Below are 70,053 nucleotides of genomic sequence, written 5' to 3'. Positions count from 1 at the left end.
TTAAGAGGTTGAGAAAATGAGACAACAAATATATGTTAAATATGTTTTAGACCATGTGTAGAGAACCAAGTCTGCATTTGGTATGATTTATTGGAATGGATTATCAGCCTATAATATATTCTAAGAATGCATAACAAATGAGCCTATATGAAAGAGTTTGTCATTACCGTGGGGTACGGCCATCTGTAGTGATTGTTCCACCAGTCCAACAATGCCATCCTTGCTTCTTTAGATAGCTTCACTTTCTTTCGCTTCTTTAGGAATTCTTTCCTCAGACTGCTAAGATAGCCACTATACTTTCGCAAAAGCATTTCTTTCAACTCCTTGTCATCAGTGTGAGGAACAGAAGATTCTATGCCATCAAATGCCTCCGTCTCCCAACAGCTTAACTCTTCTTCTGAGGTCCTAGACGCTTCATCTGGAAAAAATAATAGCAAATGCTATTGATTTTAGCAAATTGAGTTTGAGCCCAAGGACAGAAACTTTTTTTTTGGATGGACGCTGGTGTTTGGGAGGGGGTTGGAATTACTGACTCTATGGTGGCCCAATATCCCGTAAAGGGTAAAGGCCATTAGCCAGTGATGGTCCCGCGGGGTCCTAGGAGGGATGAGTTTGAAATCGGTCTAATCTTAGGCATTTTTTTAGCAAAGTGGCCACCCTCAAAACTCGAACCCAGTCAGCCAGAACATTATACCAGCCAAAACATGTAAATCCCAATGTTATTTTCACATTTATTTTCTACCATCTATTGATTCCAGAGTAATGTTTCCATACAACTAACTGGTTTAATGAGCTTCTAATCAATGACACTGAAATATCAACTTCAATAAAGTCTATTATGGTAAATTTAGCTGAATATCGATTCAAAGTCTAATGTAGAGCATGCCAAGAATCTATTCCAGAATAGATATGTAAAATATTCTAAAATCATATCGGGGTCTATAGTGGGAATTCTTCCAGTATATGTTAAGGTCATACATATTGCATTTTCACCCCCCCCCCTCCCAAAACCAAATAAAAAAGAAAAAGAAAATATGGGGAATAATTTTGCCCTCAATAAGTCAACCAACATTTATAAATTCTTGATTTAAACAGAGTTTCTTTCCTAACCTAGCCCATTATCCTCCAAATCTATAACAGGAGCAGAAAAGTACAGGTGCTATCTAGGAAAGGTTGTCAGGTTGTGGCCACCCTATTATAGGGAACAGACCCCTAAACCCTAACTCATTGCAATCCCACCCCTGGGTCAAATTATCATGTTTAACTTAGCATAGACAGAGCCTTGTATACAAAAACATATATTTTATACTAGTTAAGGCAGCCAAAATTCGACATGGGGCTATAGTGTTCAATAATCATTGTGTCAAAAAGGGCTTAAAGGTGTTCAAATTTCATGAAGTTTCAAACTTGGGATGGTGGCTCCCCACACAAAATGCAAACCTGTAGTAAAAGGAAACCACATCATCCTGAAATTTTCATCCCTACTACTTTTATGAGTTTTCACATTGCGATGGATGGATATTAAACAAGCATCCTCGGATGTTGACAAACTGGAACATTGACTATGATGCCACCCAACATTAAGAAAGTACAAGGAAGTTTGATTCCTGCAATGGTATATGATAGAAGATTATAAATCTCGGTGTGATTTTCATTATAGAGAATAATATATTTATACATGAAACTATACATGAAAGACACAGTTAGAACAATACATGAAAGTCATTGGTACAGTTGGAGCTATCCTGTGCTAACATTTATTATCATGTACATAAGTCAATATTGACAACTAATATTAATAGTATATATCAAAAATTATATCTTGGGATTTGGAATCTAATTTCAATGTGAATCCTTCTTTAAAAGTGATAAATCCTACCCTCTACACATGATTTTCTCAGAATATTCCCTTTTTTTAAATTCTATTACAACTCATATTCCATCTCTGACTAGAGCTTCCCACATTAGTTTTGAGAAACCTTAAAACTACTTAACAGAGGTTGAATCAATGCCCAAAACCTTGAGGAAGAACCAGTTTATGATTTTTCAACAGTGCTTGCCATTAACCCCAACCCACAAATTCAATATGCCCCAAACTTTGAGATGACACATTAAGAAGAGATTTTAAGCACTTAAAACAAGAGATCTCTGAAAAAGACTAGGTCTATCGAAAATTTTCACAATATGAGGAAACTGACCACCAGCCCAAATTGTGAAGTATTCATTTTATATGCATTTCTTATGCAGCCTGGTTTAACTCCTCTAATCTTGAGATGCTAGATACTGTTCACAATACTTCACAGTAGTCTAGAAATCTTTTATGTATCATTAGCGGGCATTTTCCATCTGACTCATACCAGGTCCAGTAAAGAGGAAACACATTTGTACTCTATAACTAAATATTGTATGGAGTAAAGGAGTGGTATGGAGTTATTAAGAAGTCAATGCTGACACAGTAAATGTCCTCGACGGGATTACACTGTAGCTGTAAGCATCAAATATGCACACTGTACATTATATAGCACGTATTACATATAAATCTCATATAACAATATACGAGGCTGAGCTCTAGTTGGCTAGAACTTGAGGCCCCAGTAGTAGCACAAACCTTGGCATGCCCTTTAACACTTTCTGACACACTTTCTCCTCCCTGACCATGTGAGCCAATCCTATACATGAATTGTGATGCAATCCCTCCCATGCACCCATAGGCTTGGCATGCAAGATGCCAATATATATCTGCAGCATGTCTATCCCTCCCCCTAAATTATAATTTCATTATCGCACACATAATAAATCCAAAAAATATTTTTTAGTTGTTTTGCGTAAGTACACCTAAACCATACCCATCAACAAGGATACCTAGGTAGCAAGAATCCATCCTATAAAACCATATCCAAAATAAAACGTATAGAATTCAGTTTAGTCTTTGAAATGCTTTGAAGGGAACCAGTCATTCAGAATATGCCCCATTTGTTTAGAAGGTAAAAAGGGTGGGAAACTTGCGAGTGCTAGCCCCACATGTTGTGGGTTGGGTTGGCAAGGAAAGAAGGGAAGGAAATGATGGAAATAAGTGATATTTGGTGGGGCAGGATTTTGTGGGAGAAAGAGGAAATGGAGGTGGGGTGAGATTCAATGGGAGAGAGGAAATGAGAAGTGAAAAGAAATAAACAAAATGAGCTTTTCCATGTATAATGAGTGGGGTGGGAAAAATTGGTGTGCCACCTCACCAGACAAGAATAAAGGCATTTAATGAGATTGTTTGATAAGTTTCTCACCCCACATAACCAAACACTCATTTGTGGTAGTTTGTGGGAAACAAGTTTCCACCCCTTTTTACCATTTCCATTTCTCTCCATCAAACAAATAGAGCCTTTTAGTAGGTACCATCTCACGTTAATACAATGCCAAATATGTTTAGTGGGTACAATCACATCTATATGAGGGAGCCAGAGAAGTAGTATTTTCACCATAAAAAACCATGCTAAAAAGCCACATAAATATGAGTACCACAAGCCTAGGACTCCTGAAAATAGCTCAAGGCACAAGAGGACTGAAAACTTTAGGGTTTAGTGGTGCAAAAGGCTGACCACGAGATTGATGGCTGCACACACAATGAACAACAACGCAACAAAGAATAGGCACATAAACACATATCTTAATTTCATTTCTAGTTCTACCTAAACACATTGGCAAAGACAATCGAGAAAAGATTCCACCAATCACGGAAGTTACAACAGAACTTCACAGCCCAACAAGATCACATTCAATATGAGTGCTCAATGAGGCAAAGAACACACACTTCACACAAACTTCAGATGCAATGTCACAAATAACTCTAAAGCCAACAACTTCATCAAATAAAGAAACCAATAAATGTTTATTTTTTAAATTATTTTAGAGCTCTATATTTTTAATGAACTATTGCCGACAAATAATGGCTGTTTTTAAATTGAAAACATCCTGCAATAAAATAGCAGTTGCCTAATAATATAACCCCCAAATCCAAAACAGGAACTCAAGACCCTGACTAATAAAAAATAAAAAATAAATAAATAACCAAAACCACCACTACACGAAACCTGATCCTAATCCTACTAGGGTCACACTATAACATACTCAATAGGGGCAAGGAAGGTGGAACACAGTCTCACCTGCCCATTCCATTTCTAGATCTAAGGTAGATCTGCTGTGTTTGGTTAACCAACTCTGTTGATGACACAATTAGTTTCTGTAATTCTATTGTCCAAAAATAATGATCAATTCAGCAACTCGAGAGAAAGCCAAAGAGTGCGTGCACAACACTGCTACGATATGTTATAGGCTGGTTAGGTTGGAAGGGATATATAACGAAGCAGCCAACCTACTTTGTGTGACTGATGGTTGAAAAACTAGTTTTTTCTACTTGACATGCCTTTTTCGAAGCCCGGTGAGCCTGGTGAGTCAAACCTGGTTAGGGAGTCCTTTTTTTTTTTCTATTTCTTCTCCTTCTCCAAGTTAAATAAGGACTGCGGCTATGGTTGTTTCAAAGGGGAGAAGTAAAAAAGTGGCTAATATTGAAACCAAGAATAAAAAATTCTAAGATTTTATTTAGTTTGAGACCAAACTTATAGCCTATGAATAATTAATTGGCCAATGAAAACCAAACTCGATGAGTTTCACATGACTTTGACATAAAACATCGAGTCAATAAAAATTTGGACTGATTCAGAGCTGGTCTGGTCGTTCCTTAAACTTGGTGAGTCTTCATGATTCCTGAGACCAGGTTTCATTTTTTTTTTTTTGGTTAACTCAACTTGGTTGACTAAACCTGGTTTTCCAAGTATGTGTTGTGACCCTAATTCACCCAAGTTCCAACAAAAATTGACTTCCAATAACTCTCCATCCAAAATCATTTATGTCCACACGAATGATCTCAAGACAAAGGATTAATGTCAATACAACAACAGTTTGAAATATAAAAGACAACCAACCCTTGTTAGCCCACCTTAACTTTTTTTGATGTACTAAGACCTGAAGAATCCTCTAGCCAGCAGTAAAATGGTCAAAAAAATTAGCTCAACTAAATGTCAACCTCCAAGTCTATTGGATGGTTATATTTGTAATTTTCAATAAATAAAATCAATTTCAATGAAAAGGAAGGGAGAAAAATGTGATACCTCATAGCAAACTAATTACCAACAGTATTAATCAATTGGATGATTCTCAACAACCGTTTCACTTCTGGAGGTTCCATCTCTTCCCTGGTTTTTTGGTTGTGATCAAGATGTTAATCTTTGTTTAAAAATTTCTATAAGCATAATGAAGGCTGTAGGAATGTTCTTAACGACATCCAACCCAAAAGCTCGAGCTTCAGAGTATGGAGAGGTCATTCCCATGTCATAAGTTCAATTGTTATATACTACCCGACTGATGTGTGACTAAAACCCCTTCCCATTCATGACCGTGGAGCTCACTAGCTGCATCAGTTCTGAGCTCTAGAAATTTCCCTTGAGACCATCAAAGCAACGGCAAACATTGAAACACTTAATGAATCCCTCTATCCCAGTTCATAGTATTATCATATTTTGAAGAACAAAAATATTACAAGACCATCTCTACAGGAAGTTTGAGATACTTTTTTTTTTTTTGGGTGCGGTAATGGAGGATTGGAGCAAGGATGAGAACCATTAATGTCCAATGTTTGCAATGGCAGCAGAAGAACTAGACCACCATGAAGCATCCTTGACCTCTCCAACTTTATTCATGAAGATCAGTGATGGAACAAGCGTTTTACACATTTGGGCATGCTTGCCCACAAGATTCCCAACATTCCACGTTGGGTGCTTTGTGGAACTGAGCCACCTTCCAAATGACAGAAGTTATTCGATTCAATAAAATAATAGAGACGAATCTAGAGAGAGAGAGAGAGAGAGAGAGACTGATTGGGATTAGTTTGGTTCCAGAGGCCCTAAACCTAGAGTGAGAGAGTGAGACTGTGAGACACGAACAATTTTTCTGTGGTTAAAACGGGAAAACCCAGTAACCCTAGTGTCTTCAGAAACTAAGGAAGCTAAAATGAGTTTTGATTTAATGCACGTATTTGCATGCGAAACAGTCTGAGATGGCGACAGCTGTGCCTGCGTAGCCAAGAGAGAGAGAGACAGAGAGAGAGAGGCGGGGATGTGTAGAGAACCCATACCTGAGTGGTAATTCCCAGAGGACGTGGTGGTGGTGGTGGTCGTCGTCGTCGTCGTCGCTGTGGTCGAGGACGAAGCTACTATGCAGAGATCGCTGAGCTGAGTTTCTATATCGCTCAAGAAAGTTTTTGCTTCATCGAACGGCTTAGATAGCTCTTCCTTGTATCTATAAAGGACTTCACAATAAGATTCCTGCAAGTAACAGACAAATCTTTTTTTAAGTAAAGAATATTACGATCAATAACGGTCCGTTGCAAGTCGGTGAGATTATTGCTATCACGAAACCCTAAACAGTCCGGATTCGAGATTAATTAATTTAACCGGGAAAAAAAGGAAAGATTGAAGAAGATTCCCACCCCCCCCCCCCCCCCGGCCATTACCATGAACTCGTCGAGTTCTGGATCCGCTCCGAATTCACTAGAACCACCTGTCAGATTGTTTTCTCGGGCGATTTCCTCAAGAAGCGACGCCAGCTTCGGTGGTGCTCCGACCTGGGAAGGAACACAGAGGTGTTTAGTAAGATTTTGTAATAAAGAGTTGTGAATCAACCACGTCAAGAAGTGAAGCGAAGCCTTTAATTACCTTCCGACATTCTATATAAGCAGTGAGTAGTGTAGGATAGAGAGGATGAATAGCGATTTGAGCTTTGATCAGACTAGACATCTCCGATCCACAGATCTCCGCCGGCTCGTTCGCTTCGAATTGAAAGAGGCTATCGACTTGATGGTCAAATCCCGTCGCTGCAGGAACTGGAGCAACACTTCCAACTCCTGCGATTTCATGTTCGATTTCATCTGAACAAGAAATCGCAGGATCAAGCAGGTAAAAATCTTCCATACGATAGTGAACCAAAAGAAAAAAAAAATCCTTATTTACGAGCAAAGGATTGGATTCGTATTAAAATCAATCCGCCATTTCTGCTAGCTCCGAATGATACAAGTGTCAACACGGACTCCAAAGACAACTTCCACTTCCAACTGATATGGGATTTGGCTTCTTCTTCTCCAGAAGATTCAAAGCAAAACCTTAAGTCTACTCACATCACCTGATAAATCATCCGCTTCTCGTGAAAGAAAAAAGATGAAACGTCTCCACGAAATTCAGATTCAGTTTCAGATCTGAGGCAGGCAGTGTCTATACTCTATAAGAATCAAACACAATAATCCTGGTAGCCTAGACTCTAACGCGTACTAGGTTGGTTACCTGAACCCTGTTAGTACGTTTCTGATATAATCCAGGATTGGAACCGACTTTGTTTTGAGTTGGGCTAAGCTAAGGCCTAGGCGCCTAGCTAGGGCATAGCTAAGTGCTTAGAAGATAAAGCTGAGTTCCACACCCTCTGCGTTTAAGCTGAAACCTGCAAAAGACGAGACCTGAAGCTGTGATTGCAGTCCCACGCTTTCCCTTCGGCATTCAAAGGAGAGAGAGAGAGAGAGAGAGAGAGAGAGAGAGAGAGAGAGACCTGAAGCTGTGATTGCAGTCCCACGCTTTCCCTTCGGCACTCAAGGAGAGAGAGATGGTGTTTTGGTTTCAGGAAGGGATGGGACAGCGCCGCACGTTCTCGCACGCACCTGAAACAGTATTAAGTGTCCAAACTAGGAGTTGTGAGTGAGAAGGGGCGAATGCGATGGACGACAACACCACCCATTATTTATAGCTCTCTCTCTCTCTCCTTCTCTCTTTCTCTCATTCTCTCTGAGAGATAATCACCGCCACTTCCCACTAACCTCTCGGTGCCAGAGTACCAGTCCTCTCTCTATTTTGATGGATTTGTAAGAATTATTGATGTGACTTCTGCCACGTTGCTTCGAATCATTGGATAAGATTCTGTTCAAAGTGCTGGGTCCCGATAAAAATTATAACCTGGAACCGTTGGGCGATGCGCCGAGAGAGAGATGCTACTACAGTCCAAGTCCCATCAAGTCCACCAGCAAAGTTCCAACTATTCACTGCACTGTACGGTCCACACGAAACGTGGAGAACTCACTCCCTCGGAATCGGACGGATTTTTTTTTTTTATCTAAAAAAATTAATTTTTAGACTATTTTACCCTTATACCTTGTGAATCCAATATCAGATCAGTTAAGATCGGGAATTGATTTCGGCCGATACTAATCTTATCTGAGCAATCTGATCAATCCGATTTTTAAAACAATGCATGGACTTGAAATGTTCAGCGTCTGAACTCCAAGGTTTAAACCTATAGAGAGATTCAATTGACTTAAAGCCTATTGAGAATTGCGTGAATAGACATACAGTCTCAGATTCAATTTTTGATCTATGCATTTATGATTTAAAATGAAGATTGTGATAATGGATTCCTGCACTAATATCCTCGTGAATTAATCATGGTGCATCAATAGATTATTATTGCTATGTGACTTTCAAACAAATAAGGGTCAAAGAAAATACAAGAGAGTATTTAATATGGGTGAAAATTTTCATTTCATGATAATAAGATTATCATTTGTTTGAGGGTGGCTGGTGAGCATGGGTTTTGATTGCATCACAGTATACCAACACCAACTGAGAGAGGACAGTTTAGCTTTAGATGGTATTAAAAACCATCATGCCTTATGTAATAACATGTTCTTTATACTTTTGTATAACTTTAATAATTAAATAATTTGGTTGTATTATTCCTTATTTACCATTTTCTATATACTTGTATTTGATTAGAACTTTTGATAAATACAAATATGTTAGTTCGATATAAGCTAAAAAGGTTCTGGTGGTAGAGCACATGATCTGGCATGAGAAGCTCTCCCAAATAAGCCCCAAGTTGAACACAAATCCTAACCCTAGGACAAGTTGGGTTCTATTTTTGCTTGTGCTTATGCAAAAAGTTCTAATAATGAATATGCATGATTGCATGCCATAGCTATTTCTTAGGTTTTGCCTAAATGTTTACATAGTAAATAGAATAATTTATTGGAATTATGAAGCATTTTTTATTTATTTTTAATGACTTAAACATGTGATATTTGAATATGATTGTGCAAATGGTTATCCATTATTTATCCATATTTTATTTACCTAAAAAAAAAAATTATCCATATCCTATGGTTTTAGAGTTTATGAGCTTCGAAGCTGGGTTCCAATAAATGATCCTAAAATGTGTTTCATGAACAAGTTAAGACTTAATTTTTTGTGTTATAAGCATAAATAATTTGTAAAAATACTTTCTGAATGATACCTTTATATCTACCCCTAAAAAAAAAAAAAAATAGATACATATATATAGAACTTGTAACATTCTTTTCATGCCCATTATCTTATTTGTAAAAGTTTTTTTAAATAGACTTAAAAAAGGTTTATAAAGCAACTTGTAGGCGACTTACCATTATGTCATTATCTTACATACTTTTTGAGTACGCCTATAAAATGGCAAGAGTTTATCCCTCATTGAAATAAAAGATTTGATAAGTGGGAAAAAAATATGTGGGTACAAATTATTAGACATCTTAACGGATGTCAATAAGAATCTCATTTGTGAAATATACAGAGTTGCAGCTAATGATATTCTTTATATTTTTTCAAAAAAACATGTTCACTCTCCGATTGTAGCTCCGTTGGTTTAAAGGCTTTGTGTTTACAGACATCTCCAGCTCGACTCTCTCCGCGATTGATCTGTTATACGAGTTAGGTGTGACTGTATGTAACTGGGGTTTACCCTTGAGCTTGAAGCATAAAACTAGGCGAGTTCAAGGGGTTTCCCGTTAGTATACTATTTTGTCCAAAGGCACATCCTCATTACTACAATCTCATCTTGTTTAAAATAATGTACTTAGAAGATGGAAGTGTGAGGGTATATAGTAATGAAGATGAGGTTCCTTTGATTGATCGCCATGTTACTAAGGTAAAACCAATCGATCCTCCATGTCTTCTCTCGAATAAAGACTTCATGCCAAAATGAAGTTACTAGAAAACGCTATCTACTATAGGATAGAATCTCGAAAGCATAATAAAAATATTTAAAAATAGTTACTCAATTCAAATTGTGGTCGTTATTTGTGATCCCATATCAATTGCATGAAGGAACGATCCTCCATCAATTTCGTAAAGAGTTGAATAGTAATATGGTATTGGATTCTCTCACCTTCTAAGTCAACTTTGAAAGATAGTTCTCCTGATGTTCAATTCACTTTCTCTCTCAACCATATTAGATGTAGGCATGGGTTGAACCTCTTACTTTTAGTATATTCTTTCCTTCTTATAGCCACAATATCTAACAAAGCTTGAATTAATAAATTATAATTAGTGGCATGTCACATGCATAGAAGGAGAATTAATCTTATCAAAGCAAATCTTTGACCTGAAAATTATTAGTTGATCTTCCTTATCAGAACCATTCATTGTTTATCATATACAGTCAAAGGTTTCATGAGAAAAAGCACATTGTGATTACCAAATATTTTAGTGGAGTAAGGATCTCTCCCTCACCCCTAATTTAAGGATCCACTGCCCCTTACTTAAAAAGGGCCTGAATGAAGGGGTGGCTGCGATATGAGTCCCTCTCTTTCATTCCATGAATACTTAGAAAGTAGTGTTCTTTTACCCAATACTATATTATAAGATTATATTTATAGCATTAATTTCATTAGCTTAACCACACGTGCCTTCTAAAACTAGATTAAAATAAATAATATAATGTTGTATATTGCTCAATCATTCTTGTTTATGGGAATTCTAAAACCCCTTGCAAAAAAATAAAAAATAAAAAATCTTATCTCTACCCATGACACCATACAATCAACAATAGTTATTAGTATACCAAGATGTCATGGGATCGGCTCTCCTACTTCAACGTGGAGATGTCAAGGATTAAATATAGGTAAAAATAAAGCTATCCGCTTAAATGTATCTACACATAAATGCAAGCGAGAGCAAAAATAATGTATTGACCCCACCTCATGCATTGAAGATGCCTCCGTGTGACCTTTCATTAGTCTATGCGTTGGTGTAGTGGTTGTGCAAACGAGTAGTGCTCTCTTACCCATAACTCATCAAAGAAACCCATCAAATCTGATATCTTTCAACCTTTTCTACATAACTCAACAAAGAAACCCATAATAAATCATTTCATACAACTCAACCATGGTTTTAAGTATCTCCGATACCGATACGATACCCTCCAATACGTATCTTAAATTTAGTCGGCCGATACGATACACACCGATACGATACATTGAATTTTTTAAATCATTTCGTATCGATATATATCCTACAATACATACCGATATGCATCAATACACCACTAAATCACTAATACACATCGATACGATACGACATGCCTCGATACGACTCTATGAAAAATATAAAATTGAGGTAAAATGTACGTTTCGGTATGTATTGGTACGTATCGGTGAGTATCGGTATGTATCGATCGGTACGTATCGGTATATATCAGCACGTATCGGTGAGTATCGATATATATCGGTACGTATCGGTGAGTATCGATACGTATCGGCGCTACGGTCATATAATGGCCAATATGGGTAATTTTTCAGAAAAAAAAAAGATTTTTTGAAGGGTTTTTGTTCCAAAGTTGCTGTCAGCCATATTTCTCTCTAACTAAAGTGGAAATCAAAGTTGGGAACAAGGATTTTACATTTATGGGACAACTACAGACCTTGAATTCTTAGTACGATACCCTCAATTTAGTGTTTATGCATAATACATGTTATCAATAGCTTTTTTTAACAAATTCTTTATGCAAAAATGTTTAAAAAAATGTTTTCTATCCATTTATGTGTGTATCTTTAGCGTATCTTAGTGTATCTCCGATACGATACGATACCCTCTGATACGTATCTTAATTTTGACCGACCGATACGATGACCGATACCGATACTTTAATCCTTGAACTCAACAAAGATACATAATTGTAGGATTTCTTATGATTTAAGTTCGATTCAATTCCGTTTACAAGATTAAACTTTATTTGATTCATTCAAATAAATGGTTTTCATTGTAAGCCAAAATCTAATGGAATAAAATAAAATTTTACTTTTTAAAATGAATAAAAAAAAATCTGGGTTAAGATTCAATAAATTTTAAACTATTAGTTTTGATTTTGATTCTAAATTGACACCTTAGATGGATGAAAGAAAACATGTTTTTAAATAATTTATTAAAAAAAAAAATTCAAAGCTAGTGGGTCTCATTCTAATGAGAGCCCACCATATACTTGTGCGTTCTTTATCTAGACAACCCACGAACTCACCATTAATGTCTCTAAAGGACAAATCACATGCCTTTGACTCTTTGTCTCTCCTCTCTCTTGCTTTGTGTTGTGATGGAAATCCAAGTGAGTTTTGCATCAACGTCGATATTGATGCTCAAATTAGTGTTTTAACTCCACAAATAGGCAGATGCAAAGCTTTTGGAGATTGAATCGATCTTAAGTAGATAAAATAATAAAGACTAAAATCCACATTCCATGGATGGAAAGATATTGCTTTCCCTTTCTCCAATAATGTTCTTGTTTAAAAGCAGAAACGGAAAAAGGTCGTAAAGTGGTCAATGCTTTAACTATGGATATGACTAATGGTGCTTAGCCCCATATGGGACTTAAATGTAAATTTGAATCTTATTTTTTTTTCAAATTTGTTAAACTACCTCACAAGTAATCAATGGATGAATTCGAAACCAAACTGACAAGGGGAAATTCAGTTTCAATTGATTTTAATTTGGAAGAAAATTTTTGGTTTGTAATCGGGTTTGATTCGAAAGAAAATTACCGATTTGTTGCCGAGTTTAGTTTGACTTGCCAAAAAAAAAAAAACCATAGAGTTAGCAAGGCATTCAATTATGCCACATTAAACCTCTTGTTTCTCCCTAATTCTTTTTTTCTTTTTTTTTTGAATTGTTTGTCTTAGAATTCGTGTATAAGTGCGAGTTGCTCATGAGTGTCTTCATGATGTAACCTAAGGCACCATTTGACAACGTTCTGTTTCTGCGTTGTCTTGTTCCCAAAAACAGAGAAACAATTCAAAAATTGTTTGATAAAGTTGTTTTGTTTCACCCGTTTTTAGAAACATAAATCAAAATTTATGCCTATTTTTAGTTTTAGAAACGACTTTGATGAAACAAGTCCGACTTATTTTGTCATTTCTATAAACGAATTTGAGAGGAAAAAAAAAAATTTTGTTGTGCCCAATAAATCTCTCAACTATTTAAACCTAAAAAGAGGCAACATAACCCTCTTTCTTTTTTGGGCATCCGATGATACTATTGCGTTTTTTAGTGACATTATGTCTGCAAAAAATGTTTCGAGCAACAAGTTTATCAAACACCCAAAAATTTGTTTTTGTTTCCGAAAAAGTGAAAAGACATATCTATTGTTTCCAGACACAGAAATAGGAGAAACGTTATCAAACAGTGCCTAAGTGTATCATAAATACTAAGAGGGTCGAGCTCCCCTCCCCCTCCCCCTCCCTCTCCCTTCTAAAATTTTAGTGGTAGTATAATAGTGTAACAATAAAAGTATAATGCATGGAGACTATTTTTATTTCCTCCTTATTGTATGGAAACAAACAAAATCCTTGTCCTTAACCCAAAACAAGGGATATTATAATTTTTCTTTTCCTCTTTATCTAAATTTAACTAAAAAAAAGATTACTAATTTCCCTTTGTTGGATTTATTTATATTTAATTTCAAAGTTTCTAAATATTTCTCGTGCCAAGGATGGTTGTAGATGTGGTCCACATTTATATACGGGTTTACAGACACTCTTATATGTGTACGGGGACGCTTGTATACATATAGGCACGTGTACAAAGACGTTTTATACATGTACAAACACATTTGTATATGATCAAATATACCCATATGTGAAAATTAATGTACTTTGTCTATATATTCTATGGATGGTTTGAAAATTATATAGGGGATTTTAAAATAAGTGTTGTTGTTCTTCCCACTTTGTGTTCTATTCTTTCAAGTATTTTTGTGTCTGATAATGAGTATAGCTTTCGGACTACCTGTGTAATCACATATTGGAGTACACCTTATGTGATTAGAAGTTATTTTATCTTGGAAGTATAAATACAATGGTCAACTCGGTTGCACAATTAGGGGCATTTAAAAATCTTAAGGATAGTACCATTCTGATACGACTCAACTCAAATTCTGTTTGTTTCTAACTCAAAAAGAAGGATTACTACGCGTTGTGAATTCATACTTCATCCGATACAAATACAACAAATTCAGATAAGTCTTTTACTCTGCCCTTATACTCATAAAACAACACCTTTTACTAAAAAATTACAATTACAATTATTGTTGGTAATGATAAGAAAATTTTCCATTTTTTTTTATTTTCATTTTCCCTCCCATTAATCCAACGAGACAAAGCCTCGGCGCCTCATGGGTCCTTACTCCTAATTACCATTTAAATAACAATAATGTGATCAAAAGAAGGGGGCTCCACACTTGGTTTCCCATTACCACCCCCACCCCCACCCCCACCCCCACCCCCACACCCACACCCTTCTTAATCAAGGGGAAAAGAAAACCAAAAAAAAATTAAATTTTTTTTTTTAAAATTTAAAATAAAAAATTCCTTAAATTATAGCATTGGAAAGCAATTGCATCCCGTGACTAGGCTAACATCACCCAACTTTTTTTTTTTTCTCTTATAAATAACACCACCCAACTTTATAAGCCTCTCTCTTCCTTCCCTCATATCTCTCAGCTTCCTATAGTATTGTAACTTGATTTGGGAGGGTCCTGACATGCACCTTAGTCGTTGAATCCTCAATGTCATTCACTGACTCTACAAAGGATTTTTGTATATTATAATCTCTTATGTAGTTTGATGGTATTGTATCACTTGTGTAATATGTACCTCAACATTAACAACTGACACAAAACAATATAATAACTATCATAAATGTCTCTAATGCCTTTGATCCTATATGTTCTGGTGACCAAGTCAGATACCCCCTAGGTGACCCAACCACTCCCTTGTCTACCCATATATTCATTTGTGGATGAATAATCACCCATTGAATTAAACCGTAGAAAAGCATTGAATACAAAGGGTGACCAAATTTATTAGATATGGGAAAAATATATTGAATCAGGTTCATTACGAGAACAATCTTATACGTTTCTGGTTCATGAATTTGAAATCTATTTTCTCTCTCTTCATTTAATGGATTTCAAGTCTACGAACTAAAAATGTATGAGATTGTTTTTATATGTGAGCCTGATCTGAATTCTAGAAAAAAGGTCTTTGAATCACTTTATCCTCTTTCCTGCTTAGGATTTGAAACTTGCAATCAAGATTCAAAATCTACCTAGAAAACCCTAGAATCGGCTTGTAGATGTTAGGGACTACCGGATTCAATTAGGATCAGTCCTTCGGCGCCCCTGATTGATGCGCTCCCCCTACCCCACCAACCTAGAGAACATGAGCCATTTAGATACCTTTCGAAGGGATGAAATGATTGGTTATACATATTGAGTGGCGTATTCTCAGGAGCCCTAGGCCCATGCAAAGTTATTTACGGCCCATCAATTATAGAAACAAATATTTGTTTGGTTTAATGGCCCATGCCGAAGGAAGGAAGTGCGGCTTGGGGATTTGGGCTCCTAGTGGGCCCCTTGCACCCACAGGAAAAAAAAAAAAACTCGGAACCTCATGGCAGAGGATGGATAGTTTTGGGTAGAGGCAAACTTGTAATTTTTGTTATTAAGTAGGGTATTCTTGACTTTTTATCAAGTGCAACTAGTGTCTCATAGACCAATCCAAATATCCAATGGCCATGCATGAGCAAATGGGAAGTTTGGATTTTTTTTTTTTTTTTTGGGTGGGTGGGGGGAAGGGTGGGTAAAGGTGGGGCACAGTGCCAGGTTGTCCAAACTGTGTCTACCTCTCTCTCCCCCTCCTAGTGAAAAACCTCTTGCCCTCTTTTGTCCTTTCATTTGATGTTTCTACTCATTCGGTAGTTTTCTTGAAGCAGACGGCATGAACTATCCCTTTTTTTTTTTTTTTCCATAAATGTGTTTATCACTTTATTCATGAGTATGTATTGATCACTTGTCATTTAGCATGTGCATCCGTACATGGTATTTTAAGTTTTGGGTTAAAAAATGCTACCTCCGAGTGTTCATACATTACGCCCACACATATGGAAAGTGGAGACAAGGCATGAGTGTCTTTTCACAACGAGATTTCACTTCCCCATATTTGTGGGCATAAGATACATGAGGAGGTAGCGTTCTTTTTGTTTTTCCGCAAGTTTTTATGGGATATCGCATATTACAAAAGGGCAAAAGGTTTTAGGCATGATTGTATAACAACTGTTGAATGAGAGATGAAGATCTATGGTGCATTTTCCTTACTTTTATCTAACCGCTATGTGCATGATCATGCACCATTTTACTGTAAACCTCACATAGTATTGATTGCTCAGTACACTTGAGAGAGAGAGAGAGAGCGATAGGGGGTCACATCCTGCTCGTGTGTTTTTGCTGGATAAGGAAAAACTTTGTTTATGCTTTGTACACTAAACAAATAAAAACAATAAAAAAAATGAATAAAAAAGTACCATAAAAAATAAGAAAACCCAAGCGTCAGACTCAAAAGCTCCTTGTGGCCAAGGAATTGCCTTGATAATTATGAATAAAGTTGTAAAAAGAAGTTATGGTTTCATAAAAATAGATAGGAAAGAAATGAAATAATTTTAGAAAAAAAGGCTTGGTGTGCCAATCAGGATATCCAGACTTGTGTCATCTCATCCTAACTCTCTCATTGATTAAATTGTTAGTTTTAAGAAAACCGATAGCATACTTAACCTCATTCCATAATTTTAAAAGCAAAATAGAAATTTTTATGAATAATTGTATAAGTACATCAAACTTTTACTAAATATGATCAACTAACTTTTAATATTTCTTTTTAAATCCAATAAATTTGATTGAAAAAAAACTAAAATTTAGTATCCAATTTTTAAAAAATTTTTATAGTGAAATAATTTCAGTTCATTTTTCCTTAATTTCCTTTCAATAAAATACACAATCATATTAAATATTTCCTTAATTCCCCTTAATTTTCCTTTATCTTCAGTCCTCCCAATTTTAATTAGATTCCAATATCTATGACCCCATTTGATGTGTTCAAACCTAAAAACTAGATGGACTTCGGATGGAGCTGATGTTCCCTTTCTGAATCCTGAATTTGAAGCATTTTTGCACTCTGTCCTCTCAATGGGTGCAGCAATCAGATTTGGGTTTTGAGTTTTAGCCTCCATCAGTTAATAGGGTAAAATTTTCAAATCCAAAGCTTTTTTTTTTTTGGTAAAGATCATCCGAGGTTCGACGTTCGAAGAAAAGGCGAGTAGATTCACAAAATTAATGTGTGGAACGCCATAGGATTCCAGCGGAGAGTTTCGATTTTTCTGATGATTGACAGCCCTCGCCGCTTCATAAATTTAATTCTTCTCTGGAATCCAACCACTTTTTCTCACCCATCCCTTTCGAACTTTCCCAAATTCTTCTCCTCAACCCCTTTCCAACCACTTTCAACCAGAAACTCCTCGTACATCATAAGTAGATCTGAGGTAACCATCACAAAAACCCTTCTCTCTCTCTCTCTCTCTCTCTCTCTCTCTCTCTCTCTCTCTCTCTCTCTCTATTCATCTATTCAGTTCATCACATTGATCGAATCGATCGATTGATTGATTCAATGGCCGCACCATCATCTTTCTTCTGCTCTTTGAAGTTTCTGGTAGTGATTTGCCTTATAACGGCGGTTCCTCTGGCCTTCGTGATATCGTTGGAGAGGAGGATCAGATCGGAGGGTTTCTGCTACGAGTACCACAGCCTTGGATGGTTGAGGGAAAGCAGCAAATGGGACGATCTCAACCGTCGCTTCCTCGTCTCCAGCTTCAACGGCGGTCTCGCCCAGATCCCCATTCCTCAAGACCACACCTCCGGCACCGTCTTGCTGGAGGAAGCCGTCGTCCGTGACGATGAAGTTTCAGGGAACGCTACGTTGGGCATCGTGATCGACCGTCCCAGGAACCGTATCCTGGTCGCCATTGCCGATGTTGTCGGCAATCGATATGGTGCCGTCGCTGCTTACGATCTCAACACCTGGAAGCGCCTCTTCCTCACTCAGCTCAACGGCCGCCCAGGTGAGTCACGACTCATAACTCATCTGTGACATTTCTCAGATTTAATTTAGCGTGAATCGTTCCGACGGAGTTGGTCCCAAAACCCCAAGAATCCGTCCCACGGGTCTGAAAACTTAGGCAGAGTTTGGTAACGTTTCTGGAAACGTTTTGTGTTAAGAATGAAAATTTCAGTTTCTGTATCAAATATCGTTTTTAAACAAAAAAATAATGTTTGGTAAATATGTTTCAGGAACAGTTTCAGGAAAAAAAAAAAAAAAATGATTGGTAATCACAAAAAAACAACCAAAAAAATTTTAAATTCTTCTTCAATTCACTCCCTGAAGCTCCCTAAACAAAATTCAAAAAACAGAACAATCTAATGGTAAAGACAACATTTTGATTATATAAACCCCAAGCACAACCCCAGTTGACCACAAGTCAAAACCCTAGAACTACTCTCGTCATACCACCCAAAAAAAAAAGTTTGAGATAGAAGAGACAACGAGGAAGAGAACCAGATTAGCACACAAGGGAGAAACTTGGCAATGGAGGAGAACCTAACTTCACTGAACTTGTAATCAGAGAAGCGATTACTGTTCCTCTGCTGCGATCAACAAGCTTGCGAACAATAGACGATGCGATCAGAGTTGTTGCAGCGCCGACACCATTTCTCAATATCGATGACGCTCCAGCAATAGAGTCCAATAATGGCGTCACTCCATGACTTGCAGACGCCTGAGCTGGAGATAGAACCGGCAGAGAGAGAGAGATTGTAAGGAAGAGGGCTTTGCAGTGAGCTTGTGGAGAGTTGCAGGCCCTAACGACGGCGGAGAGAGAGAGAGAGCTTGTAAGCAACGGTGTGAGAGAGAGAGAGAGAGCTTGCAGCGATGATGGTGGAAGATGAGGTTGAGGAGAGCTTGCAGGCATTCACCAGCAGGTTGCGAGGGCCGATCGGCAACCAGCAGCGATGACGGTGGAAGACGGGTTTGTGGTAAATTTTCAGGAACGATTTTATTAAAATGCCCCATATTGTTCCTTTGGGCCCGTTTGGTATCGTTTCTGTTCCAGAAACGCCGTTTCTTGTTAAAAACGAAAATTTTAGTTTCTGTGTCGAAACGTAGTTTTTAAACGAAAAAATGGTGTTTCAAAATTTTAGATTTTTATCGGGAAATTTTTTTTTTTTTGTAAAATGGAACAAAACTGTGAGATTGGAGTTCTGTCCAATCTCGTTTTTTCAGTTTTTTTTTTTCACTTTTTGTTCCAAAAAAACAGGAACGGATCATAAGTGCACCAAACAGAAGATTCCATTTTTTCGTTCTAATAGAACGAAAAAATTCCAGAAACGTTTTTTTAGAACGATACCAAACGGAGCCTTTCTTCTTCTTTTTTTTTTTTTTATCTGAAACGAAACTGGAATAACGGAACGAGTTTTTGTTGTTATGCCATTTCCCGTTTCTACAGTTTTTTTTCCCTTTTTGTTCCAAAAAAAACCGTTTTTCACCACAAACACAACAAACACTAGATTCTACTTTTACGTTCCATTAGAACAAAAAAAACTCCAGAAATGTTCCAAAAGAAAGATACCAAACGCAGCCTTAGCTATTTGGTCCCAAAAAACACTAGAGCTATGGTTCGGGTCATTCAGAAAAATGTAAAAAAATGTTTTTATCATTTTTCATTCTAGGAAAAAAAAACACTGAATAAAGTGTTTGGTGTTGTTAACTTGGTGTTTTTCGATTTTTTTTTTAACGCAAAAGGAGAAAAAAATCGCTAGAAACACAAAATGATGGAATGACAAAACAAGTTTTTGTCATTTCGGTTTCGTTCTAAATATAAAAAAAGTGAACAACTAAGGTAATCGTTCCTGGAATAGATTCACCAAACACTAATTTTTTTGGTTTTAAAATAGCATTTTGACACAGAAACTAAAAATTCTGTTTTTGATATGAAACGTCGTTTTTGAAACTAAATGACTAGCAAATGCAGCCCAGATTGGTTGTTCTGGAACGTCCAGAATCAGAGTCTGCTGATAGTGCCATGGTTCAAAGAATTAATCGATCGAATCAATACAATCAGCTGATTCAGCCGGATAGTTGGTATTCGACTTGGCCCATCCCGATCCCTATTTCAATCAATCCGAATCAGAATTGTCAGATCCAAGAAGCGTTTCCAGTGTTATTATTCACATAAAAATCTTTCAGAAGCGTTTCCAGTATTTACAGGGTAGATAAGGGTGGTTTTATGTCCAATTCCGGGTTTTTAAACCTTATCGGATTTTGCTACATTTTCATAACTACCACATTTTTTGTTCAAGGATGTCAATGGGTTGGTTCTTACCAAAAAAAAAAAAAAAAAAAATCGTTTGGTTAAATCTGGTTGAATCAATTTATTCTGTTACTGGGTGAACCTAAAACCAAATCATTAAGGAAGTTTTTGGTTTTGATCTGGTTTCAAGTTTCATGCATGTATAAGGGAAAAAAATGGCAAAATTATGGGGGTTTTTTTTCTCAATTTCTTAGTGGTCCGGGTTCAGTTTTTTATCGGGTTTGGTCTGATTTTGGTTACTACCGGTTTCATAAAACAGTAGCCTGAAGCTAAACCAATAAGGTTCGATTTGGTTCCATCCAGGCTAAATCAATTGATTTTGATCGGTCCAACCGATTCAGGACTTTTGTCATTGTTTAATTTCCAAATTGAACCCTGTCATTTATTCTAACTCAACATTAATCTCAAATTTTCTCTCTACATGAATCATGAACTCATTTTAATCGGTTGAAAATCAATGGTTAGGCGATGATAAGGCATTCGCAGATGATGTAGCAGTAGATCAAGATGGCAATGCTTACATTACAGATGCCAAGGGCAACAAGATATGGAAGGTAGGAGTGGAGGGAGACCTGATATCTGTGATCAGAAGCCCACTCTTCCACCCCAAAGACTGGTACAAGAACATTGTAGGACTCAATGGGATAGTTTACCATCCAAAGGGTTTCTTGCTGGTCATCCACACCTTCACTGGCAATCTCTTTAAGATAGATCATTTGGGGGATAAAGAAGAAGTGGAGGTTAAGTTAGTTAAGTTAGTTGGAGGAGGTTCTCTGGTCCTTGGTGATGGCATAGAGCTGTTGTCTCCTACAAAGCTTGTGGTTGCAGGGTCGACACCTTCTGGGAGATTGGTTGAGAGCTTGGATGGATGGGAGACGGCTAAGGTGGTCGCCAAATACTCCGGGCCTTTGCATCGGGTGGCCACCGCCGTGACTGTCAAGGATGGAAAGCCGTATCTGAGCCACTTGCTTGGCTTGGGACTGCCTAGGAGAAAGCATGTCATCGTCGAGGCCGCCTTCTCCCCGGTTTAAGAATGCCGGCGTATGCATCAGTAATGTAGTTTCTAGTTACAATTCTTAAGATCGTAGCCTTGGATAGATAATTAAGGATCTTAATTTTCAAAGAAGGGGAGTCATCCATGCATTTTGTTGAATACATCATCTGCCATTATCTGGTTTGTCAAGTTAGTGTATGTTTTGAAGTGTCAATCGACTTCTACTCTATATGTCTGTATTTTAAAGGAAAGAAGTTTTCGGAGCAGCCAATGTACACATGGGATTTTTCAATTATTTTCTATATGTGGTCATTGGTGGGATGTGGGAGATCCACACCAGTGGTGTGGAGCATGGTTAGCAAAAAAACAGTAACGAAAAAAAATTGAAAACAGACGGTTCGGGTTTTAAACAACAATTTTTTTCGAATGATACGGTCAAATAAACAGTCAAAAAAATAGAAAACAATAAAAATCGAAAAAAAAACGGTATGGGTTTTAAACGTGTAGATTTCAAACAAACAGGACTAAATAAACGGCACTATACTCATATAAATTAAGGAATTATTATATGGATATCTACATATAGTGTTCAAAATAACTACAATATCTAACATTAATGTCTATACATCCTATGTCTCATTATAAGTTTTAAGACATCATTAAATATCATCCAACACCAATTTTAAATTCACACACCGCACATACCCAAAGTCTTATTGAGCAATGTGATTAGGTTATGGTGTTGTTCATTGTTGTCAACGTAGTCAACTATGTTCAGTTAGAGTTAGGAGTTATCACTTTAGAAATATTTTTCAGCAAATATGTCAGTATAAAGCTTAATTTTGGGCTTTGTAAATTGAATTTGAGTTGAAGGTAATATTATGAGAAATATAGTCCATTGCGTTAGCTTTAAATTGGTGAAAGAATCAGGTTTATCAGATTTCGGGAGAAAGATATGTGGTCAATTAAGTAGACATTATGTTCAAAAATCAAGTCTTAAAAAACGCCATAAAAACATAAATGTGTTTTAAAGGTATTTAGAACGAAAATATTTGAAGTTTACTGTTTTTTTAAGTATCTTTGGGAAACATACAGTAAAATGTGTTTTAAACGTTAAAAAACAAAAAATTAAACTAAATATTAAAAATAAAAGCTATAGCAGTGAGTACAAGACTGGTGATGGGAGGTATTTCTTTTTCTAATAGACATCAAGGATTATGTTTTAAGGGGAAAGTTCTTCAAAATGGTAAAAAAGGATTGGTGTTTTGTTTCTTTACTCACCATCTAGCTAGAAAGACTAGAAAGATTAATATTTGAAGTCTATATATGATACTACTCCGTTTAATCTCGTTTCTTTTTTCTTTCTTTCATTTTTTGATTGTGGGGGGGGAGGGGGTTTCTCCTTGAATGAAGCTTCACTCTTCTTATCAATACATATTAAAGATGAAAAAAATTCTTTGAGCCGACTATGTAGGGGAACTTAGCACCCTTCTCTTTATCTCTCTCCTTACATGAAATTACATCTCTATGCTCCTTTTGGATGAAACCATTCTATCATTTTGTCCCTCATCATTAGTGCACTCCCTATATTGCTTGCTCAAAAAATGCTCTCCCACTTACTATTAAGCTCCACAATATCTGCTTCCTGTTATAATCCAAACCCTTATTATTTTTTATTTTTTTTGGCTCGCATAAAAATTTAAAACATTGCCTCTATTGGATTCCATTCGCGGGGGAGGGGGGTTGGTTCTACAAGGACACTTAGGGCAGTGTAAAAAGGAGCTTGCATGCTACATCAATGAGGGGCTAAAAAATGGTATCATCCATAGGGGATCTACACGAAGCTCACATGATCAAAATAGAAGAGAGAGTGTCAATGTGAAACCTCATTGTTTATTATGTGAGAAGAATATAAAAGAATCTATATAAGGGCAGTGCGTGCTTTCCTTTCCCTTTCCTTATTATGAGTATATCATACATGATTATATTCGTTAGGCAACATATTGGCTTCTTTCCTTGAATTTATCAACAATTTTTTTAGTTCCTTCAAAATGGAAGAAAATAAAATTAGATTACGAAAATAAAACGGTTATCTATATCCACATGATTGTTCTAGAGCATCATAGGGGTGTTTAACTTCTTTTAACTCAGCCCAACCCCACCCTAGATCGGGTTAGGATATCTCAGCCCAAGTCCATCTCTATCTGCCTCAGCCAAACCGAACACTGGCCTGATTAATCCTGATTGTGCTATGCTGGGTGGGTTGACCCTGGTTGATTCTATCCGCCCTTAGTTTTTGCCATTACTAGGCCGAACTGGTCCTGTTTGACCTTGGTTACCGCTACACAACAACACCTCCAACTGAACCTTCATACCTCTACCAAAGAAACAACAAGAGCAACTCCTCCCGGGCTCGGATTGACCAGGCCAAATTGAGGACCAGGCCCACCCTAGAAGCTGAAAAGCTCAGCTTAGGTACTGTTCGGGCTCGCATTGACCAGGCCAAATTGACACCCCTAAGAGCAACCCTAATCTCTAGCTTTTGTAGCTAGCCTAGTTATTACCATCTACCGATTACCGAAATACAACATTGATCTTGCTTAGTAAAATCAACATTGTTTAAATGGTCTCAAAATAACAGAAAAATATCTTGAAGAGTTTGGACAATATCCCACAATAAAACCAAGTCCAGCCCAAAGAATAGTTTGGGCTTCAAAACATGGGACATGAGAGGTCTGGGCCGTTGGTTGAAGCAAAACTTTGGCTGTCTGACTAGCTCTGAACAATTCCGATAGTGATAAATAACCCGATCATTTCCTTTATCGCGTGACAGAGCATGTAGCGCAGATCTAAGGGCTGTTGGGAGCACCTTGGACTGCGAATCCAGCAGCCCTTGGATCTGCACTACACGTGCAACAGAGGATCCCGTGGGAATATCGTCAAAGTGTCGGTAGAACCCACTAATGATGACTGATCTCATCCGCGTACCTTCATCTTTTATTCTTCCCCCTCTCCCCCCACCAAAAAAAAAAAAACCCATAAAAAAATTTAACTGATTGGTTAACCAAAATCAATTAAAGACCGATAACCAACCAATTATATGTTAACCGGTCTTGGTTCTAGCTTTGTTAACTAATTACACAAATTATTTCATTTTGAACATGTGCCTCTTATGTGCAGACCAATTATGAGGTGCCACCACTACCAAGTGGGTTGAAATCATCTGTAATTCTGATTTCATATAATTCCGTGTAATACCACCTTCAGGTGGTGACACGTGTATTGATACCAATACAATGGTCCAGATCTGATTTAAGTGTTATTTCACTGATTTAATGTTTTATTAGTTGTACCAGATCGGGGCCATTGTATTGGTATCAATATACATGTCACCGCCTAAAGGTGGTATTGCACGGAATTGTACGAGATCGGAATTGCAGACGATTTTTATCCCTACCAAGTACCAACCAGAACAAATCCGTCGACACCCCTTTCGTGACAAATATATAAAAAGACTATATTTCTATTTTTTGAAAAAATGTTTGTTGTGAAAAAATGCGACTCTTGAACATGAGTACAATGAAATGAAACATCAACAAAGATGTCATTTTTAAATTTAACGTGGAGTTTTGTTTCCAGATGTTATACTTCCCCGAAGCTTTCCCTTACCTCCCAACCCGTGAAAGGTGGGATTTATTTATTCATGAGCCCCCAGCCCACCCCCCACCCCCGCCGGCTGGTACAGGGGCCTTGCGGCCTTTAGGGAGATTTTTTTTTTTTTTTCATAGTAAATAATTGAGTGTCATTCCATTATTGGGATGACACGTGGCAATAAGTCAAGATCTACGTCAACCGTTATAGATATTTTATTCGCTTTCGTTTTCACGATTCTCGACGCTGGAGTGACTCGACTCGGCATAAAAGCAAGGATCCGGTGATTTGCAGAAAGCTTTCGTCTCTTCTTGGGAAATTCCCATGTCCGTCTTCCTAGATTTCAAAATCTCTATACTCATCGTTGTTTAGTTCCGGCTTTGTACGTGTTTCTTGTCCTAGCTTCTGCATCTACTTCATTACCATGGCGGAGGAGAGGTACAACCTGAAGAATCCAGCGGTAAAGAGGATTCTTCAAGAGGTGAAGGAGATGCAAGCAAACCCTTCCGATGATTTCATGAGCCTTCCACTCGAGGTAAATCTTAACGTCCTTAGTTTTAATATTGTCTGTATCGACTATCTACATTTTCTGTTCCAGATTCTAGGGTTTCTTTGTAAGATCTGTCATTTTTTACTCAGTTTCATTCGGTAATTGATGGTTTATATTGGGAAATTTGTGAGTGATGGGATTAAGAATTTCTTCTGGTACAATATTAGCGTCATTCGTTTAATAAGGACGTGTATGTTTAAAAAAATTTCAATGCTTTCGATAAATTGTGCCTTGTAGCAACCGATCCGCATCGCAGGGGGAAGAAAATTATGATTTTCGACATTTATGTGAAATCTAGTAGACTTTATATGTTTTTAGTGAATTTTGCTTTCCTAATACTAGTTTGGGATCTATGTTGCAATTAGGAATGTCATATGATATAATTTGTACTGTTTTACTTATTCCCTACAATTTGCTATTGCATGCATCGGATTACAAGAGATCCCTACGATTCTAAAGTCTGATATTTTCTTAGAGACAGTGTATATATTGAAGCATTAAATTCTCATTTGGTATGTGTGTTTGTGTGTGTGTTAGCCAAAAATTGATTGGTAAGGGTTCTTTTAGTTGAATACCACCTGTTCGTTGTGCACCTAGTGTTTATATGCAGTACCTGCATTTGGGCGCTCGTACAGTAGTAGTACATCTTTTATATATAATTTTTTTAGGTATTTTTTGTTGGGGGTGGGGGGGCGCTTAATTTTTCTTAACATGCATCCTCTATTAGTAGGAAAGCTCTCCATATTGCCAATGCCCTTATTGGATGAATCTGTTTGTGGACTCAGATCATTGTGCTCTTTCTATTCAAGGAGCATGTATGCTAGTTGTGTTGAAAGGTGCATTATATGATAGTTGTGTGTGCTGGCATTAATAGACGTGATGATGCATCCAATCAAACCCTAGATCTCCATTTAGAATGTAGGGCTATGAGTGCACAATACAGGCCCTGGTTTAGGGGTTTATCAGATGATCTAGGTTATGAATTTCCAGCAGCCTGAGATGGAGAGAAATAGGGAAAAGGGAAATAAAGTAGAAAAGAAGAGTTAGACAAAAAGATAGGTAAGCGAGATTAATGTGTGATGGAAAGGAAGAGGAGAGAGAAACTAGGCTGTACAAAAGAGAGAAAACAGCCACAGGGAGGGGGGAGAGAGGACCAGAGGGAGAAGAAAGAGTAAGGAAGAAACCAAATTGAGAGAGAGAGAGAGAGAGAGAGAGAGTAACCTTCCCTCTGCACGCACGCTTTCAATTCAAAATTATTTATTCAACTCTAATCGATAAAGAGGAGATTGCAAGTATTTATAATAGACTTGACACCAGAAAAAAAAAAAAAGAAGTCACCATCCATTCATATGGTTGGACACCAAACTCGGTTGCCCCTGAGATAATTAACACAGAAAATTGGGAGATGAAAGAGATCGATCAAGTCCCTCTCAACCCAGTGGCTCAGTAATGATAGAGAAAGAAAGTCAGGAAGTCGATGGATATCAAGAAATAAACTGAAAAAGAAGAAAGCCCAAAAAAGGAGTAGAAGGGAGACACTCGTGCTGTCTAGGGAACAAGTTATACGAAGGAGAGGGAAAGAGAAAAGGTCACATGACCTGCTGTCACACCACTCTGGTACATTAAACAACCAAATTTCTATTCATTCAAATCTGTCTTGCGATGATTATATGCTTGTATTTATGGAGGATAATAAAAGACTCCGAACTGGACTCTAAAACTGACTTTGAAAACCTCGTATTTGCCCCTATTGGCGTAACTGCATCAGTTATAGGTATCATTTTTATTCTTTTAGGACAAAGCTGTCAAAAGGAACCCTCCAATTGCAGCCAAACCCCGCCAATGGGGTGTGAACAGCTTATTGGATTTACTGAGATTTTCCTTAATGACCTGGCTTGAAGCTGCTTATCAACAACCCTTCTATGTTACCCACCTGTGATACGAATAATAATCTTTTGTATTCAAAAATTTAATTATTATAGTCTAATCAGAAAAACAGGACATTCTGTCAGTTTTCGCTGTCAAGTACTATAGCCTCCATATTGAATTGTGTATGCTTAGCTGAGATATAATAGTAGTCACACAATATCTTTTTCTTTGACAAGTGAGGAAATTATATTTTGTTCCCTGTAAGAAGGGAAACACTTTCCATTTATATCTTTATTTTAGTTGCAATTTCTGCAACTGTTGTCAATTCCATGAATAAACTTTCTTTTTTCTTCATTGGAAATCAGCTGATTTTGATTTGATGTGTTCAGGAAAATATATTTGAATGGCAATTTGCCATTAGGGGCCCTTGTGACACCGAGTTTGAGGGAGGAATTTATCATGGACGTATCCAGTTGCCAGCAGATTATCCGTTCCAGCCTCCTGCATTTATGATGCTAACAGTAATTACCTAGTTCTCTGAGGAATTTGTCTAGATTCTAACTTGCTAAAATTTTCATCTGGGATCTTGAATTTTGAATTTTGGATGAGGTCTTCACTTGGTTATTCATTGTTTCTCTTTTTTCCAGCCAAATGGCCGTTTTGAAACTCAAACAAAGATTTGCCTAAGCATATCAAATCATCATCCTGAGCATTGGCAGCCCTCATGGAGTGGTAAGTTTTGTTTTTTTTTTTGGGGAAGGTTTTGTAATGAATATGATATAAATGGCATCCACAACTCCTGTCCCCCGCCCCCAAAACTTTAAAACTAGGTTCAGAGTTGACCCAATCTGGAAACCCTACTGGGTGGGACAGGTCATAAAACCTTTTGCCTTTTTTCTTAAAAAACTACTGTACTTTTTTTCATGGATAAAAGATTCAATAGTTTCACTCTTATCATTTGGCCTTTGACTTTCTGGAAAGCATTCCAAGGTCACCTAGCCATTTCAAGCTGTGGCTTCATGGTGTGGCCTTTGTATGATTTTTAACAAGTTAGGCTGACCTTAGGCATGTTGAATTATTTTCTGTTTATTTACATATTGGAAACTGGCCTCTCCTGACAATTTTTTCACCTTTACCACTGTTTTTGGCAGTCCGGACTGCTTTGGTAGCACTGATTGCATTCATGCCCACCAACCCAGATGGTGCATTAGGCTCACTGGATTACAAGAAGGAAGAACGGCATGCATTGGCCATCAAATCTCGTGAAGCAGCTCCAAGATTTGGAACTCCAGAACGCCAAAAACTGATTGATGAGGTATGCTTCCAATTAAGTTAGCACTCCGATTTTTTTTTTGGGGTGGGGGGAGGTTTGGGGTTGGGGGTGGTTTGGGGGAGGTTGGATCTGACTACTTTTAGGTAAAATGTCTCACTAAAAAAAATGTGATTACGCAGATTCACGAGTATATGCTAAGCAAAGCACCCCCTGTTCCCCAACTCAGCCCTCAACAGATTTCCGTTGAACCCACTACCATTGAAGAAGGGGAAGCAGAAAGCAGTCCACAAAATGCTGGTGTAGATGCAGTGGATGAGGTGCATCCCAATCCGGAAGGGGATGACAACAGGATGGTGGAAGACGTGCGGGAAGTTCATGTGAATGCTAATGCTGGGCCCTTGAGAGTCAGTTTCAGTGCGGGATTGAGGGTGTCTAGACAAGTGCCAGTTGTGGATCCCAATGGCAATGAGCAACCAGAGCAGAGGGCAGAAATTAGGGTGCAGAAGCCGTCTGACGATCGTTTGTTTACATGGGCTGCTGTTGGTCTTACTGTTGCCATTGTGGTTCTTTTACTGAAGAAATTCTTGAAGTCTAATGGATATGCTGCTGGTTATTTGGATGGGTTGTAAATAGAGAATTGTGATGATGTTTGATCGACGAATCCAGCCAAGAAATCAACTAAGATTTGAAAGGGAGAGGGGTAATTACATCTTCCTTTCCCATAGGTAAATAAGTATTCTATACAATAGTCATTACTTGTGATTTTATCTTTCAATAATTTCTTGTAACATGTCTCTGTTTAAGCACTAGTTTTGAATTGCTGTAATATTTTTTTCTATTTTTAAGGAAAACTCATACCAAGTGGTCCATATGCCATAAGATTTGAAGGAGAGTTAATAATAAGTAAAATGGTGTCAACAGAGATAGAATCTAAGTTAAGTTTTCAATAAATCAACAACCACAACAACAACGTAGCCTCGATCCACATGGACCTAAGTGGTCCTTCGTCGGCCACTTGTTGGGTATTTCTCTTGTACTCTTATCTTGACTTTTTATTTTTTTTTTTAAATATTGTCCTGCCATGTCAGAAATTCCATTTGGCCCAAAATCTGACACTTGGAAAGAGGGGAGGGGATATGAGAACCAATTACCTAATTGGGTGCAAGATCTGTCTTGTGGAAATTATAAATTTCCCATAGCCCTTTGCCCATCACAATGAGACGTTTTCCATGGGTATTTGTTAATCAAGGATTTTAAGGCTGCAATTAGATCCTGAAAACTTTAGCATAAGGATTTGTATATACGAGACAGAATAATCATTTCATGTGAAGAGAGAGAGAGAAGAGGGGTGTACCATCTTCACTACCTTTCTCCTCCGAATGGCCACAATGGAATGGAGAACAGATAAAGAGTTCTTATCAAAAAAAAAGTTGAAGAGTGAATCTCTTCGTCAACGGTGATATAACTTAATGAACTCTTGAATGGTAAGTCTCCTCATAGCCTCAGCCCAATTGAAAAAAGTTTGAGGCTCGTTTTTCTGTCTAATCAGAGGGTCACATTCTGCGGCTGAAATTTTTCTTTATTCATGAAGGAAAACTTTAGGAGTTGATTTTTTTTTTTTTTTTTTTTTTTCACCATCTTTGTCATGTTAGTGGTTAGCTATCTTCTTTTTCCCTTTTCTGAAATTAAGTCATGTATTTTATCAATTCATGTGAAGAGGATCTAAACAGACTCCATCCATTGGTTGTTGCAACTTGTAAGTGGCAACTGCCTAAATAATAGAAAATGCAAAATGGGACACACACCAACGAGGGGTAGGTGATCGAATCATCCAGTAGAGGATACCTTCAATAAGAGAAAACATAGGGTCCATGGGTGGGATGTGAGAGGGCATAACGCATGAATCAACAAGTAACTAAGATCTGATTTTAGTACCCCAAAGAGAAGGAAAAAAAGGAGAAAAAAAATGTACAATAGCTGATTTAGCTAGACCTTGCTATCATCATCATCACCATCACCGGATTGATCATAGTTTCTTTGAAGACTGGTGCAGAGGAATTTGGCCACCCAAACGAGGCCCCAATATAACCTCACTAAAGCAATCGTTATAGTCAAGTAATAGAGCAAGCAATTAACAACATCAGCCAATTCTACATTCATCAACAGCTCTCTCTTCACCTCAAGGATGACTACCATGGCTTCCACCTCTTTCCTCAGTCCCCACCACCACAAGCCACCAAAGCTTGCAGCCATGGCAACCCTCTCCACCAACCTTTCCTCCCTCACTACCCTTAACACAGTGTCATCCACCACTGGTCTCACAGTGACTCTTGACCAATGAAGCATCGTCTCATGCATCCCTATAAAGAACACAACCCGAATCATCAAATTTATGCTTCTGGCACTGCCTCTGCCTATGCCTATGCTGATGCCATCCAAGTCGAGGGGCCAAAACCCATCTGCTATAGTCCCTTCAATGCCCAATACAACACAGACATCAAACGTGCAGAGTAAAGCCCAGGCAGTGTAGAGGTAAGCTTGGGATGTGGGAGTAGTAGTTGACTTAGTACTGTTGCTGTTGCTATGTGGAATGAAAGCAAAATGACCCATCAAGGCTTGCAGAAGAGCTGTGAAGCTGATAATGGATACAAGGAGATGAAGAAGGTTTGGGTAACTTGGGTTGGTGTAGAGCAAGGAGAGTGGGAATAAGGAGGAGAAAGGTAGTGAAGAGGGTAGAGAAGTGAAGGAAATGATGTAATGGGCATTAGCAAGCCTGGCCAGAAGCAGGAAAGATAGGGGAAGGATGAGACTAAGGAGGGAGAGAGTGATGACATAGAAAAGTTCCCTCAAGAATGGTGTCTGCAACAGCTGCCGACCTCTTTCCTTCCATCTCTCAGAACCCATTAGTTGATTGAAATCTTGAAGACTTGACCACCTCCTCCACCTTTCCTCCCAAACCCAAACCTGCAAATTAAAGAACAAGGTAAAACACATGGTCTAGTATTTATATATTTTCCCTATTATTGCAATCCGTGCCAAGATGTTGGCAAGATATCGGTATCATATCGGCTGTAACATATCGATACCTGGCCAATACAGTAGCTATGTACCAGTTCATATTGAGGGTAAAAACCCCATATCAACCGATCCATATCGATACGGGTATCAGTATCGGCTGAGACCGACCGAAACCGTTATTTGAATCCTTGCTATAGTTACCATAGTTAGTTGACATTAGCAATTTGGCCATTGGCCATAATTGTTGGTTGATATAAATTTTATGCACACATGAAGACTTAAGTCTTTGGTATGATATTATCATCTCTACTTCATGCACCTTGGTCTGACAACTTTTCTGTATTTGGAAGGCAGCCTAACAATTTATAAAGAGGATAGGACTTGAGATGATAGACTTTTAGCATAACAACTTAATTAATCATCCCCTCCAATTTTTATTTATTTTTTATTATATCTCAATTATTCATTCATCTAAATAAAATGTGTCAAAATTAATTGGAAAGTCAAATATTGGAACACAGCTTTTAGGTAATGAAGAATTCAACACAGCTTGAATGATTGATAAAACGAGTGGTAGACTTCGGCAGGACCTATCATTGAAATGAGCTACCAAGTAAGAGATGAGAAGGAACGTTCTTTGGAAAGGGGTTTCATGTAAAAATGAATAGGAAAAATTTCTCTCACTCACTCAAACTTTCACATCTGATTTCCCTTAAAAAAAGAAAAATCCTCCTACCTCTCCTTCTCTCCTGATACCTAAAAATACCCAAATAATCCATCTTCTTTTCTTTTCTTTTCTTTCCTTTTTTTTTTTTTTTTTTTTTTTTTTTTTTTTTATTCAATACCTAACTACCATTAACATTTTTTTTTTCATTTAATTAAAAGAAGTGGGTCCCTACTTCTTCCTCTGCAGAACTTAGGGACGAGAGAACCATCTCTGCTATAACACAACCAACCTGCAGAGCATCAGCTCTATTTTTACTAGAGGTAGAGGAAAGAGAAGGATCCCTTTAACAACCGGAAGGGGTCAGGAAACTAGAAATTGGAGGGATTCGTTTTGTGTTCCATAGATCACATACATTGGAATCTTCAAAGCTATATATATCACGTTTCCAATTTGAGACCGTTTCACTACCCATGAGGCCATGAAGACCAGACCATAATGTTTGACCTTTAAGACCGATCTGTTTCTCAAGCCTCGTATTTCACAGCATAACAACTCAAAAACTGTCAAATACTTCTCTGTGGAGTGCAAAGACATATCCACCACTAACCCTTAGCAAGGACAAGCAATATCATGTTCTTCTCTGGTTCATTCTCTGAAATGGCCTTGTGATAGAAGAGCAGTAATTGATGTGTAAACATGTGATACCAATCGACACTATTCAGCACTAGCTGTTAGTGGTTGAAGGGCTTTAAGAGGGTTCATGACGACACCATCTATGAGCCCATAATCTTTAGCTTCTTTTGCACTCATGAAGAAATCACGGTCAGTGTCCTGATTGATCTTCTCAAGGCTCTGGCCAGTTTGGTAGGAGAGGTACCCATTCAAATTAGCCTTGTGATGCAACATCTCATTTGCCTGGAAAAAAACATGGCTACTGGTTAGCAGTTAGCACTGCATTCTTTAGAAACATATCATATATAGCTTCAAGGAAGATAAACAGACATGGTAGCAATGGTCAGGCTGTTAGTACTGCATCAAAAATGTTAAACCGACATTAATGACCCTCATTCCTGGAGCGCAAAAGAACAGACTGAATCACCCCTTAGGGACTTCAAAGCAAATATCCTGTCCGAAAATTAAAAGATATTGGAATCACCATACACAAATACTGAAGTGCCTCTAACAAAGACATCTGTTTTTTTTTTTTTCAATGGGTTTTACTGATGAATATGTGGGAGGGATGAAAGCTTCCAGAGGAGAAGGGAGAAGGGAGAAGGTATCATACACAGAAGATATCACGATGAGGATCCAAAAGTGAGGGAAGACAAAATACGAAGCAAAACAATCTAATTCATATGCTTTCACAGTTCACAGTCGGCTATAATAGGGCAACACTCAAGTTGTCTTCTCGGTTTGATGTTATGTAAGTATTTATAGCTCAATGGGGATCTAATAGTCTTCTTATATGTCAATTAAACTAGAAGCTATGGTCAATCAAAGTTAAATCTTGCACCACAGGCTGTTTTTCAGTTAAGTACACATAAGGGCCCTTAGGGATTGTCATTACTTTGGCATTTATTTCTGGTTTTGGTAGTGCTTAGGTCTTTCTTGGCAAGTTGATGTAGTATTGAAGGCTAAAAGAAGAACCTTATAAGGTCATGCGATGGCTGATTCCTAAAGTTAGGAGTTCAATTCCAAGTCAGGGGTTTGTCTTTGAGTTTTATTTTATTTTCTGATGGTAATTTTGTCTTACAGTCATGGCTGGATTAGGTGTAGTTGTTTAAAGCTTGCAATTTGAGTATTTTGTTAAGAGTCCCAGAGTGATCAGGAGTCTATTAAAGGCTCATCGAGTGGTCTTCTCCAATAGCAGAATAAGTCTGCCAAATGCCTCGGAAAATAGAGACAGCATATAGTGCAGACAAGTCCTATTACTAATGTACAGCTATAGTCTCGAGTTATCAGTTTTCTCCCTAAATAAACCTATTCTTTCCTATAAAATTTCTCTATAAATGTTCAAATTACTCTTGTTCTGGTGATCCAGAATTTCTGCAAATCGAGTTCTAGTTTGGGACGGGTTATTGCATTATTTAGCATCAGAACCATGGCCACTAATTAAGGTAATGGAGGAGATGGAAACAGCTAACTCCTGATACAGCCATGAATATAAGTTAAAATTACCATCAGAAAATAAAATAAAACCAAAACAAACCCCACGGACAAACTTAGAACTTAACTCCTACTAACTTTAGGAATTAGCCATCACATGAGCTAATCAGGTCTTTCTTTTGGTCTTTCATACTGCATCACGGGTCAGCTTCTTAGGGGGAGGTAAAAATTACTTAGACATGACTTCTACTCAGTGTATTATGAATTGGGACAAGGAAACTAGGACGTCCTAATTGTCATACGAGTTGGATGGGGCAGAAATTATTTACACCCATATACGTTGCATGAATTTCAGGATCAATGAAGCATTCCCTCCACCCTGCAACTTTTGTTATTTCTGTGTGGATTCACAGGTCCTATTTAAAATTGGATCCCTATGTATCTTCCCTCTTCTCCCCTCCTACTACCCACTTCCTGTTTGCTGCAACAGCAGCATATTCCAACATAAACCCATCCCCTTTTGCCATTATTTGCATTATCAAATCTACCATTACACCATCCCTTGACCTCTCCATTCAACCCTTAAATAGGTAAGACAACTAGCATCAAACCCTGGCCTTGGATATGAATAACCCTACACAGGCCACTAATCTGCCCGCCAATAACAGAGGCACTCTAGCACTTTTAAACCCCAATTCTACTCCTTCAAGACCCTAATTCCAACAACTCTAAAGTCTAAACTATTCCGTTCATTCACTATCCTTATTCCTAAATCCCAAGTCCAAGCTTAATTTAAGCACTTCTAGTGCCAACTAGGTCTCCTTTGTTTATTTATTTGTCTATCTATATTTCTAACAGAAGCAATGGCAGTTCACTTTACCCTAGTCATTATGTCCATAAATACAACACGTGAAAATGGAGCCAAAGTGTCAGTCAGAAGCAGAAACAGGAATCACACCCAAAAATATATACCAAAGCGTTTAAAAGAAGAGAGAGAGAAACGAAAAGGAAATATGCTTAAATTATTTAAGCTGCAAGTCTGCAATAACTCTTAATTGGAACAAACCTCCTCCCTCCCCACCCACACCACCCCACCCCCCAAAAAAAAAAAAAATTGAACATACCAATGTTTTGCCCAAGGGAAATGGGTTCCCAGATGCCGTGACATTCTAAATAGAAAGAAAAGTTTTACCTGAATGTCTATATCAGTTTGGCCACCTTGAGCTCCACCAAGGGGTTGATGTATCATTATCCTTGAGTTTGGTAAGCTATACCGTTTTCCTTGTTAAAGTTTGAAAAAAGAACATCAGCACAATCAGGGGAAAAAAAATATCAGCCTTGAAAGAGAAAATAAGCTTTCTCGAAATAAAAGCCATGGACAACTTACCCTTGGTGCCAGCACTAAGAATAAAAGCCCCCATACTGTTAATCAAAAGCAGAATATCAGTAACAAAGGTCAACTAATTGAAATCTCAGACAGCGAAATAGGCATCTTTAAGCAAATGAACCATTCTAGCAGTAAAGAAGTCATAAGCAGTAAAAAAAAGTCTCATCAATAACCACATGGTTCATGCAAGAAGTGTCAAAAAAGGTGCTTAGTTGAAGTGGAGCAAGGAAACAGGATTCCTGGAGCCAAACCAAGTGGTTGGGATAAGGCTATGTTGAGAAGAAGACAAAAGGCCAACTAGTACTCATTCGTGGGAAGTCCAATTTGCAATGTGTGCTGCGTTTCATACAAACCAGCAAACATAGTTATTCAGTAAAGCCAGATTTTTCCCTTAGAACAAAGAAGGACTCATTCAACCATCCAAACAAGAGGTTACATCAACAACAGTCTACAACAACCAAAACTCAACTCATATTTGTTACGCAGTGAACCCAACAGCCAAAACCTAGTCAACAGAAAAAAAATCAGCACCAATTCTGGAAAAACTTACACCACCCTGAAAGTCAGTCCAAAATCCTAAAGCAAGTTTTAAATCTCTAGAGAAGACAAGCATCTCTTCCAAATACTCTAATGAAGACTGAAGAGTAAATTGTCTCTTCAAACAAGTAGGATAAGGAATAGGGAGGATTGACAAATAATCCAGTTTAGAAGAGATTCAAGAGAATCAATGTGGATGCTTAGTTAAACCCATCCCACTAGACTCTTTGAGTGATTTTCTACAATTCATCATATGCCTCCATCGATATGAGCATGCTGTGATATGTCAATCATCAGCAAAGATTGTTCGCATAGTTTTTAGTTTTCCCTAGTGAATATAACCCCATAGGGCATCAATCTGACACCTATGAGCTAGCATTATCTATTGTTCTAGCAAACAGTTTCATTTCATTGCCATACCATCAACATCTTCCGATTGTTCCACAAATATGTGCTCTAATATGTGAAGGTGGCAAGCCAGTAAAACTTAAGCATCTATTGTTTGCAAACCAATGATATATCAATATAACGTGTTGTGAGAGTAGTAATGTAATCATCATTGGTGATGGAAGTCCATATATCAATGGTCAAAGAAACCCTTCCAAGAACATTCAGCTTTCAAGCCTTCAACTCCTTGGTCTTTTCCTCCTCCATTTTCATAATTTTTGAATATCTAACATTTGAGTTATTCTTCAAATGGGCTTTGTACTCTAGCCAAAGAAACAACATTAACTTCCTAAAGTCCCCATACTCTACAAATCTGAGGCAATTCATTCCTCACGATCAATGTCACCACCATTGCACATACAACTACTGGATAAATATGTATATTCCTAATGGTCACCACTCACCATCCCTTCAAATGTCGTCATAAAAGATTCAAACAACATATTTGTTGTCACTCTTTGTGCAATTTTTCATATGTTTGTTCAAGCTAGAGGTTCCATTTTTGTTAGTATCACCCAAAAAAAAAACAGCCCCACACTTCGTGCATTTTTCCCTAGGACTCCCATCATTAATTTAATTTTTGTCCAACACCTTAAACCAATTAGGGTTCCAAGTTCCAACGAGCAAAAGTTCTCTTCCTAGGCTTCTTCGGCTTAAGGGGAGAATGCCAATGTCACAATCTTAGTATCCTTGTTAGATGGTTGGGGTGGGTGCTGAAGCAAAATTAGTGTACCCAATCATTTTAATACCGGATTCATTATTCACCATTTTGGAAGCACAATGATATCTAACAGTCACGCTAAATAATCACCTAAGAAAAATTATATTCACAATGATATATAACAGTCACCCTAAATAATCCACCCAAGAAAAATTATATTAACATCAAATCAATGTTGATGCAAACATCCTTCTAGGTAAAAATCTTATGACAACATCTGAAGGGACCTCCAGCCTGAACAAACATATGAAAAATTGCCCTAAGAGTGATAACAAAGATGTTGCTCAAATGTTATGACGTGAAGGGAAGGTGACAATTAGGAATAGGAATATTGATCCAATAGTTATGCATGAAATAGTGATGGCATTGATTGTGGGCAATGAATTGCCTCTCATATTTGTAGAGTATGAGGACTTTAGGAAGTTGATACTGTATCTTTGGCCAGAGTACAAACCCATTTGAAGAATCAGTCAAATGTAAGATATTCAGAAATTATGGAAGATGAAGAAAAAAAGACCAAAGAGTTGTTTCTAAGTTCTCCTAGAAGAGTTTCTTTAACCATTGATTAATAGACTTCCATCACCAATGATGGTTACATTATTCTCATAGCACATCATATCGATAAATCATGGGTTTTTTTTTTTTTTTTTTTTTTTTTTTTTTTTTTGTAGAAAAAAATATAATTGGGTTTATTATCTTTCCAGTTCCCACTTCCACATGCTAGCTCAAATGACTTGTTTACGAGTTTTTGAAGAACAAATTAAATGCAAAAAATGCTCTCTTCTGCAAAGGTGAATTTTTTCATGTTTGGTGTTGTGCACATATCTTGAACCTGATTGTGCAAGATAGAATTAATCTAAATAGATGGTTTTGCACAAAGGGTTCGAGATCATATAAAGCTTTTTAAAAGTTCTCGAGCAAGAAAAATAAGGTTCATGGAAAGTTGTAAGCAGTTGGAAATTGCATGTAACAAGGCCTTAAATGCAGATGTGACTACCCGATAGAATTCCACCTATCATATGCTTGAGGGTGTAATCTTTTATCGTGAGGCCTTTGACAACTTACATGTCTTGTCCAACTTTCGATGAATGGATGAAAATTCAAAAGATCACAAAGTTTTTAAAGCCTTTTGATGAAACTAGGAATTTTCTCTTTGGTACTAAATACCCCACTTCCAACTTGTATTTCCCTAGTGTAGTGAAAATTCAGATTTCCTTGCAAGAAGAGATTGCAAATGATGAGAGCTTTATGCGGGAGATGGTGGATGCAATGAGGAATAAGTTCGATAAATATTGAGAGCAATATGTTCTTATTCTATCAGTTTTAGTAGTTTATGATCCCTGACACAAGTTGATTATGGTGGAATGGGCATACAAGAGGATTTATGGGAGTTGTGAGTTAGTTGAAAAGGCTATTTCATGTCTCAAGACAACCTTATACAGAATTCTTTAAACATACAAGTGCATGCAAAAAGTTGAGGAGCCTTTGGGTAAATGTTTGTGAGGAAGAAGATGTCTACATGTACTTTATACTTTATATTCTTGTTTCTACTATTGCACCTGAGTCCGCTTCAACACTAGGGGGTAGAGTGATTGACAAATACTGAAGTAAACTAGTCCCCAAAAATGTTGAAGCCATTATTTGCTTACGGGATTGGATGTTCAATATGGGTCTTGGAGGTGATTTTTATTTTTATTTTTTGATTTATATTAATTTCTTTTGTGTTAATATAGTGTTCATATCTTTGGACATGGCTGACCCTAATAATGAGGTTGAAGACTTGACCAATGCTTTTAGGAACATGCTATAATTGCTCCTCAAATTGAAACCAGTACCTCCATTGTTGATGAGTGATGAATAATATCCATGTATGATATTCAACTTGAGCATGCACAACTTAAATTATGGAAGAAAGAACGCTATCTCCTGGCATGTACCTGCACCTAAACTCCAAAGTGAACTATTTTCTGACACAAAAATAGAACTCAACTAGAAAACTAAAACTAAAGCAAGGAAAACCGATCTTCTATGTTACCAATCCTATTTAAAACTCCCATATAAAAATGTAATTAAAAATTGCAAAATAAACCACAATCGCATGGCCTGATTTGGAAAAAAATCTGTTCAATGATGATCCATACCATTTCCTCTTCTCATTCCGTCTACGATCGGCATCACATATAAATCTCAATCTTAATCAATCAACTCAAACCTCATCGATGGTTACATGCTACATGCATCATATATATATATATAGACTCAAGTCTCTCATAATATTTAAAGACTTTCTTTAGTTGCTATTTGTTTTTAATAATATTATCTTTCAATGCAGAATTACATTCCAATTCTACCACTAGGTCCCCCCCCCCCGCCCCCAAAAAAAAAAATTGCCCCTAATAAAGCGTAGATTTTATCTCATTACTTAGCATCTTAAATACATGGCTTTATGCCCTTTTAAAGTCCTTGCATTGGTCATGTTCCACATGCTGAGCAAGGAGGCCAACCCATTGAGTCTTTTGATTATAAATAAAATGCAAGTGACAAACACAGTCACCAAACATGACCTGTTGTGTTGTCCCACTTTTCAAACAAGAAAGAACCCTATACACACAAGTGCATGCTTCCTAATGAAAAAACATAGTAAAATAGAAGAGTTACAACAAATTGTCATACCTAGCAGCCAGTCCTACACATACAGTTGAAACATCAGGTCGGATATGCCTCATCGTATCAAATATGGCCATACCTGGTAGGAATGACATAGCAAATTGTGCAGATAACCCAAATTATGAATATAATATAAGTTTATACATTAATTATAACTATGAACCAACAAAAGGAAAATGAAAAGAAAAAATTATAAGAGTCAATGTTACCAGCTGTCACTGATCCTCCAGGAGAGTTCACGTACATGACAATATCCTGTCCATAAAATATCGATAAATGCACTAATTGGTCAATCTCTTGCAATTCTGTGCTCTCTAGTGGCCACATAGGAATTGAAAGTTGTACATAAGGAAATACAGATATAATGACCATCCAATCAAATAAAGCGGATGAAAATTGGAAAGGCTTAAAATACACAAGAAAGTCAAGCAGGGTGTACAAGATTTTTTTAATGATACTTATTCACTGATACTGAAGGAAGGAAAAGTAGCAACAGGAAGAATACACCCCAATGTCTTCTGTTCAAATTAATCATTTTACCAAAAAAAAAAATATTTCAGTGCAAAAAGAATGAACAAGAAAAAGATTTTGGACGGGTGGGGGGGCGGGGGTGGGGGGTGGGGAGAGCAGGTATAGAAGTATGAAATAAAACTCTTTCCAGAAATTTATAGACCAAGGATGAAGAGTTGAGAAGCAAAAATCCATATTGTAAGCAAATAAATTGCAAAAGATTCTTGTACAGAACAATCATTACGTGCACAAGACTCCAATGCAAAACAAAAAGGTAATAAAGCATGAACAGATAGCCAGGTTAAGGACCAAAGTTCTAATGATAAGAACATGAACCGGTTGCATCTGCATAACAACAACAACAACAACAAAGCCTTACCCCAACTTGCATCTGAATAACCATGAGGTTAATAGATGAAACTCCCAACCTTATGTTGGTCTGACAATTCAGAAGGGCACACATCTAGTTCAATCATTTCCTCTTTCAGTGACCTCCTATCACTTACTAGTTAGACAGGAGCTAGGGCTCCATAAAACTCAAAATAGAAACCAAACCTGAGGGTACAGTAGGTGAAATTAGTAGTGAATTAGCAGTCAAATGCCCATATCAAAGAATTTAGGATGAATAACAGGTAGACCATAATTATTGGTAATAACTCATGATTACTATGTAAGTTTTTCAAATACTAACGATTAACCACACTGTCACTCTTTTAACATTGAAGTGGACTACAACTTTAAGTTTCTTCACCTTAGCTAATAAAAGCCCCACGCAGATGTTAATTTGTAATTGGCAATTGAACATAAATGTAAATACAATGTTTAGAAGAACAAAACCTATCAACTATCATAGAAATGGAAGGAAATAACTTTTAGGGGAAACAAAAAGAAGGTAAACAAAGAAAAGCACAGAAAAAACCTTGTTCGGATCGACGGCATCAAGATAGAGAAGCTGTGAAACAATAATGTTCGCCATGTCATCATCAACAGCACCACCACAACGTATTATCCTCTGATTCAGTAATCCGCCAACAATTCAATTCAATAAACAACAAAGAAAATTCTTCTATAAGCAAACGAAAAAGGGAGGTAAAAATCAAATCCAAACCCAAACCCTTACATGCTGAAAGAGCTGGCTAACAACGCTCTGGAAACGCTCTAGCACCATTTGAGGAGGCCCTTGTGCTCCTTGTGCATAGGGTGGAAAGTACGGTGAAGATGGAACTTGCAAATCCTCCCTACAAAATCAAATTTGACAATTTCTTCAAAAACAATAAGGCCAAAACCTGCAATTCGAATTGAGTAATTGCATTGCAATGCATTGCAAAAAAAACAACCTGATGGACCAAATCCCTTGTCGCAAACTCCCTTCTGGTTCCAAAAACTCATTGGAGTAAACTGCCATCGTCGAAGAACATCTTCGAATGGTTTTCCCATTAGAAAGCGACTTCCTTAACTTCCTGCAAAGAAGAGAAATATAAAAAACCAATCACTGAATTAACATTGATGGATATTATTAGCAGAAGATGAATGAAGAAGTGCAAAAGAACCTGGAGGGTTCGTTCCCGATCGGCAAGGATACCCAGTGAATTTCACGGCGTGAAGTAGAGTGGGAGGAGAAGACAAGGGAGTCGACTCTGAAAGCCGAAGCGGAGGTTGCGACGCAAGAATGCGCCATTGTTAACAAAAACACAATTCCCTTCACTGAATTCAGGTCTCGAGTTTCCCTGTTATCCCTGAAGAGTGAACGAGGGAAACCTCTGGAGTCTGGACTCTGACCGGGATCCTCTGTTGCGCGACACAGCGTGTAGAGCAGATCCAAAGGTTGGGAGTACCTTTGGGCTAATCGGCTCTCCTTGGGCTGCGTATCGAGGGTAGGGAATATTCACGTTCGTGAATATACATGAACGACCCTGATCGATAGATATGACATATATTTTCTCCCCACTTATATAATCTCAGGGTTCCCAACGACCCAACCCTTGAATATACGCTACATTGTAACACACCCTATAGAGAAAGCCGATCTGTGCCAGACCGGTTTTCCTTGGGCCATGTTCTTCTTAGATGCTTTTTTAGGTCACTTGATTGGGTTTTGGAGGCTTAAAATTATGGATCGGAGTTTTCCTTCACCCATGGTGGTGAAGAGAGTACCTCTTAATCCATGGATCTTACCCTTGGACCCTTGGGTTGAACCCATATTTTGAACCTTTTGAGAATCGTGGGCGGGAGTTATGATAAGATTTTATTGTCCCAAGCAGCAGGGTTTGAAGTATCGGATCAGATCGACAGATTCGGACCAAGCCAGAACAGAATGGGTAAAGGCTGATTCCGATTCTAATTGATCTGGATTGGATCGATCATGTCCGAAAACTAGGGTTTATGGATTATTTTTTTCTGATTTCCATCGATTATGGCTAATTCCAAGATCAATCCAAATCTCAACTCCTATTTTTTAAACCCTAGTTTCAAGAGTCCAATCACCTTGAATGAAGAGATCTTCATCTATCTCTCGTGCTATGTTTAGTAGTCAACAAAAGGAAAAAATACAAAGGATATAATAAGACAAAATAATTACCCAATAATTTTTTTTATATGTTTCTCTTTTTCTCTAAATTCAAAATTTTTTTAGTTTTTTTATTTCTTTTCTTTTCTTTTCTTGGCTTCCAAACATACCCCGCGTGTCAAAAAAAAATTCTTAGAATAATTGTTGTCTCGTACCAATTTCTTTGAAATGTCTTTGTTTCTCTGATATTGTGCTTCTTTTTTTTTTTTTTTACCAAGGTTAAAGAGAATGGTAATCCATAAATGTTTTGTCATAAAATAAAAATAAAATAAAATATCAAATTCAAATTATCTATAGTGAGCGGTGAGATGCAATGAACATCCAATGATTGAGAGCATCTGGACACACGCCCCAAGAGGCTCTCAGTCCCAGCCACCAGATGCTCACTACACCGGTGCAGCGGCTGCTAATGATTTTCACGCATAAACATTTGTTGAAAGTCCAAATTTAGTAAGAGCAGCCAACTTGGCCCTTCAGAACAAAACCAATTGGGAGCTTTCAGTCCAAGTTCTTCAACTGAGGTTGCTCAAGCCTCCTGGTTGTACCATTGTGGGCAGGGCTTGGTTGGGTTCTAGAGGTGGCTCCAGCTCCGGCTCTGCCAGTGAAAATAGGGAAAGGGAAGCCAATTTTGGTTTAATTCATTTCGTTCTTCAAGAAGAGAAATTTCAAGAACCTTTACTTGTTCTACACAGTGTTATCAATTCGGCCGAATAAGGCCGAACCAAATTTTATCAAAAATTCTGACCGAATCCGAATTAAATATAAAATTCGGTAAAATTCGCAATTTTTTCAAAAGTGAATATAAAACGTGAATAATTCGGACCGAATCCGAATTAAACCGAATTATTCAGTCCACTTAAACAGTATTTTAAAAAAACAAAAAACAACTTTTAAAAAAAAAAAAAAAAAAAAAAAAAAAAAAAACCAATAAGCTTTTTTGACCGAATCCTTAAATTAATCAATCGAATTATTCCGAATAATTCTCCGCCCGAATAATTCCCCAATCCGAATTTGCTAACTATGGTTCTACATGCCCAGTAGTGAGTTGTGAGTCTTGTGACACATGGAATGGTAACATGGCAATTTTCAATACTTGGAATTGCCACTTAAACAAACTTTATTTGATATGAAAATTGATATGCGAACATAGGACCTTGAGGTCTACCCATCCCCATGCAGCACATATTGCATGCAAAACAAGTACAATTACATGGTCTGCACAAACCAGGACTGCCACTATTCTTTGACTTCATACACGAGATTTGCTTTGGTTAACCTACTCTCGTAAACGTACTTCACTGCATTTCAAAGCTATGAGCAAACCATGAGTTCAGGAAGGCACAAGCAGAAATCTGTTATCCACACACTTGATGCAGCTAAAAGAGATGAAATGCACATCCGAGAAATTGCTAAAATTGCTGTGTTCTCTAGTAATAACATGTGATAATATGATAATGGAAATTCTACAAGGTCTGTAGTGACTAGCAAATCTACACCTTTACAAGTACACATGCACACAGATTGGTGACAGGAGGTGGTAGCTACTTTCCTTAACATCCAGCTGCTTTAAGGAAGTTGTCAAATGGGCTGGCAGGAGGCAGTCTCAGCACCGACCAAGGCTCAGTTGGCGATCCACTTAAAATTCGCCTATCATCATTGCTTATCTGTGTGAAATTGAAATTATTAAATCAAATCAGAAAATGAAACCATCCATATTTTAAATTACTGGAAAGATCAGAACAAATTTTACGTGGATTATAAGTGTTCATTGACTGCTGGCTTTTGTTCTGTACAACCACCTTGTCATGAATCATGGTCCAACAGACACAGACAAGTCGAGTAGAACCCACCTTCTGTATGGCAGAATTTCCATTTGCAGCAAAGGCCAAAGACGGCTGGTCCACTGGTCTTGAGTCATGCATTTCATGGGCCAACCAACTGGACAACTTCATCCTGGAGCCTGTGCCTAGGGCCTCACATTGACTAGCCATCATGCTGTATGAGAGAGGCGAAGTTGAGACAGATGTGCCAGCCACTTGACCAGCCACTTCAAGCGCCTGATCCCACAAAACACAGGTCAGTAAATGCATAAAAACAGAATGCAAACCAACAGTAGCAGATAGTTGCCATGCAAAAGCCATGTCCTTGGATTAAAGAAATAGATAGCTAAACAATTGCAATCAAGCATGACACTATTCATTCTTGCCACTTCCGCATGCCAATGCATAAAATAGTGAAGTATGGGTTAGTCATATGGATCATTCAACACCTCACAACCCAGACCAGAAAATCCCTTTAGTGAGACAGCACAATCAGAGGCCTGAGTGGATAGCAGATCATTGGTTCATCGTCATGTCCACTTGAGAAAAGATGGGACTTCAAGAGCCAACAGAGTGGTTCAACTTCAACACACCAGGCTGACCTGTAATGACTCAACCTGCCATTAAGACTGTACCATCTAGGTTCAATGCACCAGCAGTAACGGAATCAACGAAGTAGTGGTACACTTGAGAGCCAGGTTTCTAGTAAGACTGGAAAGTTAGGAATGTCATGAACCATTGAATATCATCTAATTAAACTTACGCAAGTATCTACACATAAATTCTATGAAATAGAGAGGTAATAACTGATTCTAGCAGCTGTCCAACACTGATAACATGGGACAAGGACGGTGACGTAGGCACTCTCGGAATGAAACGGGAGACATCAGCAAAAGATGATTCACTGATCACGTCATCCTCAACCAAAGAGTTTGCTTGGAAATCCTGCAACGGTAAGGACAATACCCATCAATATCATAATGCCATTGTACCTGTCCATATATATATAATATATTATAGTACATATAAGATATTTTGCTATTGTTTGTGTATGGATTTATTACTACTGTGATATCAGCCATATGTCACTGTGTTAGTGGTAGTGCTGTGTGCAGGGGTAGGCATACATTTGTGGGAATGAATTGGGTTGGGTTGACTGCTGACAATAATAACATCTAAGGACCCAACCTATCTACCAATCAAGTTGTATTGGATCAAAGTTGATCATGTTTGGATCAGCCTGTGGGGATGTTTGCAAAAATCAGGTCATGCTTGGACTCTTATGTGGTATACCAGCTATGGACATAACAGTAACCAGGAATTAATGGGTCTGGCTAGCAGGTTGAGTCTAGTATCACCAACCCTAATTGTGGGCACGTGCATGAAGGCATATTTGGGAGAAATATAAACAGCTACTCCATTGATTTTTTATTTCTTATTTTTTGAGTGGGAGATAGGCATACTAAAAGATTTTATCTACATTTTCTCAATGCCTTAAAATGAGGGAACATGAACTTCAATAATGTAGACAAAAATTACCAGCATTTGGGGAAATTATAAATATGAAGCAAGATAGCACTAAAAGGAAGCAGGCTAAAGTTCCAAATTAAAGTGATAATACTGGACAATAAATCATACCCCATCAAATGAAAGTGATTCCTTGGAAAGAGAAATTGTCTGAAGGTATTTCAAGTCAAGTACAGATTGTGGACCAAACATGATGGCATCATCAGGTGTAAATGCTACTGACAATTGCCTCACCACATCTTCAGCATCCAGCTTAACAAGAACCAACAACAAAAAATTGTAACCTCAGCTTCAAACATTCAGAAAAAGGTGAGAAAGTTCTGCAGAGTCTGGTCCAGCAAAAGGAATGGCATACCTCAGTGCCCCGAGAAAGGCTTCCAACCAAGATGTCCAGTATAACCTTCTCAGATTCATGAACAGTCTCCCTTAATTTCGAGAGCAAAGAGTTAGCAGCTTGATGGTCAGCAGCAGATCCATAATCCCTCACATCTGCCTGAGGCTTTACATACAGTTGAAGGTCATCACCAATGCCCAAAAAAGGATCGGCCTGGTCTTGTGGGAAAATTATAATTCAGGATGATTGAAAATGAAAACATTTGTAAAGACTCCAAGGTCTACAAAAGTTTGGTACCTCTAAATGTGCACACTAGTGTAGTAGAAATTATGAAAGCAAATGGTAGGATTGACACTTAGAGAACTGTACCAAGGTTAAATAACAAAATACATGCTTAGAAGTTGGAGACATCTGACATGGAAATTTTCACGCCATGCAGTTGATCAGAACCTCCTCAAGGTGTGGGGGCATGTGAGGATGTGTAACTGATAAAGATGCTCACAGGGCAGGGCCTAGGATATTAAGCAAAACTCAAGCTAGTTAAAGACCTTACCATATCCCTGAGAACATCTTACTGCAGCTAATAAACATGGATAACGAATGCCTTGGGTACTATTAGAAGGGAGACCTAACCATACTCATGGCAGGGCTCACATCAAGGAGTAGTCCATGAAAGCTTGCTACTTGAGAGATGGCCATTCAATATATTTCTCGTGGAACATCCTGTTGTCAAGGAGGCCTAGACAAAATCTCATGTGGATGATTTAGCCAAACAAGTTATTCATAGACAGCCATGTATTGTGTTCCTCACTCCTTGATTTCGTGGGTTTTATACTCACAAGGATGAGGTTGTCCTGGGGCCAACATGCTCCCCACCATCTCTTTTACATTTTTCTAAACTAGTATTTTTGCCTTTATTCATAATATCCTTCTCTCCCAAATTAGAAAAAAAAAAATTAATTAAGGTGGATAAGAACTGAGTTACATCATGCACCCTGCTAAGTGATATTTACAGGAAGCAATCCAGTTCAAGAAAACTTACATGACTAGAAACCACAGACTTGAGCAAATCATTAAGATCAGGAACATTATACATCTTTGCTGCACACATCAACATTCCTGTAGCTAGCGTAAAAAGTGACCTCCGGCATGATGGTAGCAACATTCCTGCCAATTAGATCATGGAAAGAACCAAATAAATTCAACTCTTTCAAGTTCAAGAGATTTTCCTTTCATATTTTACGGAATTTTGAATTAAAAAATACCATTAGAAGGATCCAAAGATATATTTCTGAGAGAAATTGGAAGCTGAAAGAGGCGGACAACAATGTTGTGATTGGTGTTCTGCAATAAGATAGTGAACAATAAGTAAGAAAACCTGGCAGGGAGGAGAGAGTTTAGTTGTATATACTTAGAAAACGTTAGAATGTAGTGCAGTGGTTTTCATTATATGCAGTAATGACTGCTGAAAAAATGAATTCAAGCATATTGAACACTTCATGACAAATTTCGGCACAAATATCAACTTCTACATTCCAATGAGCTCTCACCTTAAAGAGTGAAGCAATAAGAGTTGAGCTGAAAGAATGAGCTATAGCTTCAAAATTTGAAGGCAAATTATCTGCAAGATTGGCCTGTATCCAGAAACCAGAGAGCAACTGGGCTGTTTGGTCCTCACTTAGTTTAATAATTTTTGGCTCCTGCATGTTGGATAAGTGGAGGGGAGAGATGGTTAATTCTTACAACGTAATGCTTTCATGACAACTATAATTAGCAAATGCATGACTCCCTAGCAATTAATGCACTTACTGCCTCTGCTAAGCAAGCTGGCCCAGTTGACTTGTCAATAATAGAACTTATTTTGTAAAAGTTAGGTGAGTTTTTGCAGGCCCAGTTCTGTTTCCATTCTTCTTCATCAGACTCTGTATCCTTGCAGTCATTTTGAGTATCATACCCATTCTTTTCTACCATTGCACTGCCCTTCTCCTTGCGAAGCCTCTCAAGTAAGGCAGCAGCGGAGGCAAATGGCGATGCAGTTTTGGACTGCCACTTCCTTAGTTCATATAGACTACCAGATCGTAAAGATGCCAAGTCATGTTTGGGATTATTAGATGATGGAACAAGAATAACAGAAAATATCTGGTGAGCTCCAATACGAGCTTCAACATCTGGATGCATCATTGTTTTCAAAAGTTGGAGGAGAAGTGATTCTGGGAAGACCTTTAAAAACAAAAAGAAGACAGCAGTTAGAAGAGAACTAGAAAAATACTGTAACCTCAAAATAAATTACCCTACCATGCAATGAATCAACAGACAAGGGATGGACTGTTGGACTGTTGACCGCCAGACTAAAACAGTCTGTACTAGTCCAAGGGCCAGAAATCCTTGCAAAACAGTTGACTATCAAATGACTGTGAAGCCTGATAATTTATATCACCCAAAACTGCTAGAAACAGTCAAAAGGATCTTTCACAAGACTTTTACTCTCCTAATCATTACAATTAAAATATTTATTGTACTTTCTGCTGGAAAACTCGAACTCAAAACCACCTAGTTCGCAAGCCAGCATTGAAATCACCATGTTGAATGCTGTAAATGTTTTCTAATGGAACCTTCTACGCAGAAATTTTCTCATATAGCATATAGTTCCAGAAGAACTTCCCCAAACAGATGAGTTGTACAGTATAAGTGTAAGAGGAAAAAATTCCATATTTTCCTAATATTTGACTGTCTAGACCATTAATCCCAAGGGATTAGCACAGTTGGCTTGGAAGGGACACGGCACTCCGCCTCAAGAAGCGAGGTCCCATGATCAAACCTTCACCACTGCATCTAATTTCTTGGGGCCACCGCTCGAGAGTTTCCGTTTCAGACTGACCCGGTCCTGTGTAAACGGTATCACAGTGTCCCCAGGGACTAGTTGGGTCAAAGATCCGGACACCCTGGGTATCAAAAAAAAAAAAACTGTCTGGACCATTGGACCTGGATTGCAAACCATCAGACAAAATGGTCCCACACCCAGTTCAGTTTTAAAAAAGCAATGTTATCATTCACGGAGAGAAAGAAATCATATCGAGGCAGCAGAAATGGAGAACACCAAATTAAGAAGAAAAGAAAAAGGGGATCGAACACGAATTACCAGCTTTGGAGGCAAGGCCACGGATGCTAAAGAAATTACATGAGCCAGAATCAACAATGACCCAACGGTTGCCCTTGCAACAACACCCGCAGATGGAAGCTTCTCCAGTGTTATTGCCATCAAATCAAGCAGTGGCCGAGCATCACCAATCTAGCAGGGAAAAAAAAAATTGATTACATTGTACAACAAAACCCAAAGACAAGAAAATTAGGAGTACCCACAAAAACAAAAACATGCAATGAATATGCAAAGAACTTACTCCTTTAGAAATTTCTAATAAGCAGTCCTCAATGGAAGTTTGGAGTGAACTGTTCAAGTTTGACTCTTGCTGTCCTACTAACTCAACTGTTGCCTGAAGAGACTTCCTCAAATGCCTGCATAGATCACTGAAAATCCCAATTTCAGAGACTATGGCTCGAGTTCTGAGTTGTCGAGCCAAAGCAGTAGCAATCTGAATGATATCAGATTTAATTCGCTGATCATGTGCAACACTTTTGTGGTCCAGATGTCGAATGACAGCAGCTAGAATCAATTGCTCATTTCCTGTAAGTAGACAATGGCAATACAACCAAAGAGACATAAAAATAAACAAATATATAAGTCGCAGAAGGATTGTTTTGAGAAAAGGGGGGGGGGGATCAGATCCAGAGATTTATGAGAAGAAAAATCTAGACCTGCTTGTGCCTATCTGACCACTAAAGGAACGAGTAAACCTACTAAAGAAAGTCAGCACCTAGCTAGAGGTTTTTTCACTTTCATTCCTCCCATGCCAACTGCCAAGCTAGGTAGGCACTAGGGTTATTGCTACTTGGGATGCATCATGACAGATTGAGAATATTATGGGTAAACAGCAACCAGATGGGACTAAATAACAAAGCCCTAGTATGACGTCTAGCAGAGCTGCTTGGGAGGCAAAGACCCGGGTTGCCGATCGCTTATAAGTGGGATGTCCTAGAGGTGTTGCCGTGCTTTGTTTCTTTTTTCGTTTTTTTCCTCTTTTTCACTGTTTTTCCCTTTTTTTACTCTTCTTTTTCCTTTTCTTTGGCCTAACTTGGATTCATGTATCCGACCCCATTTAGTTGGGATAAAGCTGAGTTGTGTGGTTGTGTTGTTGTTGTTGTTGTTCATATGTGAGACAAATGGGCATAAAGCTGTGGTTGAACCAAAAAATTCAATGCTTCGAATATGAAAATCATAGGGGGAAACGACCAAGTAGCCCCAGAAAACCAATTGCTCAACCCCACTGTATGAACACTAGGCAGATAAATATGTACTTGGATCACAATATTTGTAAGTAATTACAACTATCGAGTGAAAGAGACAGTATGGAAGTCTTCATAGGGTTGTCGCATCTGTCTCACAAGCTACTGACACAGTAATTCAAAAATAAAAGGAATGCCTTTTGTTATCAGGAAAAAGTGGCAAGGTAAAAGTTGTGGCAGTGCGAGGTAAAAAAAGTAGCTACATAATGGTTAATGACTTGAAGGGAAAGAATTCCATAGCAGTTTAAAAGGAACGACAGTGAGAATACATGAAATCAAAGGTTGATATTATATCCTCAATAAACATTTGTTAATATTGTACATTATCCAACAGGGAAAATATTAATATCACACAACAAAAATAACAAAAAGAAGTCTTTGATAGAGAGAAGGTACCGAAATACCTGCAGTCCCCACAAAGTAGCACATATCAGACAGAACAACCATAGCTAACCCCTGCTGAGGAACCCAGTGTCCCCCTTTATCAAAGTAATTGAACATTAGATCCAAAACCCAACGCATTGTTGTACTCTCCTTGCCCAATTCAGCCATCTTCTGGACACAAATTTGAGCCCATACCTTGGGATTTTCAATTTCTTCGCTGTAGTGCAAGTAAACCAATGTATTAACCACAGTCCACTACATTATTTTCTTCTCTTTGGAGGAATGGAAGGGAAAAAAGTCTCATCAGACAAATGCATCACAAATCAAGAAATATGATGATATTGAAGGATCCGATTTTTGAGTTAAAGATGCAGGTTTGCTCATAATTACCTCGTCAATAGAGTGCAATCTTTCTTTTCGCATCTCAGCCTGATGTAGCTCGGGATGAAATCACTACGAACACCTGCACCACCCCTTGCTTCACATCTAACAACTTCATCAACCCAATTGTGATGTGGCTCCTCCCTTTGACCATCATCCACAAGATTTATATCTGGTTCATAGTTATCCAGTGTGACATGCACAATCTGCACACAAAGAAATCCGTGACCGAGGAACCCAAATAAACTTATATGACCAACATCTTGAAGATGTAAAAACAGTAGCTTAAATTGGAAGTATATTCACAAGTAGAGAGACATGGCAGATTGTCCAACTCGTGTACATACATGGGCGCACATGCTTTAATCATGACTTTCTACAGGTTTACGAACTGATGATCACACGTAACTAACACGTACATATTTGTTAGTGTCAAGACAGAGATACCATCGTATGGATACATGCCAAACACACTGATCTCATAAAACTGAATCGGGACACACACAAACCACGCAGTTGCATCAATATGAGTAAACATGTCAAACATCTGACAATAGTATGAAATTTTGGATTCGCAAACCTAAAAACAAGATATGAGCTCCACCTCAGATATTTCAGAAGTAATTACTCTCTCATAGAGGAAAGTCAAGTACTGCCCTTAATCATTCCTCTATCAAATATTTTCAAATAGTTGCTCCTAACTATGACCTGCTTTCCATGTTCAGCTACTTCAGTTCCATAGCTCTCATTTTTTTTTTCTCAAATTGTGTGCCACGAAATAAGTCATGAAACACTGGATCCAATTGTCAACACAGTTAAGTATTAGAAAAACACTCACCTCATCAAAATTATCAAGAACGTGTGAAAACTCTGTCATGAACCACACCTGGAACATAAGAAATCAATTGACTCAATGGGAACTAAACAGATATGAATTGCAAAAGTGACTTATCTCTCTTAAGAGATCATGTTGCACTAACAAGAAACATCACAAAGGGTGAAGAAAAAGGTCATAAACTACCATAGCCGAAAGGCATTGCATGCTTGATGCCCTCAAACAGCACTTCCCATATCCCTCTGCAGACTCACGTGCCAGCATACATACTTTATGAACCAATTTCTCAATGTTGTGCGCATAAGTTCCATCTTCCTGTCCATGCACAAGGTCAGAATAGAACCAGCATAAAGCATATGAAGGAAGTAACCATAAATATAAAAAGGAAAGTAAAATCATAAAAGAAGCTGGTCCATTGTTCATTTAGCAGAAAAAGTAGACATGAAAATGAGAGATGTAAAACAAGCATTCAAATATTTAATACTTTGCTTAGGCCAAAATTAATCCATAAGTTGGTTGCATCTTCTCAAACTAAGCAAGCACCTCACAAGCTTTTGGCATAAATGCACAACCCAAGCACCCCAAATCTAGTCAGATGCTCAAACAAATGCCCCTTCTTCAGGATTCAGATCAAATGAAGAGAATTCATCAAAACACTTGTAAACTACAAGTCCACTATGGATTTCCCTCCCCCACCCCACCCCCAAAAAAAATTAGGGGTCAAGATCCTCCTGGCTTCTTTTCCATTCTGGTCACATAGTCCATGGCAAGGAAAAATCCATCATCAATTCTTGTCGCTAGCTTCTCACACTGGAAGGATAAGCTCAATAACTTTTCGAACTTCCAAGTTTCAAATTAAAAAATAAAAAAAATAAATAACGGAGGATGAACAAATATGTACATGAATGTCTGCAAGAGCAGAATGCCAGTTATGCTGTTAAAAGTTCAATATTTCTATATTTTTTTCCATTTGATTGATCTTTGCACTTCCCTCCATTCAAGAAAACACTCTTTTTTTCCTACCACAATCTCTCTGTTGCAATATTAAAACCTTGTAGCCAAAACCAGAAACCAGAAAAGAGAAAAAGAAAAGAAGAGAAGAAGAAGAAAAAGAGATGAGAAGAAAAGAGAGATCAAAAACAGTCCCAATGTGAGATCAGCCTGTGATCAGTCCAGAATAACTGATCGCAAGTCTCTTAGATAGTTGATGCAGATCTGAAGACCTACATCCGTAGGAGGAAGAAGGCCAACAAGAGTAACTAGCATGTGGCCTTACCTTGTTGATGCTTATTAATTTCATATTTAGTTTTTATTTCATGTTTTATGTCTTAGTTTAGTTCCAATTGAACCATGGTCCATGTTGGTCCAATATCGGTTCAATTTAAGTGGTTAGAAGTTACTTTTACTTTTACTTTTACTTTTTACTTTTCTAAATGGGAGGATCAATTCACTTTTGTAAGTGATGATGGGTGAAGACTTTTCCACCACCTTTGGTAGTTGGGGGATGAAGATTTTTCCACCTTTGGTAGTTGGGGGATGAAGACTTTTCCACCTTTGGTAGTTGGGGGATGACTTTTCCATTGTAACTTTAAGAGGTGAGGATTTTTCCACTTTTGGTAGTTGGTAGGTGAAGGCTCTTTCAACTTTAGTAGTTGGAAGGTGAATATTTTCCTACCCCAACTTTAATAAGTGAAGACTTTCTACTATTGTTAGTTGGAAGTTGGGTATGTAATGTTTTGTTGAGTTGGTCCTATAAATAGGGATCAATTGTAAACATTCAAGGACAACTCAGAATTTAAAACAAAGTTTGCTTATGCAACTCTCTTCTTGTGTTTGATCAAGAATCTCTTGTGTTTGCTCAAGAAATCCCTTGTGTTTGATCAAGGTAGGTTGGTGTTTGATCCAGTCGATCCACCTTGCGGTGTGAAGCCCGGGTGTTATATTATTGTTTATTGTTCCATCTTTTTCATCTTTCAACAAGTTTTAACAATATCCTATTCTCCATATCTAGAATTCCCTATTCTCTGAGAAAAGATCCTACCCTGGTACTGTTTTGAGCTTCCTCAATTTCAGTATTACATCAATTGGTATCAGAGCATGGCAGAGAATGAGTCACAGTGGCCGCCGCCTCCACCTGATCCAATGGCAAAAGTCATTGAAATGTTTCAACAACTCTCTGCTGATCAAAAAACTATTAGTGAGAGGTTACTGCGACTTGAGAACCAAAGTGTTACTCCAATACAAGGCAGCAATGTACCATTCGAGAGGGAGGACAGGTATCAACTACAATCTGCTGTGCATCGTCAACATAGGAGAAGTGTTGAAAGGGCACAACAAAGAACCCCTACAGCACCACCTACCTTTGAGGAGCATGTAAGATCTTATTTCAATGGTGATCTTGAAGCACCCCGTCGACGTACTGATGATTCACAAAAAGTCAAGCTTGAATTAAAGGAGTTCAACGGAAAACATGATCCACAGGTATTTTATGATTGGTTGGCTGCTTTAGATGACTATTTTGATTGGTATGAGTTGTCTGAGTCACGTAAGATGAGACTAGCACGTACTAAGCTAGTTGGCTCAGCCCGCGAATGGTGGAGAACTGAAGAAAGGGATCTAGAAGATCGTGGTAGAGCTCCCATTACTTGGGAAGAGATGAAAGAAGATCTTAGTGCCAAATACTTACCACGACACTTTAGATCACAACTGCAGGACAAGCTGAATACTCTTCGTCAAGGGAGTATGTCCGTTGCAGAGTATATGGAGCAGTTTGATTCACTCTATTCACGCACTGGCATCAGGGAGAATGAATTACAGGTACTTTCCCGCTTTCGTTTGGGTTTGAGATCTGATATAAATCGTGCTATTGGCGTAGTAGATGTATCCAATGTCAGGGAATACTTCGAGAAGGCAGTACATGCAGAGGAGTTACTAGCTCCTACGGGTAGAAGGTTTGGATATCAAGCTAGAGAGATCACAAAAAATTTTTCAGCAAAAAATCCTACTTCTTATCCTCCACGTACCACACCTTCTCCACGTGCTGATCACAAGGGGAAAGCACCTATGCCTAGCACTGCCACAGTGCAATGCTTTCATTGTCAGGAGAGGGGACATTATGCCAAAAATTGTCCTACACGTCACAAAGTAGCAGTGATGGTTGACGCTGACGATACTCCTGATGAAGATAATTCCCATATCTTTCCAATCCCATTGGAAGAAGAAGACAAAAATGTTGATTATTATGATGGGGCTGAAGCAAATGAAGATGACTCCTATGGAATTCATGTGGTTTCTCGCATATTGGTGGCTGAAACCAAAGGCGAGGATTGGCGACGTACATGCATATTTTACAGCCGCATGCGTTCAGCTGATCGCACTGTACAGGTGATAGTTGACAGTGGCAGCTGCGTTAATGTTGTCTCTAAGTTGTTTGTGAAGAAAGCACATTTGAAGGTAGAGAAACACCCGCAGCCTTACAAAGTATCCCTACTGAATGGCAACACTTTGGAGGTCAATCAGCGATGTTTTGTTCCATTACAACTTTCTCGATATGAAGAAAAGGTATGGTGTGATGTTATTCCTATGAAGCTAACTGATGTTCTTTTAGGGAGACCATGGATGTATGATAATGATGTTCTCACTGGTGGAAAGAAGAATCAGTGCATATTTACCTTTAAAGGGCAGCGCACTATACTTGAGCCTATCAATGTATCAGAGGAGATGCGTAAGAGACAGACATTGAGGACTAACCAGAAAGCCACCACCGATACCAACAAGATGCTAGTCCTTCCACAGAAGAAGATCTTAGCTGTTCCACAAAAGCAGTTTGAGCGAACCAGCCATGATACAGGCATGATATTAGCCCTGGTTACTAGAGAGGTCACTCCACCACCAACAGTTCAGCTCACACGGCCTATTAGAGAGCTTCTAACAGACTTTTCTGATTTAGTACCTGACGAGCTACCTAATAAGCTCCCTCCCATGCGCGATATTCAGCATGCTATTGACTTGGTACCTAGTTCTGTGCTTCCCAACCTTCCAGCTTACCGTCTCAGTCCTACAGAACACACTGAGCTCAAAAGGCAAGTTGATGAACTACTAAAGAAGGGGTTTATCATTGAGAGCCTTAGTCCTTGTGCTGTACCAGCATTACTTACTGCAAAAAAGGATGGCTCATGGCGTATGTGTGTCGACAGCAGAGCAATCAAAAAAATAACGGTTAAGTATAGATTTCCCATACCACGACTTGATGATATGCTAGACATGTTGTCCGGTGCAAAGGTCTTTTCAAAATTGGACCTTCGAAGCGGCTACCATCAAATTCGTATTCGGCCAGGAGACGAATGGAAGACCGCCTTCAAAACCAAGGATGGACTGTTCGAGTGGAAGGTCATGCCCTTTGGTCTGACGAATGCACCTAGTACATTCATGCGAGTTATGACAGGTACTTCGTCCATTTATTGGTCGATTTTTGGTTGTATACTTTGATGATATCTTAGTTTACAGCAAGCATCCAGATGATCACATCGACCATTTGAAGCAAGTCTTGAGGGTGCTCCGTATGGAGAAGCTATACATTAATCTCAAGAAGTGTTCCTTTATGCTGCCCAAGGTTGTATTCCTTGGTTTTATTGTCTCCTCCAAGGGGGTTGAAGCTGATCCTGAGAAGATCAAGAGCATCACCAACTGGCCTACCCCGAAGACAATCACTGAAGTCCGTAGCTTCCACGGTCTAGCCTCATTTTACAGGAGATTCATTCGAAATTTTAGTGCAGTCATGGCACCTATTACCGAATGTATAAAGCAGAGTAAAGGCAAGTTTGAGTGGACAACAGCGGCAACAAAAGCCCTCCATCTTATCAAGAAGAAGATGACGGAGGCCCCGGTATTACGCCTGCCAGATTTTAATCGTGTATTTGAGGTGGCAACTGATGCTTCGCATATTGGGTTGGGAGGTGTGCTGATACAAGAAGGGCACCCTATCGCTTTCTATAGCGAGAAACTCAACGATGCCAAGCGACGCTACTCGACTTACGATTTGGAGCTCTATGCTGTCATCCAAGTGTTACGCCATTGGAGACACTATCTTATTGGTAAGGAATTTATTCTTTACACCGATCATGAAGCACTCAAACATCTCCATTCTCAGAAGTCAATCAGTCAGAAGCATGCAAAGTGGGTTGCTTACCTACAAGAGTTCGTCTTTGCGATGAAATACAAGGCTGGTAAAGAGAACACGGTGGCTGATGCTTTAAGCCGAAAAGTTCTCACTATCAATACTTTTTCAGCACATGCCGTTAGTATTGAACAGATACGAGATGAGTACGCGTCTGATAAGGATTTCAGAGTTCTATATGCAGAGTTACAGCAAGGTGAGCAACACCCTAAATATTCTGTCCACAATGGTTATTTGTTCTTCGGAACGCGATTATGCATTCCAGACTCCTCCCTACGACATCACATCATAAGGGAGTTACACGGAGGAGGTTTGGGAGGCCACTTCGGCAAGGACAAGACCATCATACAGGTGACTGATCGGTACTACTGGCCACACATTGCAAAAGACGTAGATCATGTCATCAAAAGGTGCCGAGTCTGTCAACTTGCTAAGGGGACCAAGCATAATACAGGCCTCTACTCCCCACTACCGGTTCCTCATGCACCTTAGCTCGACATTAGTATGGATTTTGTACTTGGGCTGCCACCTACAAAAGAACGGTACGATTCCATCATGGTTGTAGTGGATCGCTTCTCTAAGATGGCTCACTTTTTGCCATGTCGAAAGACCTTTGATGCCTATCATATTGCAAAGCTCTTCTTTAAAGAGGTTGTTCGACTGCATGGCTGCCAAGTACTATTGTCTCTGATCGTGACGTCAAGTTTATGAGCTATTTCTGGAAGACATTGTGGCTAAAAACTAACACAAAGCTACAATTTTCAACTGCATTCCATCCACAAACTGACGGTCAGACAGAGGTTGTTAATAGAAGTTTGGGGAACTTGTTGAGGTGCTTAGTCCGAGATTATGAGAAGACATGGCCAGCAATCCTTGACATAGCTGAGTTTGCCTACAATAGCTCTGTGAACAGGACAACGGGGCGCACGCCATTTGAGATATTACTTGGAATTCAGCCGCAACGCCCAATTGATCTTGTTCCACTCCCACCCCAGGCTCGAATCAGCCTTGAAGCTGATGAATTCTTGCGCCACATCACAGAGGTGCATGCAAACGTGCGACGACGTATTGCCTTAAGTAATGATGTCTACAAGACTACAGCTGATCGTCATCGTCGTTATGTGGAGTTTAAACCAGGAGACATGGTTATGGTTCGCATAAATCCTGAGAGGTTCCAACCTGGTGTTAACACAAAGCTCCATCCAAAGAAGATGGGTCCTTATAAGGTGCTGAAACGTATAGGACCAAATGCTTATGTGCTCGAATTACTTGAGGAAATGACCATAAGCGATGTCTTCAATGTAGCTGACCTACATCTTTATGTGGGACATCATTCAGATGATGGTGACCTGGAACAAATGCTAAGGCTGCCCCAACTTACACCACCTCTTGAAGATGTTATTGAAGAGGTTTTGGATGATACTTACAAAACCACTCGTCGTGGCACCGGTTATCACACTTTTCTTGTCAAATGGAAGGGACGACCACGGACTGATTGCACTTGGATTCATGCTGATGACTTCAAGCGACTCGATCCTGACTTATATGAGCGTTACATGTCTTTCACCCATTCGTCGGAGACGAATGTTTTCAAGTCGGGAGGAGCTGATGCAGATCTGAAGACCTACATCCGTAGGAAGAAGGCCAACAAGAGTAACTAGCATGTGGCCTTACCTTGTTGATGCTTATTAATTTCATACTTAGTTTTTTCATGTTTTATGTCTTAGTTTAGTTCCAATTGAACCATGGTCCATGTTGGTCCAATATCGGTTCAATTTAAGTGGTTAGAAGTTACTTTTACTTTTACTTTTTACTTTTCTAAATGGGGGGATCAATTGTAAACATTCAAAGACAACTCAGAATTTGAAATCAAAGTTTGCTTATGCAACTCTCTTCTTGTGTTTGATCAAGAATCTCTTGTGTTTGATCAAGAAATCCCTTGTGTTTGATCAAGGTAGGTTGGTGTTTGATCCAGTCGATCCACCTTGCGGTGTGAAGCCCGGGTGTTATATTATTGTTTATTGTTCCATCTTTTTTTCATCTTTCAACAAGTTTTAGCAATATCCTATTCTCCATATCTAGAATTCCCTATTCTCTGAGAAAAGATCCTACCCTGGTACTGTTTTGAGCTTCCTCAATTTCAGTATTACATCACCTCTCCTCCAAATAGCTTAGGCATTTGGGTTGAATAACCAATATGATAGCAGAACCACCAGGCCCACCTCTTCAATGATACATTTTTGTACAACCACTCAAAAGAAGGGGGCACATGTACCCTTTGGCCCTTAGATGCCGCTCCAAAGCCACATCTGCTAACTCTACGATCTTGGATGACTTCAAATACCAGTTGGGCCTCCACCTAATAGCTTAAGATTTTGTTTTGGATGATTCAATAAAGTGACTAATTGATGCCTCATTTGCAAAACTATCCTATGATGCAATCCATTTTCTAGGGATTCTATCAATAAAAGGACTTCACATTCTCTTCCTAAACTGTAGAATCCTGAATCATGATTGAATCCCTTGACATCTAATGGCACATGAGAAACAAACTCTTGCTTAGTACAAGGGAATAGAACCTTAGAAACTCAAAGCTGGCAAGAGGCACCTCCAGTTACTCCTCACACCCACCCTCCAACCGAAAAAAAGAAGAGAAAAGAAGAGTTTCCCAAACATGTCTTACCTAATGTGCTAAAGGAAAATGGCAAGAGAAAGAATACTGGCTCATTAACATACATCCACATTAGAAAGACATAGAGGCCCATCTGCAATCAGTTCATAGCCACACTGGAGTTATCACCAATATTTTAACTAAGATATACACAGAGAGTTCTCCCATTAATTCAGATGCACAAACTCCCTTCAATTTTTTTTTAGTATAGAAAATAAAGGGAAGCAATTCCAATCAAGCAGGAAAAATAGAAGAATAAGAAGCAAAAGAAAAGAAAAACAACACCACAACTAAAAATAGTTACCCAGCAAAAAAATATATATTAAAATAGAACACTCACGCTCATGACACCACAAAACCCCTAACCCCATCACTTATTTCCAGTCCCCAAAATACCAAGAGTGACCCCCAGCCAACAAAGAAATTAGGACAAACAGAAACCTTTCAGACTTTCCAAAACATCTTTTGCCCCTGCCCTTCCCCCTAAACACAAGCCCTTAGTAAATTTCCCACTGCCAAGTAATCAAACACAACATTAACTGTGTCTGGAGAGCTAGTCTGGTTCAAGGGTCATATAATCCTCGCTACAGCTTGTGTCTGGAGAGCCCTTTCTAACTGCCTTCCAACGCAGTCATGCCTTCTTCATCGCCAGATCTCAGTCGTCCCTGGTTGTTGTCTTTGCTGGAACACCAATGCAGATGTTGATCACCTCTTCTTGAATGTCCTTTCTCATCCTCAATTTGGCCTGGTGTTCTAGTTAAATGTTGGCCAAGAAGTAGAATCCTTCTCTTTCGTAGAGAGTGGATTTGGGCGGACATAACTTTTGCGAGAAAATATTTGTGATACAGTTTGGAAGCTTGCCTATGGAGCGGCTGTCAATAATATTTGGATGGAGAGCAGCCTTAGGAGATGGACCTCCAACTTTATATCTTTTCGTTGGATTTGAGACTCCATCTCCTTTTAAGTCGAAAGAAAAGTTTCCAGGATCTCCTTTGGCTGTGCAAACTTCCCAAGGAATAGGCATATTGTTCTCTACTAAGACCTTACCTCTTCCTTGCTCTCCCCCATCCCCTGAGGGGGTTTTTCCCCCTTGGTATTGTAGCATTGTTCTTTCTCTTTGCCCCATTGTGGGATTCTCCTTGCTGACAAGTGAGTCAAGGAAGAGCAAGCGAAGCAAGCCAAACCTTTGTCCTAGGCCCCACACCCTGTCTCCCACAATTCCCAACAATAATTTAAACAAACTCATCTCTTCCAATTAAAACAAACCTGACTTCCTACTTACATCAATAGTACAGAGCCCTCCTTCCCAAATATTGGGATCATTCAACTACATCCCCATAACACCATCTGGTTCTTCTTAAACACCATACTATGTCATTTCATCCAATAGTCTGATCTACGACATCCCCCACTTTGCAACATTTGGTACTCTTGATTTCTATATTTCATCTTCCAAGTGGAGTTCTAGACTTGTGCTATTGTCATTTATTAGTCAAGTTCTTTTCATTTATGAGAAAAAAAAAAAATCAATTACCCAGGACTCAATATCAATCGTTACCTCCCCCACCCCCCTTCTATAGAGTAGCTACCTATCAAAAAAAAAAACCAATCGTTTGTTAATAAAATTTAGGCTTATATGCTAGGAAATCAGTTGCATGCATGTTTTTTGGAGCTAGCCCATCAACATGGGAACAACCAAGAGTTTATATTACTGGAATATTTATTCTGTAGTCTGTATATTAGCTGCTTTGGGAAATCCGCAAGATAATCCAAGTGATATTTCATCAAATATAATTTCAAATTTCCAGCAACATTACTTGCAACAGTGAGATCAAAGTCCAGTCAGTTGTCAGTAAAATCTTATTTATTTATTGCCCACCTTATACTGGGTTTCTGATGTTCTATGTGAACTTCACATAGGCTGGTGAGGCAGCTATGAAGTTGATTCTGTGAGGTTAGCAAAACAATTAAATTCCCTTCAGCATAGAACACTCATACATATATACATCTATTCTTTCCTCCCTATTGGAACTTCATTTTGCCATCATAGACTATCACACCGCCCAACATATAGACAATATCAAAATTATTAATGACAACAGTAGCATAACAATACTAGGCTTTATGCTATTTTAAAAACAAAATAACACACTTGCACATATTTACCTTGACAGACCGCCAATGAGAGTTTGGCCAACGAACAGGATCAAGATCACTAATCCCAGTTATCGTGCCCATGTACCTAAATCACACAGGCTTTATCAGACAAAATAAGTACCTTTTTTTTTTTTTATGAATAAAAATAATATTACTTTATTAACCAATATTTTCAAACTTAAAGCAGAGATCTGAGAGTTCACTAGCAAATGCACAGCCCACTTAAAACTAATCCAATCAAGATAAGAGAATTTTGAAAGTTATCACCTCGCCTAAAAAAGAATAGAGTACTTATATGAGGACGTGAAAGCACAAGTTAAACCAGGACACAATATCAAGCACCAAATGGCTTAACCACCACAGCACAGCTGTTGTTGCATGGTTGAGTACACTCTTACACAATAATCTGGTTATCAAAGACTGTACACTCTTATTTCTTATATTGAAGCTCAATTTCATTCAAACAGCAAGTCCTGACTGATTCGACTGTAGGAAAAACTCATTTGAGTGGTTTCTTTCATCCTCATTGCGCCACGTGGAGTGAAGATGTAAAAGGTCTGGGTTAGTCACACATCAAATTTCATAGCCTAATTCAATCAAAAAGCCTCCAGTGTATTGGCATGCATCCCCATGCATGCCTACAGTACTCCAAATCCAACCACTACTGTGCACTCTCCCATAGTCTGGATCTTTAAATCTCTATTCTGAGCAGGGGACTTGGAGTCAGTTTGTCCACAGAATTTGAGTCCCCATCCAATCTGCCACATGGCAATCTGAGCTTATTATAACTCATTATTATTATGCTTCAGAGCTACTATCCTCACTACTCAAAAAATTCATGCTTTTTAGGTTGACTACCAAATATCTACGTATGCAAGGAATTTAAAAGCAATAAAGGAGACTGCCATGATGTCCAAAGATCTAATAAAGCTAATACCGGCGGACACTAGATTCTTCAGTCTCAAACAGCATCCGGAAACGCATCCCAACAGATACACGAGTATGAAACACTGCTTTAGCATACTTGGAGAGAGGTATAACAAACTCTGATGGACTTGCCCTGAAAATAACAATGAAACAATAATAATAAAAAAAATAAAATTAATTAATTAATTAATTAAATCATTAAGAGCAACAAAGTAGTGCAAAAGAAATTTGGAAATTATTAGCTACCTTGGATTATAAAAAATCGTGAAACGGCTATTAGTGGCAGCAGCATGTGCCGCAGCAGCAAGGAGACCTATATGCATGCTATCGCTTGATAAAACAGATGAAGGCATCATGGTTTGTGACCGATTGGCACGGCGAATCCCCAATAACAGCTGATTCTTTTCATTCCTAAATTTAATGTCAGAAAAAGAAGATGAGCACCAATGGAATATCCATCAGCATTGTCTGAAGGATTGAAAATTCACATCAAAACTATAGTAAGTATTGGACAATGGTTACCAAATAAAAAGAACAGAATCTCCAGCAACAAGTCTCTTGGCACTGACAAACACACTCCACCCTGTGGTAAGAAGATGTCTTTTGGGCTGTCCTGCATGATGAGCAGGCAAGTTGGAGATGTATATATGCAATAAGAAGCAGAAACTATAGATTTTACAAAATATATTCTGGAATAGTAAAATCCTCTTGGTACGTAAACTCACCAACAGACCGCTACACACATGAAATTCTCAGCAGTTCCAAAATGCATACATAATCCTTTCTACAATACTATAGCAATGAACTCAACTCTATGGACAGGACCACATGAATGACAATACACAGAATCACAGATATTGCTGCATGAAGAAAGACATCTAAGTAAATTGAAAAATTAATCTAAAACTAATCTAGCAGGCTCAGAAGTCCAAAGAGATTGCACTTGACCCTTGTAAGATTCTTAGAAGTCAAAACTAGAAATTTAGAGATAACTTGAGACAAATAAAAAGAAACTCCTTAATATTATGAGATCAAAGAATGCTAAGATATCTTTCTTCTTCTGTCGCCAATCAGTCAAATTCTCTAGGGATCTGTTATAGAAAATCATACTCTAAAAGCCCATCAGAACAAAGAGATTATGTAGGCAACAATAATAAAGTCCATTTAATCACATAAGTCTTAAAGATGAGTATTCCGTTATACTGCAGCTTCTAGAACAACATACAAATGCTTATTCTCTACAAGTCAGAGAAACTGAGCTAGCTGCCAAACTCCCACTCAGACATTTAGATTCAGTCGAGATAGGGAAATCAAAATCTGGTCCCACCATTCCGTTGCATCCATTCACACTTTTGCTCCATTACCAACAGCCACAGCATACATAGTGGGAAAAGCATCAGGAAATGGGATATCCAAAAAACATTACCATTCTAATTAGCTATGCTAAATAGAACTGACTAGTTAATGGTTTCCATTAACTTGAGCTGCAATTACCCTAAACCAAAGTAGACAGTAAAGGCACACATTTCTATAGCTGTCCATCTGCGGCTATTTAAATGTGAATACCTTGGGAATTTAGCACCATGGCAGAAAAATAATTATAGAGTGGAGGATCAAAGGACAATCATTACATTAGCTATTACTGATTTGAGCACATGCATGTTATACAAGGATATAACTGTCATACAAAGCTGCAGAATATGTGGGGCAGGCTGGGATGATCATGTCAAATTCACTTAAACAGACTCCAACATGCCATAACATGTTCATTGCAACTGTTATGGTGTAGGAAACAGTTTCTTCTTCTCTCTTTTTCTTTTTCCTTTTTAATCTTATAGGAAACTGAATTACAGAAGATAACACAGCAGTAAGTAACAGAGAAGAAAATGGAGTAGGGATATTAAAGCTATGTGTTCATCCCATAGAGTGTAGGAAGCACTAATCTCCATGGATTACCCTTTGTGGTCCACTCTTAATTGACAAAATGGACGAATATTTTCTTCCTTAAATTCGTAAAATATGCCAGAAGAAATGAAGAATAAAGTGGAAAAGAGATTTGGTGGTTAGACATTTAAAGAGAAGTACTCCCACCAACTGAAAGAAAGTTGAGGAGGTTCATGGGCACATAGGATAGAAGTCATGGACAAATAAATACTCTAGACTTACCTCGAAAAATATGTCTAAATTTCCACTCAATATCATGAAGATCTCTTGCAATAAGTTCTTGGGCTGGTGGCTGCTGAGAGAAGTCCTGAAATGATTTTTTGAAACTAACAGTGAGAAATAAAACATTGCTAAGGACCACCTACTACCCAACATAATTGAATTGGCATGCTAAAAGCATACCAGTGGAGGAAACACTTTCTCAGCAGCACGACGAGGAACGGAGAATCCTCCATGAGTACTGGTATCACTTGCAGTTAGAGTCTTGCAGAAATAATTTGTTGGCTGCTTGCTCGGGATTCCCAGGTCCGCAGGAAGATAAGCATCCTTCCGCTCTTGCTGGGTTAGCAAAAATTTAAAGAATTTCAACTTTGATGAAAACACCATATCAATGGCAAGATGAAACCCAATAATTGAAAAGCCAAACTTGTGACTACCGGAGTCAAGGGCTGCAATGTCATTTGAGCGTAAACTTCATCTGTTTCCACGTCTGCCTGAAATTCCACCCCAACAAGGTTTGATCAAAGCTTTATCCAACCTTAACCAGTAACGAACTGACGGTAGAACCAAACCCAAGAACTTACATGCATGGTAACATCGTGGAGTTGACAGATCAATTGTGGCGGCAAGCTCGGATAATTCGGTATATGCCCATCAACTTCTTTGTTAGTTGAAACTGCAACCTGAGTACAAAAAGGAGTAAACAGAGAACTCCTCAATTGAACACACAGACAGGAAAGAAACACCGATTTTTGCGCGTACCTGTTCGCTGTGACCCTGAGGAAAGTAGACAACACGGCTGCCGACCGCTGGTAGGGACACAAGAGGGCCAGCACAAGCATGCCAAAGTTCTGAGTTCAAACATCGCTTCTCCCCTATCCAAAACAAAGCAAAAATTGAAAGATATTATATGTTTCAATCAGAAAAATGAGGTTATCTAATAACTATACAGACTTCAGATTAAAGACAAGAAGAAATTTTTTGCAAATGAAGAAGAAGCATACCGCCTTCTTGACCCGGCTGACCCATCCCCGTAGTCGAAAGCTTCATTTTCAAGAAATCTAGATTCAACAGACCTGACTTGAAGATATCGATAGTGTCCTTCCGAGACTGCTCCACAGTGCCATTCCTGTCCAATCCCGAAATTAGATAATTCTTCTGCAACTATTTCACTCTCAGAACCCTCAATCCCAGCCAAAATTCACCATTTTCTTCTACAAAACATTCGCATTTCACAATCCAGACAGAAATCTATCATCACCTAGAGCAAGCTAAACCAGAAATTTCCAGTAGAGGCTAGATAATATTCATGACTTCATTAAATACACAAAACCATAATTCAAATTTCCAAATCTCTCTTTCTCTCTCTTCGGCTCCTGAATCACCACAGCTTCAAATCCCAAACACAGACAAGCGCAGGCCTTAAAACTGAATTACAAAATCAGAGGAGCTTTTCAAACTGATTCCATTCTCGTCAACCTAGAATCGCATCCTCTACAACCAAAATCGAAAGAAATCAATCTCTTTCACAAACTCAGAAGATCGCGCGTTCCTTCACCAACTCCGAAACCGCAATAAGCAACGGAAGGAATAAGATAGACAAACATGAACCGAGCTCTGAGCAAAGCTCGTTCCCCGATTAGCCATGAAAGAGCTTTTCCACCTCTGCAAGAGATTTAGAGAGAGAAAGAGAAAAAGCTTCGAGCTTTATTTCCCTTTAAAGTATAAAGCCAATCGCTATCATCTCGAACAGAAGAAACTCACAGAGTAGTGAGAGAGTTGGGTTTTGTACAAATGCAGAGGTGAGAGAAGTAAGGGAAAAAAAAAAGAAAGGGACTTGACGTAAATAGTTCAGGTAAAGCTTAATCTTGACCGTACGTAGTTTCCGTACTTGGAGGATCTAAACCGTTGATTGTAGCTGATGCTCTGACTGATATAACCAGAGGCATGTGGCCTGCATCTATTAGTGGTCGTTGTCAGAGTACGGAATGAGAAGGAATGGGGAAAACATAGAAGAAGAGAGAGAGAGAGAGAGAGAGAGAGAGAGCGTGCAATAAATTGAACTTCACCCTTTTACCTTTTTTTTCTTTCGAAATTTAAAAAATATATAAGGTATTTCTAAAATACGCACCAGCGACCATGCTCCCCATCAAAATGATACGTCAATTCTACGCCCAGCACTTGTAGGCCCCACCGACAAAACTCGAAATTGGCCCGGCCTTTTTAATAAACGGGCCAGGTTCAAGTCCAGATCAAATAAGCATGTTAAGTAATTAAGTTTGGCCTTGATTGTCCGCTTTAATCCGGTTTGAGCTTAAATAAGAATTGGGTTAAAACTTTTTATCTTAAAGGTGCGTTAGGATTGAAAAATATTAACCTTGGATCATGGTTGGGTCAAGTCTAAGTTGAGGCCTAGGCTCAATCCAACATTATTATCATCTTATTATTTTATTATTTTCTTGTAAATCTTATCATTTTATTCAAAATAATGAAATTTGTGTCATTTGATTATGATGGCAGGTGACTTGAACATCTCTTATTGTGTTGCACTTCATAATTTTAGTTGTGTATTCATCATTTGATTTATTGATTTTTTTTTCCTTAATAAATTGATACAAATGGCAAAACACAAGATGTATCAAGGCTAGCTTGACCTGGCAAAAATGGGGGCAATTCGGTCCAAATTGGCTCGAGTTGGGTTGGAATGAGCCTAACAGAATTGGGCTTGGATTGGAGTTTTAAAAAACCTGACCTATGTCGCCCCTATGCATTGTTGTCTAACCGAGGCCAATTGATTAAGACCTTGACTCAGTACAACACTTTTAAAGGTCTGTTTCAAGACCACTTAAAGCCCATTCAAAGTCCCTTAGTCAACCTTGCAAGTTTAAAACTTGCTCAGAGATGAATGTCTTAGTAGCTCATTTAGGGGCTCTCCATGTCCTGTTTAGTCCAATTAAAGCTTGAAGACTTGACCGATCATTTATAAAAATGGCTATGCATATCATATGCAAGCCCAACCATCTACTTAGACAATCACGATGCAGGGAAAAAAATGATGAAACCTGATTAAGCCCAATTAGGTGACACTCACTGTAATGATAGATTCGACACAAAGGATGCAAAAAGATCACATTGCCCCCAACCCCCAATGCACTGAAGATGCTCTCGCCTCACCCTCTTATTGGCCCTATATGCTGATGTTGCCTACACCAGACTAGTAGGGTTTTTTCTACCTTTATTGTATTAGGAAGAAAGAACGTTACCCACTTGTGTGTCTAAACACAATGGATAAAGAAAGTTCGGATTGCATTGTATTGAAGATATTCCTAAACATTCTCCCATTAACCCACATACTGATATATACCTACACCAGTAGGGTAGCGTTCTCTTACCCATTGTATTAATTATTGTTGCAGAAAGATTTGAAAAGTGTGGGGTTTAGATGTTGATATCTTACCTTAGGTTATGGTCCATCAATTTCAAATCTTCGTAGCAATATCAATATATTTTATGAATGGGAAGTGTGAAAGGGAGTGACGTCGTTTTCACTTTTGTAATGTAAAATCCACTTCTTTTTCTATCCAAAATCTGTAATACTAGTACCACTGACCTTTCTCTTTCTAATTGAGGAGGTCCTGTGACCCGTGTGTGTTGTGGATGATGACTCTGACCTATCAACTACTC

At 38.3% G+C, this 70,053-nt stretch overlaps 8 protein-coding genes across 8 annotated transcripts in view; 3 read left to right on the top strand and 5 right to left on the bottom strand.

Annotated features, from left to right (window-relative positions):
* LOC122085700 (homeobox protein knotted-1-like 1) overlaps positions 1-7,901 on the bottom strand; it is an 8,549-nt gene extending 648 nt beyond the window's left edge. The window contains exons 1-6 of the mRNA XM_042654211.1: positions 7,642-7,901; positions 7,383-7,536; positions 6,762-7,297; positions 6,560-6,670; positions 6,182-6,371; positions 168-418 (exon numbers count right to left, since the gene is read on the bottom strand). Of these exons, the coding sequence (XP_042510145.1) occupies positions 168-418; positions 6,182-6,371; positions 6,560-6,670; positions 6,762-7,016 (807 nt within the window). The 5' untranslated portion in view covers positions 7,017-7,297; positions 7,383-7,536; positions 7,642-7,901. The remainder of the gene's footprint in view (positions 1-167; positions 419-6,181; positions 6,372-6,559; positions 6,671-6,761; positions 7,298-7,382; positions 7,537-7,641) is intronic.
* Positions 7,902-17,303: 9,402 nt separating this feature from the next.
* Positions 17,304-21,916, top strand: LOC122087283. The gene is made up of 2 exons (XM_042656362.1): positions 17,304-18,326; positions 21,096-21,916. The coding sequence occupies exons 1-2, from the start codon at positions 17,876-17,878 to the stop codon at positions 21,659-21,661; spliced, it is 1,017 nt and encodes a 338-aa protein (XP_042512296.1). The 5' UTR covers positions 17,304-17,875; the 3' UTR covers positions 21,662-21,916.
* Positions 21,917-25,493: 3,577 nt separating this feature from the next.
* LOC122085736 (ubiquitin-conjugating enzyme E2 32-like) lies at positions 25,494-29,848 on the top strand. The gene is made up of 5 exons (XM_042654264.1): positions 25,494-25,810; positions 28,084-28,215; positions 28,342-28,426; positions 28,846-29,009; positions 29,147-29,848. Exons 1-5 carry the CDS (start codon positions 25,700-25,702, stop codon positions 29,594-29,596), a joined length of 942 nt encoding a protein of 313 aa, XP_042510198.1. The 5' UTR covers positions 25,494-25,699; the 3' UTR covers positions 29,597-29,848.
* A 1,027-nt stretch (positions 29,849-30,875) lies between these two features.
* LOC122086877 lies at positions 30,876-31,871 on the bottom strand. The gene has a single exon (XM_042655804.1). The coding sequence runs from the start codon at positions 31,869-31,871 to the stop codon at positions 30,954-30,956; it is 918 nt and encodes a 305-aa protein (XP_042511738.1). The 3' UTR covers positions 30,876-30,953.
* Positions 31,872-33,040: 1,169 nt separating this feature from the next.
* LOC122087229 (ATP-dependent Clp protease proteolytic subunit 5, chloroplastic-like) lies at positions 33,041-42,841 on the bottom strand. Its single transcript, XM_042656290.1, has 9 exons — positions 42,578-42,841; positions 42,365-42,487; positions 42,148-42,265; positions 41,947-42,039; positions 40,727-40,772; positions 40,524-40,596; positions 36,146-36,180; positions 35,951-36,039; positions 33,041-33,567 (listed from the first exon to the last, which is right to left on the bottom strand). Exons 1-9 carry the CDS (start codon positions 42,703-42,705, stop codon positions 33,367-33,369), a joined length of 906 nt encoding a protein of 301 aa, XP_042512224.1. The 5' UTR covers positions 42,706-42,841; the 3' UTR covers positions 33,041-33,366.
* A 2,123-nt stretch (positions 42,842-44,964) lies between these two features.
* On the bottom strand, positions 44,965-53,713 carry LOC122087113 (protein SEMI-ROLLED LEAF 2-like). Its single transcript, XM_042656115.1, has 15 exons — positions 53,462-53,713; positions 53,279-53,326; positions 52,450-52,646; positions 52,080-52,276; positions 50,673-50,956; positions 50,414-50,563; positions 49,084-49,494; positions 48,825-48,974; positions 48,540-48,618; positions 48,317-48,441; positions 47,296-47,487; positions 47,052-47,192; positions 46,221-46,358; positions 45,444-45,650; positions 44,965-45,257 (listed from the first exon to the last, which is right to left on the bottom strand). The coding sequence occupies exons 1-15, from the start codon at positions 53,696-53,698 to the stop codon at positions 45,144-45,146; spliced, it is 2,670 nt and encodes an 889-aa protein (XP_042512049.1). The 5' UTR covers positions 53,699-53,713; the 3' UTR covers positions 44,965-45,143.
* A 1,659-nt stretch (positions 53,714-55,372) lies between these two features.
* LOC122086876 lies at positions 55,373-61,841 on the top strand. The gene is made up of 5 exons (XM_042655803.1): positions 55,373-57,719; positions 57,775-57,827; positions 57,921-58,861; positions 59,101-60,037; positions 61,713-61,841. Exons 1-5 carry the CDS (start codon positions 55,373-55,375, stop codon positions 61,839-61,841), a joined length of 4,407 nt encoding a protein of 1,468 aa, XP_042511737.1.
* Positions 61,842-63,234: 1,393 nt separating this feature from the next.
* LOC122087521 (auxin response factor 12-like) lies at positions 63,235-68,170 on the bottom strand. The gene is made up of 10 exons (XM_042656677.1): positions 67,374-68,170; positions 67,132-67,244; positions 66,954-67,052; positions 66,807-66,863; positions 66,553-66,708; positions 66,373-66,457; positions 64,729-64,819; positions 64,453-64,617; positions 64,217-64,339; positions 63,235-63,364 (listed from the first exon to the last, which is right to left on the bottom strand). Exons 1-10 carry the CDS (start codon positions 67,417-67,419, stop codon positions 63,250-63,252), a joined length of 1,050 nt encoding a protein of 349 aa, XP_042512611.1. The 5' UTR covers positions 67,420-68,170; the 3' UTR covers positions 63,235-63,249.
* Between the last annotated feature and the right edge of the window lie 1,883 nt (positions 68,171-70,053).

This window comes from Macadamia integrifolia, chromosome 8 (assembly GCF_013358625.1).
Source record: "Macadamia integrifolia cultivar HAES 741 chromosome 8, SCU_Mint_v3, whole genome shotgun sequence".
Classification (NCBI taxonomy): Eukaryota; Viridiplantae; Streptophyta; class Magnoliopsida; order Proteales; family Proteaceae; genus Macadamia; species Macadamia integrifolia.
Note: the sequence above shows the minus strand (reverse complement) of the source record. Positions and strands in the feature narration are given on the sequence as shown.

Coding starts and splice junctions, on each gene's coding strand:
- LOC122086877 (XM_042655804.1), bottom strand. CDS start 31,871: ATGGGTTCTGAGAGATGGAAGGAAAGAGGTCGGCAGCTGTTGCAGACA.
- LOC122087229 (XM_042656290.1), bottom strand. CDS start 42,705: ATGGCGCATTCTTGCGTCGCAACCTCCGCTTCGGCTTTCAGAGTCGAC. Junction 40,597..40,726: donor TGGAGGATCAGTGACAGCTG/GTAACATTGACT, acceptor CATTCCTACCAG/GTATGGCCATATTTGATACG. Junction 33,568..35,950: donor AAACTGATATAGACATTCAG/GTAAAACTTTTC, acceptor GTTTTTTTCCAG/GCAAATGAGATGTTGCATCA.
- LOC122085736 (XM_042654264.1), top strand. CDS start 25,700: ATGGCGGAGGAGAGGTACAACCTGAAGAATCCAGCGGTAAAGAGGATT. Junction 28,216..28,341: donor CTGCATTTATGATGCTAACA/GTAATTACCTAG, acceptor TCTTTTTTCCAG/CCAAATGGCCGTTTTGAAAC. Junction 29,010..29,146: donor GCCAAAAACTGATTGATGAG/GTATGCTTCCAA, acceptor GTGATTACGCAG/ATTCACGAGTATATGCTAAG.
- LOC122086876 (XM_042655803.1), top strand. CDS start 55,373: ATGGCAGAGAATGAGTCACAGTGGCCGCCGCCTCCACCTGATCCAATG. Junction 57,828..57,920: donor ATTTGAAGCAAGTCTTGAGG/GTGCTCCGTATG, acceptor GTCTCCTCCAAG/GGGGTTGAAGCTGATCCTGA. Junction 60,038..61,712: donor CCCATTCGTCGGAGACGAAT/GTTTTCAAGTCG, acceptor TCCTCGCTACAG/CTTGTGTCTGGAGAGCCCTT.
- LOC122087113 (XM_042656115.1), bottom strand. CDS start 53,698: ATGAACAATGGACCAGCTTCTTTTATGATTTTACTTTCCTTTTTATAT. Junction 49,495..50,413: donor TGGCCTTGCCTCCAAAGCTG/GTAATTCGTGTT, acceptor TTGTTTTTAAAG/GTCTTCCCAGAATCACTTCT. Junction 48,442..48,539: donor ATCTTTGGATCCTTCTAATG/GTATTTTTTAAT, acceptor TCTAATTGGCAG/GAATGTTGCTACCATCATGC.
- LOC122087283 (XM_042656362.1), top strand. CDS start 17,876: ATGGCCGCACCATCATCTTTCTTCTGCTCTTTGAAGTTTCTGGTAGTG. Junction 18,327..21,095: donor TCAGCTCAACGGCCGCCCAG/GTGAGTCACGAC, acceptor ATCAATGGTTAG/GCGATGATAAGGCATTCGCA.
- LOC122087521 (XM_042656677.1), bottom strand. CDS start 67,419: ATGAAGCTTTCGACTACGGGGATGGGTCAGCCGGGTCAAGAAGGCG. Junction 64,820..66,372: donor ATTTAGACATATTTTTCGAG/GTAAGTCTAGAG, acceptor CTCATCATGCAG/GACAGCCCAAAAGACATCTT. Junction 64,340..64,452: donor ACGATTTTTTATAATCCAAG/GTAGCTAATAAT, acceptor TGTTATTTTCAG/GGCAAGTCCATCAGAGTTTG.